Source organism: Sphaeramia orbicularis, chromosome 7 (genome assembly GCF_902148855.1).
Source record: "Sphaeramia orbicularis chromosome 7, fSphaOr1.1, whole genome shotgun sequence".
Taxonomy (NCBI): domain Eukaryota; kingdom Metazoa; phylum Chordata; class Actinopteri; order Kurtiformes; family Apogonidae; genus Sphaeramia; species Sphaeramia orbicularis.
The window spans coordinates 15320172-15392260 of NC_043963.1; the positions used below are offsets into that span (position 1 = coordinate 15320172).

A 72089-nucleotide genomic window follows, 5' to 3' on the forward strand; every position below is an offset into this window, starting at 1 on the left:
CTAAATTTGTCATTAACAACGTCACTATTTCGAGTTGGCTTTGTGCTGAAGTTGTCCAAGAAGTGCTAGAACATGCATTATAACCCTTATACAGTGTAGAAACAGATAATAAGAGACTTGGCTTAGGTTTGTACAAAAGTTGAAATAAAAACGGCTTGTGGATAACTCTGCTTTAAATCCTACTGTAAAAAACACAGTCACAACATGTTCCTCTTTAATTTTTGGACTTTTTGTAAAATTCAGGTTTGCGCGGCCAGATAGAGTTGCTGTGTTCACTAAAACGCCTTTTCAACCGTGTACTGTACATTATTATTAATGCTTCCAGACCTGTGTGTCCCTTTTGGATTTCATTGTCTTTAATAGATAATATAATTCTCCAGTGGTCAGCTAAAAGTCTTTTATTATTATTTTTTTTTCAAGCAGAAGCTAGATTTACATCTTGGTTGTTGTATGTGCAATGCAAGGCTCCAGGTTTGATACAGTCTGTGAAGTTGGGGTTATCTGACACTGAAGAAGAATGCAGCAAAACTGCCAGAGATAAAGAACATTAAATGCTGGGTTTAGACAATGCAAGTCACTCTTTTTCCCGTCATGAATTTCACTTATATACAACATTACTTATGGTTTCTTTTGGTAAATAGACTTTTTTTTTTAAATTACCTTGTTGGTGAGAAGTTTTTATTTGACGGAATGATTGCAAGATTAAAAATAAACATTATTAAGTGTTACAAATTGGAAATAATGATATTTTGTCATAATGTGCCACTTTTTGATATTATTTACAATAAATGAGCTTTATCCCCACTGTTATTAGACTGTACAGCACCTTATCAATGGATGAGACACAGACTGTTCTGTAAATAATAGAGTAAAAATGTATAGGTGGACCATCAGATTACTTATTAGATGAGAAGTGGCTGGAATGAGTCTTGAAATTTGAAATTAACCATTATTTTTAGAGAAAAGTTCATTTGTAAGTCTATAGCAGCCAGAGGTTTTGTTTTTTTGCCGCCCCCAGTGGCCGTCAGTGGTATTACAATTAAACCATACATGGGGTTCATGTTGAAGCTGAAATCTTCTTTCATACCTTCAAACACCTTCTGGAAAAAGGTCAGTTTTCGATATTTGCTCATATCAATAAACCTGTTGATATCCAAAGTCATAATGTTTGTTTCAAGTAGAAGGTGTTGCTCCCTCTCACCAGTAAAGTTGAATTTTTCTTTTTCATTTGTACCAGAATGGATCTTTATCTTTACTCCAGTACAGGCCATGGGTCAGAACCTCTAGTGAAACATGCAAATTTACATGCAGATTTTCCACTTTCACAAAAATGCTTCTTTGACTCCTCCGTCAAACCATTTGTCTTCTCTGGCCAATATTCTGATATTGATGTTCTCGAAGGAGTTTTTATATTCAGTTAATGATGTATTTTGCTGAAAAACTCACATTTTCATCAGCTTTCTCTGTTTAGATATCATAACCTTTGAATTTACTCTAAAATTTAATAAGCATCTACATGATCAAGGAATTAAATACAGGATAATACATGATTTACACTGAAAAAAAAGTAAAATACAGAGGATAATATTATAATAAACAGTGATAAATCACCTAAGAAAAATTAAATTCAGAGGGTTAAACAGAATGACAAACTGAAAATAAATTTATTGTCAAGTTTTAGCCCATGAAATAGTACAGATTAAGCATCTTCTGAACCAGTGTTAACGCTACAAAACCACAATATTAATTCTGGATTGATATACTTAATTGTGAAATGGTATAATGTGTGAAAGTCTGAGTGTTTGTCTTTTACTTGGTAGGATTTCTTCACACTACATCAGCCTGCACTGCTTTTTGGAAAATAGACACAGTGTAATGATAAGCATTTGGAAAAAAAACATTGACTTTAGAGTTGCAGCAATCAGGAACTTCCCAGCAGTCATACCACAAATGCCTTTTACGCACAGATGGTGACTACACAGCGGCAACCGTCCAGAACATCAACTCCATTTGACAGATCTGGTCCTGCATGCTGACACCAGTACAAAGGTCTGAAGGTGTGTGTCTGATGAGGCTGCAAATGGTCCGACTCTGTTGGTGCTGAGGCAACAGGAGGAGGACAGATGAGTGATGTCCAGCTGCAACTGTCTGTCAGCTCAGAAATGTATATTTATTTAGTTTTTAAGGTTTTTATTTTACTGTTCGTTACTACCCTCATAATTGCAAGAGTAGAGCAATCAGGTCCATCTGTCTGCATGTATATATGTCTATCTGTCCACACCTGTAACACCTGTAACACATAAACTACAGCACATTTTGACTTTTTTTTTTTTTTTTTTTTTTTTTACACATGGTGGATTTATGGAAGAGGATTAAGGCCACTGTAAAAAAAAAAAAATTAAGCTCCTGTTCATTTTTTTTATCATTATTCTGAGAAAAAAAATGTGACGTCTGAGATTAAAATCAGAATACCGAGAAAAAAGTCAGAATTCCACAATTAATGTCAGCATTTGTTTTTTTTAAAAAATATTAATATTAATAATAATAATAATAATAATAATAATAATAATAATAATTTCATATATATATATATATATATATATATATATATATATATATATATATATATATATATATATATATATATATATATATATATATATATATATATATTGGACCTTAATGTTTTGTTTTTCCAGTGGCCCTAATCCTCTTCCATATAAATGGATGCTTCTATGAACCTGGGTTCATTTTGGTACCTGACACTTTGCCAGCCTTTTAGACCCATTAATAAAAGAGAAATTTATACATATTTACCCCCATATAAATGCAAAAAAAAATCATACTTTTGCTCTGAGCCATCCCAAAATTAATGAATTTTAATAAGATATTGGGGCAAAAAAACAGGACTAAAACTGGGACAGGAAAATCAACCTAGGTGTCAGTGCATTTGATCTGGAAAACATGGCTGTAAATGGTCTTATATACCGTTATAAATAAAGACACTGTGTTAAATTTGAGGATCCTAGTGGTTTTTCTAATCCAGACGTGGGTTTTTCATGAATCTCAGTCTCATTCCAGGTTTCATGTGTAACCCATCATGTCCACTTGTGTTGCATGCGGAATCTGCCCATTTAAACACATATAAATTATGAGTGATTTTGTGTCAGCACTCTTTTTTTGTGAAACACTCTGCCTTGCATAATTAATTTGATTTCCAAAATGTACCTGTGAGGGAATAAAAAGATACTCAAATAATAGTAGTGTGTAATATTTGTGTCCTTTTTACCATGTTACATTCAGATTTTTGTATAAAAATAATCTAAAAATTTTTTTCTGAAAAATAGTTTCTCTTTTATCTCAGTAAACATGCATTTTTAAAATAGACCCAAAGTGCTTCCAAACTTGCTTCATAACATTAGTCTACATCTGGTTTGAGTTTTTGGTAAACTTGCACTTCAGACATTTTAAAATGTTCATATTTGTTCAGGTTATTCATGTTTTTGTGAAATGATAGTTTGTTATAGTGTAAATACTGTAAAATGACATGAAAATGTTTACATTTACAAAGAGAAAAATTTGGAGTTGTGAGTATTTTGGTTATTATGATAGTATTTTACTGATCTGACCCACTTGAGATGAAATTGGTTTGTATGTGGAACCAGAATTAATATGATTAATATCTTCAGTGTAATTTTTGCATTTCACAAATTCATCCCACGGGCCAGACTGGACCCTTTGGTGGGCTGGATTTGGCCCCCGGGCCGCAGGTTTGAGACCTCTGATCTAAACCATTATGTTAACACCATCTCCATTGTTGGAGGATGTGAACCTGTCCTTTTTACAGATCTGCTCCAGAATCTAATTGGTTCTTAGATTTTTCACTTTCACTGAGTGTCATGGACATTGGTGTAGTAGTAGTAGTACACTATTTGGCTCACAGGTAGACAGAAGTCACATGACCTCCTTCATAGGGGTGTTCAGTACACAGATTATGTATCACCAGGGAAACAGGAAAATGTGTTGTTTGTTTTAATATATGAAAATGTGAGTTGTCTGCTGGATTCAAAATGAACAAACTTCCTTCTAAAATATGAAGTGAGCAGGTGTGGAACATGACCCAGAGGGACACCTGCAAAGCTGCGATCAGCGACAAAAGGAAATGACAGTATATGTTGCGGCTTCTGTCTGAGCACAATCACATGTGGTAAACCACAGTCGACTCAGTGTCTTCCGCTGTGTCATTTCAGGCACCACTCCCAGATTTCCCTAATCCATGGATTTCAACAAACCTGACTTCCCTCTGTTACTCTGAGTGACAGTCTGATGTGATCTGCACTCAAACAAACTGAAGGAAAACTTTGTGTCAAATACAATATTTTTGATGTCTCCAGTATCTTGGTTTCAATAGTTGATTAAAGTTTCACAGGTGATGCCTGTGGTAGTCTTCTCCTTTGACGCTGCTTGTTGGCTGGATTCCCAGCCGAGGTGCGGTTTCTTTCAGGTGATGAGATGCTTGAGTTCTCCGTTCACATCACAATAGCGCTGACCCGTGTCTCTTCCCTGAATGCATCCTTTTACCTCCACATGACTGTCTTTCAACATGATTCTACGTGATGCGCTGTCAGTCAGTCAGCTACCTTAAAACAAGTCATTACACAGAACTCCCATCACACACACAGCACTGTTAATGCAGTTATGGAACGTACTGAATATATGTACTTTTACTTAAGCACTGTATTTAATAAAAAAAAATTAAGGTACTTTCATTTTACCTGAGTATTTGTATTTTGATATAACTCCACTACATCTCAAAGGCAAATATTTTCATTTTTACAGTTTTTGGTGCTTTGAAAATTATTATTTTTTCATCTCCTGTATCTCCAGTGAAACCATGAAACTCCAAATGTGTTGATTTTTATTGTTTGTGATAAACTAATGGATGAAATGTTTCTTTATGGGTTGGGAAAATTCTCCTCCTAAAGATAAATAAGCTTTTTAAAAAAAAATTTGAAAATGTTTTCAATGAGAAAAGACATGATGATATTATAGAATGTGATGCATTGATGTAGATTTAACTACCAACAGTATGTAACGTACTTAAAAAAAAGTACAGCAAAAAACACTAAGATAGTTTTACAACACAATAAATACTTTTACTTTTCCAGTTTTATTTGCTGACATTTACAGACTTTTAGCTAAATAAGGTTTCAAAAGCAGAATTTTACTTACAGTGGAGTATTTTCACAGTATACTTCTACTCAAGTAAAGGATGTGAATACTTCCTCCACCATAGATGTCAGGTAGTTGATTATATCCTTAGACTTACTTCCTGCCATGTAGTTAAAGATACCATCTGGACATGTTGTAGAATTAAAAACATCCTTTAAACAATATGATTAATTTTTGAGAAGTTGTTTATTTGTTATCTTTCTGCGTGTTCAGATCACAGAAGACTGCTCATCATTCCACCTACTTTTGATAGATTCTTTTCTCAGAATAGAATAGAATAGAATAGAATAGAATAGAATAGAATAGAAAACTCACACACATTGTTTTCTAATCCCCCATTGTAAATTTTTGTGTTTTATGTATTTTCAATCATTATTTAACCAAGAATGACAAACAAATGAACCAGTTATTATTAAACACCAAATAATCAGCAAATGTTCATCAGAGTGTTTTCAACATATAGCTGAAAATCATGCACAAATTTCTGCCTCCTAACAATTTAAATCACTTTGAAAGTGTTTAATAAGACCAGCTCTGTAGATTTTAGGTCATTTTTCACATCATTCTAAGCAGAAGGCGGAGTATTTAAACGCCTGTTTCCCAGCTCAGTGTAAAACTTTGGTCCACTTCAGTTCAATTCAGTTTTATTTATGTAGCACTGACCCTAATACGTGATTGTCTGATGGCACAAATTTACACACAACAGCAGAATACAACTGAGAAAAAAAAAAACAAAAAACCAAGACGCAAGCAAAGATACTAAAACATAGAAAACAACACAACACAATAAAAGAGATATGTACAGGAAACGCAAAAACATGACACTGAATAAATTTTAATATATCGTAATAGAGAGGTCAGAAATAACATAACATGATGTGGCTGAATCAATGCAAAAATGAAGGAATGGAATAAAACAACATCATGTATGTCAATATAAGTGAATAACCAAAACAGGGTAAAATTAAATATTCAACATTAAAAACATTCAAAAGAGACAACATCACATAAAGGCAAGTCTTTAAAAATGTGTTGTAAGAAGTGATTTAAAAGATGTTACTGATTCCGCTAGTTTTATCTCCTCGGGCAGGCTGTTCCAAAGTCAAGGGGTCCTGATGGAGAAGGCGAGGTCACCTTTGAATTTAAACCTCAACCTTAGAACAGCCAGGATCCCTCCGCCCCAGGATCTAAGGCTGAGTACTGGCTCATAATTGACTAGAATGTCAGTTATATAGCTAGGGGCCAGGCCAATTCGGCCTTTAAAAGTGATCAGTAAAATCTTAAAATCAATTCTAAAATGCATAGGATATTTATAATTTTGTTTATCTATTTTCTGACCACTCCCAACCTGTGTTTTGTTTTATTATCTTGTTTTATATGTGTTTTAAAAAAGAAAAAAACAATAAACACTTTTTTTTTAAAGATTTATTTTTATTAGCAGAAGCTTTTATATGATATTTATGGTGTTTAACAAACGTCTACAGCTTGCTACAGTGATATAAGGCACATTTTACAGAAGGAAAATACACAAAAGTACAAACTTACAGATACACCACACAGGGGTTATTTTTACACATCAGGAGAGAAAAAAAAAAAGGAAGAAGAAATAAATAAATAAAAATAATGAAAATCAAAACAAAAATATTACATGAACTTTTCCCATCCCACCCCCAACAACAGTAAACACTTTTTTTTTTTTTTTTTTTAAAGATATTCCCTAGCAGACGAGCCAAATAAACAAATAAAGTGCATATACATAATCAGTCATCATCATCTTGTAATCAATCACCAACATGAAGATAAATATCTCATGATTAAGATAAAACTAACACTGCTAGATGTTTCTGTCACTGTCCCAAGTACAAGTCAAAAAGGAATCTACAGTGACGTATTGGATGTTGACAGCTTCTTTCTTACTGATATGATCCTCACAGTGGTTTAAATGTTTATTATGGTATATAATTCTTCAGTTTCAGTCATAGATGTAGAGTTTAGTTGCTGACTTTACATTTACACTCAACATTTTCATCAAAACTACTTTGAGTGTATGTTTGAGGTTTCCCTAACTGATCTGGAAATTACTGGACCAAATCAAACTGATGCATTTCCTGTTAGACTTGATTCTTTACCCCAGGGCGACCTGCGTCTACATGTGTACCCTTTGTTTAACACCATCATGCAAAACTTTGCTGCAGTTTTTCCATGGAACAGGTAGGAGGGAGGTTTGCACACCTTACTGACAAATTATTTCTGTCAAACACACATTTGGCTGAAGCTGTGTCACTGGGGTCAGATTGTTTTTATATGATAAGATGATTCCAGAATACCAGGCTTGCCTCATTAAATATTATGCTGGTTGAAACATGAAAATATATCTTAACCTTTTTTTATATTACTTACCAGTCTTTTTTTTTTTTCATTGTATTTCTTTATTGGAAAACGTGACAAAATATCTCCAACATTACCATTCTTACAGATATTATCTATTAGAATCCCTTTCATGTTTTATATTTTATACATACAAAAGTAAAAAACAAACATATGAAGTGGGTGCTTACAGTTTTGGTATTTCTCACACAAAAAGAATCATAGTGTTACAGACAGTACCTCCAGGTTGTTTAAACACACTGGAAAAAATCTAAATCTTACCAAGTGTATTTTTCTCATTTCTAGTCTAAATATCTCATCACACAAATACAAATAAGACATAATCGCCTAAAGAGTAACTTTTCAGTGAGATATAAGAACTTATCTTTAGACAATAGATCTTGAAAATCTTATTTCAAGAAATCTTACCAAGATAATTTTCACTTGTTCCATTGGTAGATTTTTTTTTTTTTGTTTAAATTTAGCAAAAATTCTTGAATTAAGCAAAAAAAAAAAAAATCTGCCAATTGAACAAGTGAAAATTATCTTGGTAAGATTTCTTGAAATAAGATTTTCAAGATCTGTTGTCGAAAAATCAGTTCTTATATCTCACTGAAACATTACTCTTTAGGTGATTATGTCTTATTTTAAGTGTGATGAGATATTTTGATGACAAATGAGAAAAATACACTTGGTGAGATTTTGATTTTTTCCAGTGCATTTTATAAAGAAAAACATTAAACAAAGATTAAAGACAAGAAATTGTATAAAAGAGGACATTTTTAGAGGAGTGATACAAATTCTGGGTGGCTAGTGGATGCAAACTTGTTCCATTTGTCCCAAACATGATCAAATACATCCCTCTGGATTCGGATAGAGTAATCAGTTTTTCCATTTTGAATATTTGCAAGATGATCCCATATAAATCTTCTATTGTTGGTGGAGTTGGGTTTAACCCTTTCATGCATGAATTGTGAGAGCCTTAAACAAGAATGTTTTTATTCTTCTTTAGGCATTAAAAAAAACAATGTGATTGAAAAATTTTTATCAACCTATTTTTCATGGAGTTGCAGCTGCACACCATGGGTTTAATTTTTGAAGCAAATAAATGTGTATTTATTGATATACTTTGTGAAATCTATGAAATAAAGACTTTTTTAAAGCTGCTAAACTGATGTTTTCTCACATTTTAACATACTCTAATACTAGTCATTACTCACTTCATGGAGATAATATGCAAAAAGAAACACATTTTGTTTTAAAAATTGCAGTCTAATAACAATAACAAGCATTTGATTTACACTCAAACATTTTAGCGCAGATCAGGTTTATCAAGAACAGCAAAGTTACAGTAATGGTAAGAATTGCAGTGTATGGGATGATGCGTGTTGGCTGATATGGAACTAAAACAACAAAATCCATGAATATACAAGAGAACATCAGTAGAAAAGCTGTCCACTGTAGTGACCACTATGCATGAAAGGGTTTACCACCTACTTGTAATAGATTTCTTGCTGGCTGCTAAAAGCACCTGTAATAATTTTGTATCCTCCCTCCATTCTAGGACAGCGACATTGCCAAGATATAGATTTATGAATTTAGAGGTAATATGAACCTTAAAGACCGATATGAAAGTCCCATGGATACCACTCCAATATTGGTGCATCTTGGGGCAGTTCCAGAACATATGATAATGATCAGCCTCCTTTGATCCACATTGACTCCAACACTCAGAGGGGTCATTTCTGTATTTACCCTGATGGGCTGTCTTAAAATATCTAACAACATTTTTCCAACAATGCTCTATCCATTCTAATGACTTGAAGACCACTGAAAGATTTCTTCCCATTTCTCATCCGAAATTTTTTTCAGAAGTTAATTTATGAAGAGTAATCAGTTTGTTAGATTTTTCTAATAATAAATTATATTTTTTAACTGTTTCTTATTAAAAGTTTAACTATGTATTTTTTATTCTCTATGTTTATGTTTAATTCCTGTGTAGATGAAACTACTTCTATTGAGTTTGGATCAATAACTCTTCAGTTCTTGCTCTCTTGCGCTATCTTGTGGAGATCAATGGAAGTGCTAACTATAGGTCAGTTAAGGTTTATTACGGGAGTGGGGGTGGGGGGTGTCTCTCATGGAGGTCTGCGCTCTCCGAGTGCATTTCTTGTTGTTTCCATGATATTGATGCACCGTGTGTATGAGATGGGTGCATTCCTTATCATACATTTACCAAATACTTGTAGATCAAACTAAGAAAATTAAATACTAAAACATGCAACACAAAATGACAGTAATCCATGTTGAATTTTGCAGTTACAGTCAACTTTTAACAACTTTAGGTATCAAAAATGCATCAAAAATACTGTTTAATTATAGCAGGAAGCATGAAATAATGTTGTGTAATGTACTGTGATGATGAAGGACAACAAAGTGTGTATGAAGCAGCGTTTTTGTAGGTAAAATAAAATGTTAACCTGTTTAAAGTCACAGATTCATATGCACATAAAGTGCAAGATAATGTAACCACAGCTGAGATTTCAGTTGGTGAAGCTGAATAATCCTTACACCAGTTTATTAATATAATCTATATAAAAGACACCAAACACAGTAGTTCTAGTCATCCAGGGTTATGATGCTGATGCTGAGGCCTTGGATTCAAGAACACCATGAAACCTTGTAACTATTCATTCACAATAATAATTCACATTTTCATCTAATTGATAAATAGGTGTTATAGGGTTAGGATAAAGCGGGTTCAGAAAATGAATGAATGAATGAATGAATGTTATAGGGTTAAAGTAGTGAGATAAAGGAGGCAGTAGTTAAATAGTAAGTTATTCTGAGACTAGTGAGGTCTTTCAGGTCTGGTCAACATGTTGTATTTTTGATCAACTTGACTCAGCTGAATAATTAGGAGGACTAACCAGTTGTGACCACTGCACATCTATAGAAATGCAAATACTTCCCTCATTTGTAGTATTGCATCTTGACAGCAGAGGGCAGCAGCCCAACACTCTATAAACCTGCAGCTTATTAAAACCTGTACATCCTGAAAGGAAACGGTAAGAGACACTATGTGTTACATGTGACAAGTGGTGGCACTCAGTGTTACTGTGAATAAAATCTTATAATATAGGGAATAATACATTTTTGTTATATATTCTTCTTGTAGTGTCACACTTGTGAAAGTGTCAAATAAAAGCATCTATTTGTGAAGTTACAGGAAAATTACAAAAGTCACAAGGAATTGCTTTGACAGGAACAGTGATACTATATGAACAACAAGGGACACTCAACAATAACTTAAAACACTTTATAACAAAGACAACACAAGGAAAAAAAATACGGTAATAATAAATTCAAAAGGTCAGAACACTTTCTTAATGTTATTTTTCAGTGATCAGCACAAACAAACATGTTTTCACATCTATATTATCAACCTAATGTGGTATGTTCAGTTGTTGTTTGGGTGAATTGACCCTTTAAATGGTATACATTCTTATCCACATGCCAGAGGACAAAAAACAATGACCTATAACCATGGATATAAGCTGGATGATCCTTAATGTTAATGCACTGTGGGGCGTAACACATCGTTAATGTTAATCAGAACAGAGGGGCCCTTGGTGAAACAAAGTAAAAGTAAGAGAAAATGGCCCCAAAAACAGCTTCATGCTTGAAAAATGTTTTTTGTTATACCCCATGGTGACCGCATAGTTTTGATGCTGATTGACTTGGTAAACAACATCCAGTTGGACCTAGTGACCCCTCAGTTTCTTTATTCTGACACGTCCTGTTCCAGATAACTTTGAAGTCAAAGACAAAAAGAGGAAAATGTATCCCCGGGGTCTTTGGAATTCATGTGAGGAACCACAAAAACAACACTTCATCAGGGGCACCAATGAAAAGGGTGATCAGCAATATATGGGGGAATTCAAATGAGAAGCATTGTGTGGGGAAAAAGCCAAAGAGATTTGTCTCGTCCATGGCCCCTTCCTATTTTTGTTACCATCCTGATGAGTGACTTTGATGTGGACAAGATGATTGGAAAACAAAATGGCACGGCTCGATTTAATCCCAGCACAGAATAGATTAGAAGGATGAATGGGTAAAAAGGATTGGCGAGGGCAAGCATGAGAGTTTCATAAGAAAGTCAAGAAAATCACATTTCTGCCAGTGTATCAATCTGTGAAGGAAAGGAGGGGAGGGCAGAGGAAGGGGGGAGGCTGAGGGGGGAGTTACAGAGCAGGGTAAGTGAGCGGGGTGTGAGAAAAGCAGCTCCAGTTGATCGCTCTTTAGAAAAGGCCCCCCACTCTCCTGCTGCGTCCTGCTCAGCTCTTGTCCTCCTGGTACAATACTGGTAGAGCAGTGTCCACCCCCCCACTACCACTACTACCCCCTTCCCTCAAACACACACCCCGCAGACCCCCACCATGTGCCCCCCAGCTGCCCTCCGTGTGCTGGAGCAGCGCTGACAGCCTGGACCTCAGACCCCAGCATATGGAGGCCAGACCAAGGGGCCTGCTCTCCAATGTGCTCCCCAGCTGGGTCTCTGCTGGAGTGGGCAGCAATGCCACATGGAACAGGCCCTCAACAGGCTGTCCTCACCCAACCTCATGAGTCATGAACACAGGATGGAAATAGGTGGTGGTCAAAGGTCAACCACATGATTAGAGCCAACGTATTTCTCCATTTTTAAAGTAACTGATTGGATCTTTCAATACTCAGATGTTTTATATGAGTAAAAGTAGAAACACCACAGCATGAAAACACTTTTACAAATAGATTATCCTGCTCTTGCATCATATCTTTTGATCATATTAATGTTACGAATGCTTGTTTTTGTATATATTCTGTATCTGACTTTCCCAGGATGCTGATTTTGCATTAGAGAGGTTCTATGTAGTACAGAAAAAACTCTCAACCAACAAATCAAAACTTTATATGCACAGTCTGTGTGAAGTATAAAGCTCATTGTTTACACACATCTGTATTATGGTATCATCAAGTTCTCTACTTCAAACTAAAACTCATAAACAGGGTTCTTTTTATATAGTAACACAAAATAACACTCTCTTATAATCTCCGCATGCTCTGACAGCTGATAGTTTATATTATAACTCTGTGAGATTACTTCTGATTTTAGACAGAAAACAGCCACAGTAAAACCAATAACCACCTCTGGTTTCTGTAGGTTTCTGTTGTCAGTAGCTGCACTCAGGGATGTCGGCATAGGCCATATAGGCGGTTGTCTAGGGCGTCAACCGCTGGAGGGGCGATAAAGAAAAAAAAATTTTTTTTTTTTTAAAGTACAGTATTATTGTAAATAAATAAATACTAGCACTGATAATGTGAAATTTTTTCATTAACTGTCTTAAAAATAAAAAAATTAGGAAAAAAAAAACCCAAAATAACACCCCCCTGTAATTTCTCAGGTGAGCTCTCCCTGACCTGGTGCTCACTGCGCATGCGTGAGGAAGAGACAGCTCCGATCTGAATGACAGTGTCTGCCAGGTGTCATTCCAAGTATCCAGGTGCGGGTTACAGAATTTAATAGCATTAAAAGGCCGTCCAAACCCTCAGCTGCACAATTTCGAGGTGGAGAAAAAAGGAGGGGGAAAACTAATCCAATTATAGAGGTATGTAACCTTTTATAACGTTAAAAAACGTTTGATGTTACAAGCTACAGCTAGCTGAATTGAAACAAAGCACAGTTGGCTAATAATGGAACTGTAGATGATTAAGCTGTGAGATATCTGCTAAGGTGTCTGGGTTACTGCTGCTGAGCTGGTTTATATGTTTATCTGGTTTATATACAGGGGTTGGACAAAATAATGGAAACACCTTCACCTCAAGATGATAATGCCCCAATCCATACAGCTAGAATTGTTAAAGAATGGCATGAGGAACATTCTAATGAAGTTGAGCATCTCGTATGGCCGGCACAGTCCCCAGACCTCAACATTATTGAGCATTTATGGTCAGTTTTAGAGATTCAAGTAAGACGTCGATTTCCACCGCCATCGTCTCTAAAAGAGTTGGAGGGTATTCTAACTGAAGAATGGCTTAAAATTCCTTTGGAAAATATTCACAAGTTGTATGAATCAATACCTTGGAGAATTGAGGCTGTAATTGCCGCAAAAGGCGGACCTACACCATATTAAATTATATTTTGTTGATTTTTTAAGGTGTTTCCATTATTTTGTCCAACCCCTGTATGTTTCTTTCTGGTTTACTGCTACTGAGCTGGTTTATATATGTTTCTATCTTTTATTTATATATGTTTCTATCTTGTTTACTGCTCCTGAGCTGGTTTATATATGTTAATCTGGTTTATATATGTTCCTACCTGGTTTATATATGTTTCTATCTGGTTTATATATGTTTATCTGGTTTATATATGTTTATATCTGGTTTACTGCTCCTGAGCTGGTTTATATATGTTAGTCTGGTTTATATATGTTCCTACCTGGTTTATATATGTTTCTATCTGGTTTATTATGTTTCTGTCTGGCTTATATATTTTTATCTGGTTTATATATGTTCCTACCTGGTTTATATATGTTTCTATCTGGTTTGCTGCTCCTGAGCTGGTTTATATATGTTCCTACCTGGTTTATATATGTTTCTATCTGGTTTACTGCTGCTGAGCTGGTTTATATGTGTTTTTATCTGGTTTACATATATTACTGTCTGGTTTATATATATTTCTATGTGGTCCATAGCTCACCTAGGGTGCCAAAATGGCTAGAACTGGCCCTGGCTGCACTAAAAATCTGTTTGGAATCCAACAAACAAGGTCAGAATTGTCACAGTTTAGTCTGAACCGTGGATCAAGGAACTGCAACGTAGCAATCACATTATAACTTTATACCTTCATAAGCCTCATAATCAAACTCAGATGTGTAGAAGAAACAATATTTTTTCAGCATCAAAAATTCTTTTCATTTAGAGCTGTGTCCATTGGTGAAAACAACAACAGTACTTCCATCTTTTATAAATTTGTCACTTTCTTTGACTCTAAAAGTAGTTTCTTAATGGTTCTTATCCCATCTGGTCACTTTCTGATGCTTTGGTCAAAGGCCCTGTGGTGTTAGTTTTCATCGCTGTGGGAAACAGGCAGAGTGACTCACTACTCCCTCTAGTGGTTACATAAATCCCCTGTGCCATCAGTGTAAATAAATTCAGGTCATATCTCTACAATCCAATACATTGGCATCTATGACAGAACTTCATAAGTTTTTCACTTTTTATGGCAGGTCCATCCAGTGTTAGGATGCATCAGTGTCATCTACTTTGAGTTTTGGACAGGGTTATTCTCTTAACCAAAAACCCCAAAGCAGACAAACCAAACTAAACTTTTCTAAAACCCTTACATTTTTAAATGCATGAGGTCAAACTAAATTCCATGTGCAGTATACATTGTTCATATGTCTCTGCTCCATGTTCTTCCAGCTGGAACATTAGCTAACAACTAAATGAAGAACACAAAACAAGGAAAATATCCAAAAACGTACATGTCAGGCCTCATGTTGAGTCTCTGGTTCATGAGAGTAAGTCAGTTCTAATATGTATGTGGAGTCCCATATGTCAAAAATAATACAGACCTGCCCATGTCAAATACAGCACAGAATCAAAACCAGTTTTATTGGCCCGGCACATGCATACAAAGATTGTGACTATGGTGTTTTTGTAATACATCACTAAATTAAAGTCTCATAACTCAGTTCTGGCCAATATAGACTGAAGTATTGGCTTATATTTTTTTTTGACCAACTCTATATATAAAATGTCAAGAGATAACTTTTTTTGTGATCTGGCGCTATATAAATAAAATTTGATTGATTGAGTGATTTAATTGGTTTTCCCCTGTAAGTCGCTTTGGAAAAAAGCGTCTGCCAAATGCATAAACATAAACATAAACATTATATACAACATGTGACTTATTACATATAGTACATCTTATCTTATCTTATCTGAAATTATCAAAATGTGAAAAAGAATGTTTCAAGAAATCAGATTTGTGCAGATAAATGTAAGTCTGTGTCATCTATGATTCATGACAAGCTGCTTAAACAATTTATACTTTTATACATGGACAAATCATATCAATCACTACAAATCAAATCTTGAACTGAGCCCATTTGTCTGCTGTAGCGAGAGTTTTTTTGACACATCCTCAACCCTTCAATTTGACATGAACTAATGTTGACTCTCGACGGGAATATTCGTCCATTCTGATGCTAATTGCAGCTTTAACCACCTACTTAACCACATAGCCCTGCCTTTCTATACAACTCCACTCAACCTGATCCTAGTGGTGGTGTTTGAGAGGGAGAGAGGAAAGGACAGACAGAGGGGCAAGTTAGTGAAAGCAGAGGCAAAAAAGGAAAGGTGACAGGCTAAGTATGTTGGAAGGAAGCACTTGTTAACTTCTACTGGGTCAAACCTCAGAACAATAGTGTAGTACAGTAAAGAGTAAGCGTACTGATAAAGGTGAGCTAAATACATGGGGCCCCCCCTTAAGGTCACTTGGAGAAGAAGACCTATTTAAGCATATTATTAAACATACTAATATTAGCAAAATGTCTACAGCAGTCATCCTGTGTCCTGTAGTTCATATTATAATTTACTGAAGTTATTTTTTCCACTGTATTTACTTACTTAATTTACATAATTTCTGTGTAAACATGTTCATTTCCTGGTTGTTCAGCACCAGCCAAATGACTGTATTGCCAATTTCCCCTCTAAACCACAGTCACTAAACCCTCACAGACTTTGCTCATCAGCTGATGTCTGCAAAAGGCTCTAAAGGCTTAAAATTTTATGAAGGAATTAGACAGTAGTTTCCTCACACACGTCATGCGATGTTTCCACAACACAAACCCACGAGTGATGAAGACATAAGAACTTTAATATTCATGTCAGGGTCATTCAATTGAAATTGGCCACAGCTCAAGATAAAAACAATAAAATCCGTTATTTATTCATTATTTAGCAACAAAAATAGTCCCAGATGTAAATGGTGGTGGGTTTAGGACTTCTAAATGAAATAATCATTGCAAGATATCTGTTGTAAAAACAGCACCATTCTGTATGGTTGGATGTTTACCCTTCCCTAAATTTACAAACTTTGACATTCGATCTCATATTACCTCTTATGATGAAAGTTGTAACGTTTGTTTTTCATGAAAATAACACAACAAAAAGCACATTACAAAACAAGGAAAGCACTCAGAGAGCGCAGACCTCCGCCAAGACAGATCTGTGTGTGTGTGTGTGTGTGTGTGTGTCCTGATCACCACCAAAATTTAATCATTTGTTCCTTGTGCCAGTATCAACATTTCCTGAAAATTTCATGAAAATCCGTCCATAGCTTCTTGAGTCATCTTCCTAACAAACAAACCAACAAACAAACAAACACACAAAGCAAAGTGACCACAATACCTCCCGGCGGAGGTAAAAATAGTATCAGTATCATACCATTGCATCCTCTGTTTATCTCGTTAAAGTTTTAGAGCTCCTCCTGGTAAACCAGAGTTTAGTATCATAACACAATGTTTGCAGAAAGTGCTGACTTTTGGAAAGTTGCTATTTAGTGTTTAAAATGTCTGTTCATATTTCTACACTGGGACAGCCGAGGGGACATAATGTGAATAAACCTCAAAGTCTGTGAAGGTGGGCATCAGGGTCTGGCCTATATGTGGCTGGTAAAACTACTAAACTGGTGACATGATGACTGGCTCTCATTCGAGGATTAAAAAATCAGCTTAGGACCCACATTTTTGCCCCCTATAATATATAGTTAATACAATAATTTTGGTTTGGTTGCCAATACACTTTGGGTGAGATACAGATGCTTTCATGAGCAGAATGAACATTAAACAGATGATTAACCTGCTCCAAACATCACTGTGTTTTGTTCTATTTAACTATGCAGCTATGTTTCAGTTGATAGGTCCAGGGATGACACTTTGGAGATTTCAGTTTGATTCAAGAAAGTGATGCAGTAGTTAGTACTATCACCTCAGAGCAAGAACACCCTGATGGGTCTGAACCTGGTGCCAGCCAGTGTCTGCCTGTCTGAGTGGGTTTTCTCCAGGTGAAGTGCATCCAAAGACATGCACCTTAATCAGAATAAGATATGCTGTATTGAGCCTCCAAGGGGGACATTCAAAGGTTAATAGGTTAACTGATCAATATAAATTGCCCATAGGTGTGAATGTGTTGGTGTGAATGTGTTTTGTTGTTTCTTATTTGTTGCTAAATAAGGAATTTTTAAAAGAAATGGTTGTTTGTTTTAATCCATTTGTAACTATAAGTCATCCCTGTAATGAACTACTGATGCATCCTGGTTGGACCCCATCTTCATCTATTGGTGGCAGGGAGAGGCTCCAGCAACCCTAAGACCCCCCAGAGGATTAAGCAGCCTTGGAAATGAATGAATGAATATTCATGATGTTTCATTAATCCTTTTCTTTTGTTAAAAAAACAAAACAAAAAACAAAACAAAACATCAACACTCAAATGCAGGTGGAATCGAATCTTAAAATCAAAGTTTTTTTGACATTTCCGCCCAAGCATTACCAGCTGACTGAACCATTAATAATGTGTCTCTGCACACATATTAATAACTGCTGTGTTCATATTTTCTTGCGCCCCCTCCAGTCTTGTTTAGCACCAGTTGCCACCGTTTAAATATTTCTTTGGCTCAGCAGAGTGTATCATTTGTTCATCCTTCTGCGTCTTTGTTTTTCCGCCACACACTCAGGATTGGGTGTAAGTTCGAGGTGATTAATGACTGCAATTGTTCTGGTTAACCTATCTGGGTGGTTTTGACCGTCAGCCTTGTGTTGGTGGAGACAAGGGTCACCAGTTATAACACCCTGACCCCTTAATACCGGGAGGATGCTTGCTGCTTGGCCTGGCATGGCACAATACAGTGTTGGAGCAAGGACAGGTGGTCATTAAAACTGCTGTAATCCCCTCCATGAATAGCTCATGGGCAGGAGGACAGAGAGAGAGAGGGAGATAGGGAAAGATAGACAAAGAGAAAGCGACAGACAGGGAGAGGGAGAGCGAGAGGTGAGGGCGGGGTGCGTTTGATGCTCTGACCATGGGGCTCTTTAGCACAGTCTGCGGGCCGTGCTTCAGAGCGGATGTGTTAACAGTTTCAGGCTCAATGGAGGGAGAAATCCTCACAAAGGGAGGTGTACAAATATTGTGGGAAATCCGTCCGCTCTTTAATATTTCATGAAGGCCCACAATCTATTCATGGGACTCCATTCCTTTGGAGGGGCCCACATTCAGGCTCACCCTGCAGGCTCAATGGGCAGCCCTTAATTGAGTGCCCGCTCTTTCTTCATCTCCCTGGCAGATTGTTCACCATGAAAGCCCCTGCCTCTTCATCCTCCTCCTCTTCTCTCTGAGAGTGGCCAAAGAAAAGGGGGCATGCCTTGCTGGTGGTGCATGTGGGAGGGTGAAATGAGTTGGGGGGGGGGGCACGTTGTGGATCAAATATGATAATAGGGCAAGAGGGGATGGTAGTACTCGACAGAGAGAGGGGGTAGGGGGCTAATCCTTGGGGTGGTTGACGGGGAGTGGGTGAGTGAAGGGGGCTGCATTCCCCTGGATGGCAGGACGTCTGTGAGGAGAGGATGTGGGTATGATGAGGGGAATCTCTGGTCCAAGCTCGACAGCAACTTTGTCTACTTTTTGTCAATAACAAAAACATGTGGGTTAATGAAATAGATTACACTTGTTCCAAAAGTCTGTGGTGGAGAAAAGGTGGACTGTATACAACTAACATTAAGTTTTATGTTCTCATTTGATGTGTGGTTGACATTAAGCTAATTTTGCCTACGTATACTGGAATATGCTACATTTTGCGTCACATTTAGAATTAAAGCAAAAAATTTAAGAATGACAGCTGTCATTTACCATATACACTGTCAGAAAAGAAAAAAAATTAAAATTGTCCAAAAATAGGTCTTCTTTTCTCAAGACAGATATGTTCAGGTGGCATGTAATTAGTACTAATACTGAAGTACTACAATTTTACTACTTCACTGCATCTCTGAGGTTGTCTTGGAACTTTAGTTTCTTTTCTTATTATTGTTTTCACCGTCCCCCAGCACAGTGAAACAAACCTATATCTACAAGTGTATGGATTTCGGACGTTGCTGATGGGATTAAATGTTCATTAATTAGTTAATAAATTCTTTACAATTTGCTGGTTACTTTCAGAAAAATAAACACAGGCCTGTTTTTCTGAGATTATGAAAAGCCCATTTTACATATGATGAACCATACATGGTGCTCTTATAAATATGAAATATGATGCTATAAATTAAGTACATAATAGTTACTAAAGTAGTTCAAATGATCTCAACTGTATGCATCTACAGCAGTAAAATGTAACATTCACATTAATGCAGCAAAAAATGTATATAAAAACCCCATATATAGTAGTATAACTGTACATTGACTATACTTTTACGCCTCTTACTTCAGCTACATTTTGCAGATAACACTTATTTTAAGATAACATATTATATGATGAGATAAGAATACAACTCCCATAAAAAGCATAAATACAAATGGTAGAAATACTGTAGAAGCCATGTACAACATGTTACCAAATGTTTATCAAATGGCACAGGCCTTTCATAGTAAAGTTATTGCAATAACTATAACTAATAAAGTAACATTTTAAATGAAAACTCTTACTGTCAGAGGAGTATTTTCACAATGTCCCATTGGTAATTTTACTTTCACTACTACATAGGAGTAAAATAAGGGGGTAAGGAAATGAAATTGTAACTCTAGGTAGTGATTTCATTTCATGTGTCTGGCAGGTATTTTAAACATATGTCTTGTGCCCTTTTACATGCAGCAAAAATGCCCTTTTCTTTCTCTGCATTTCTTCATCTTTTGCTGCTTCAGAGATAACAGAAAGAACAGCAAGTTCATTGTAGTTCAGAGTTGGTTCTTTCTGTGATGTATTTCGTGCATTAGTCCTCAGGAGTAAAAAGCCCTTTGCAAACATTAAGGAAGAGGACTGTTTTGGAGTAAAAACATCTGCAGGTGATCAAAACCAACTTCTCATGTTATATCTCAGACCGTGTGGATGAAGATTTCAACGTCTCATCATAAATGTACACCTCATGCCTGCACTGAGTGCTTCATCCGGCCAAAGGATGTGTCAGTGTCCTGGATGAAGGTGGAAGACAAGCTGGGAGTGTGACCCATGGGCTTGGGTGTAATCAGGGCTCCTGTGGGCCTCCAGCTGCAGCCTGGGCTCCTGATCCCTGATTAAAGGTCATCCCGGTCCCTCTAAGGGCCTGTAAGACCCTGGGAGCCTGGCTCACGCCCAGTGACTCCCCTTCGCTGCTCCGATGTGTGTCCAACAGGCTTATGGTGGACGGAGAAGACCTGCAGAGAGGAGTCCCAGAGAGAAGAAAATCCTCTACATCTACAACACACACTCACATTTACACACACACACACACACACACACACACACACACACACACACACACCCACACACACACACACACACACAAAACACAAGCCTGGACCCACACACACAAACAGTGGATGCATAATTTAAAGCTGTGGTACCACGCCTGGTATCCAGCCACTGTACCCCCCCAGTGGAGTGTGGCAGAGCCATGCTAAATGGATTCCACAGAGGAAGAGATTTAAAGCTTTCATAGCTCTCAGTGTGTTCTGGATGAGTGAGTATCAGGGCTTTGATGGATTGTTCTCAGGTTCATTTCTGGATTTTCTGAGAGGTTTAGGAGTTGTGATCTAACTATGATGCCATGCTGCTGCACTGGTTTATGGAGGTTTTTGTAAAAATACATCTAGTTTTACCAGCTTGAAATTCTTAAACTGTTAAAACCCAGGTAGAAGTTTAGGTTTCACCTTTTATCACTTTGTGTTCTGCATGCACTGTCAATCAGCTAACCAAACTTTAATGTATGACTTTTCATTTTCTATTTCATTTTATTTATTTATTTTTTTTTACATATTAGTACAGTTAAAAGTGTTATACAGATAATTAGCCGGCCACTAATAAGATATGACAAACTGGAACGCAGTTGGATAAGAAAATGAAAGAGAGAAATGCTAAAACAAAAAACAAAACAAAAAACCCCCAGAAATCTTAAGACAAACATGAAAACATAATAAAACAACATATAAAGACAAAAATCATCACTTAAAAAAAGGAAAACTTTGCAAAGGTAAAAAATGAAAATACAGAACAAAACACAATGAACTAAGTTATAAAAATGAGGGGTAAAGAAAGTCTATAAATCATACTTTTATTTTAATGCCACATGTTGGAAGTGCTTCGATATGAGTGCATAATTTCATTTAAATAGGATAAAAAATTCAGAGTTCATTCTTTTTAGTCAATGTTTTCATAAGACATAATTGTATGAATTGTATGATCATCACTGGTGCTGATGAAAATCTGACTTGACTTAGGTATAAATTGTGTTAACAGATGTGTAATGTTTAGTGACATCTAGTGATAAAATGTCATTCAGTGTTATCCAGTATAATAGAGAAAAAAGAAGTGGTTTGTTCTGGTCTACTGTCCCAGTATGTTGAGCTCCATGCAGGCTCATTCTAAAGTAACAAGAAAACATAATGATTCTTATTGTTATGTCATTAAATTTCAATTCAAACCTCTAAAGTTCTATTCACATCACCTGTTACGTAATGTTATGATGTTTTGAAGTAGCCATAAGTAGTAATTGAAGGCAAACCAATGGGGATGATGTTACATTGAATACAGTTATGGATTCTTAGGAATTTGATCATTGTTTGACACATTTAATATAGCATAAGTCAACAAAATAGATAGGTCAAGTTATTTTTGGATATTCAAATGGGGAATTGTTACATATAACTTTGACCCATAAAGATCCAAGCAGCCACCAGCGACACAAACCATCCAAGTGTTTAATACCTGTTGATTGACTAATTCTATCAATCTATGTAAATAATTGGTGTAAAATGCAGTTTGTCATTTTTTCATGGTCATCAGATACAACCCATTTCAGACTGATCTAATGAAATTGTGTTGTATGTCATGCCGGTTCTTATTGCATTTGGCGCGCTATACGTTTGCATTTTCATCCTTTTGCGTGTTGATCGCATGTCAATGTACACCAAGATCTCCAGTTTACATATCTGTAACCCCTAACCCTAACCCTAACTCTAACCACTAATCACGCTAACCACTAATCGTGTGTCATTTTACGTGGCGTGAACATACGGAAAACTTATAATGCATACAGATAACACACCAATTCAAAGTGGCTTGCTATCTGTACGCAACTCATGATATCATGTTGACCATTGGACAGTCAGGGGCTCCTTAGTGAATGTGGAAACACCATTATCTTCTACAACATTAATTCACCAGTAGAACCCATGGAGTTGGATCAATGACAGTGGATAGACACACTTGTTTTGAGCTCAGTTATTGATATATTTGTTGAAAATGTCACTTTTTCTTCAGTTTTTTCTGTTTCTGATATAATAACCTTTGAAATTGCCAAAAAACTTTAATGAACATCAACATGATCAGCTGATTAAATTTAGGAAAATACCTAATTTACACTGAAAAAATTATAAATACATAGGATGATATTATAATAAATAGTGATAAATAACTTAATAGAGAGAAAAAATAGTTAGGGAACTGCCACCAAAGTAACACTGGGTCTTTATGGGTTAAAGTGGCAGAGGAAACAAGTAACATTAAGCTGAAAACATGCAGCGCTGCGTAATGTCTGGAGGTCTGAGTTTGCAAAAAGAAACAATTGTGGTTGAATCTTGTAACGTGCTTGCACTTTGCCTGTTAGCCTAACAAGTGGCGATGATTAAATTCACTGACTTAATCCCTGGCGGCCCATGGGTTTAGGAGGAAGTGGTTCAGGAACAGTCTAATCCAGCCATCCCCGGATATGGGACACACTCTCCCCATGCCGCTCCACTGGGCCTTTGTATCAGCAGGTATTAACACCACAAGTGCCGCCTGAGACTGAGATGGGCACATGATTGGGAGAACGACTGGGCGGCTTGAGAAAGCTCCTGGAAGCGGGAGTCACAGAGGGGTTTTATTCATTAGCACATAACTTTGCACGACTTCTATTTTCCATGACTGCATCTCGGAATGCATTAAAGCTAATCAAAACAGTACTTACTCTAACAGCAATGTTTGCGATAGTTTCCTTTTTTGTGATGTAATGTGTAATTTTAGTCATTTTGTCTCAGAAAAACACCACGATTGTCAAGTCTTTGTCCTTTGTGTTGTGTTAAAGAGCCTGACCTGCTGTAACTCTGGTCTATAAATTAATTCTGCTAAGTGGCAGCGCACAATCCCCCGAATTATTTATACCTTTACTATTGGTCAGCATGTCACTTAGATAAACACAGCAGAGGTTCATCTCATCTGGTCCACAAAAAGCCAAAGTGTGCCGCTACCAATGGCTTCGCTGAACTTTGACCCTGATGGGTCACAGTGAGCATTTGTCCCGCAGTAATTGGACAGAAGGGCCCTTTCGCTCTTCATTTAACCTTTGGGGTCCAAACTTTTCTTCCCCGGCTACCGTAAAGCCCCTGGTCCTGACCCAGTGTTTTCAGGCCTATCTTTCCACCCCCATCGCAGGCCTTTGAAAACTGGAGAAAAGCTGAAGTGTGCTCGCCCTGTCAGAGACAATAGCAGAGTTAGTGACCCCTGACCCCTCGGGCTGAACCCTTTCTTCCTGGATCAGCCACTGCCTTTCGTTACGGTCGGTTATTGCTCCACAGCTTGGCAACAGAAAGAGGGTAAACACTTGTTAAGATTCTTCTTTTCCAGGCTTCTTTTCTCTCCCGGCTGCTTGGCTTATATTTTTTTCTCTTTGGGCTTTTTTGTGGATCTGTTTAAGGATGGACCGGAGTTAAAGCAGCTCCCTTGAATGAAAGTCAGGCAGCAGCTTCACAATCCATCACCCTGACAGGTCTTTGTCCTCAGTCCAAAGGGGAACAGGAGGAGGATGGAGGAAAATACACTAGCAGAAGTAATGTAAATGATTCAGACACGCATCTGTTTGTGTTCAGAACCTCTTGGACAATACTCAAAAGTAACTTTTTTTTTAAAAGTAGATTTTGTTTCAGATATTAATCAAATGTAAATGATAAAATCTGATTTGTATGTAACTGTGTTTTCATGACTTCTTAATCCTCTGTTTTTGTGTCGCAATACAATAATTAGTGCTACACATTACCTCCTTTTTATTTCTATTTATTTTTTATTTTCAGAAAGTGTATTGAGTATAATCTGTTAAGTAGCAAGAGGTTTAATAGTGGACACAACCAGCATTTTTCTTCTGACAATTAATTAAGAGTTTCAACAATACGAGATCTTCATAACACACTGATCATGTCAGAGCCATATCACAGTATTACACAATTAATATTAGCTGGTACACTGAGTTTTTTTGAATGAATGAAAAGTTTTTGACAAAACTTTATGAAAACTATTATGAAACTTTTTCAGATTTAGGAGATTTTGATGCACCTGTTTCAACAAATTTACCTTTCAATAATAATTAAATAAGATAAGGAACAACAAAGTCAGAAACAGGTGGCTGGAACATTCTAAATGAAGAGAAAAGGAGCAGGACCTTTTAAACCGTTATCTCACTTTAGAAACAAATAAATGAAACTGTACATCCAACATAAATAGGAGAGAAAAACCTGCACACACTGGTTACATTCTGTATCTGGCTGCATTTTTTTTCTGATACATTCAATAATGTAGAAGATATGATGACCATAAACTTTTGTGACACTGTGTACAGTTGCCAAATTATAGCATTTTAACTGACACTAAGTTTGCCCACATGTGGCAAACTGCAGTTTCTTGTACAAGTTCTCCTTTTATTCTGTTAATATATTCCCTCTAGGACATTTCCTTTGCTTTGACTCTAAATCCAACAAAATTGTTATTTCACAAGTAGCCTGCTTCCTTTCTTTAATCTCTCGAGTGCTGCCCTGAATCCTTGTGTATCGCTACTCTGTTACCGTGGCGACCCCGTCCCTCGGCTCCTCCCCGTCGTTGCAGTGGTCACTGAGGAGAGACTGTGGACCTCATGTGTCCAGATGCCGAGCATGCGGCCGCGGCGAGAGGAGCATCCTGTGCATCAGCCACAAACATATGGGTTGAAAAGGAGGACTCCTTGGGAGCTGCTGGCCTTCTCCTCGGGGACAGAGGACCATTGTCCTGGGCCTGCCCTCCATGCCACTTAATGGTGCAGAACAGCATTGTACAGTATTGTAAACTGCTCTCTGCTCCTTTTGGCCTGTCGGGCCCTCAATAGCAGGGCCCTCTCCCTCTTTCCCTCTCACTCCCTCTCACTCAGTGGGTGTTTTAGTGCCCTCTTCTTTCATCCCTTTCTTCTGCTGCCTCATCCTTTTGCTACTTTTGCTGGGTTGGGTCTGTGTTCTCTTGAGTGATGGTCTAATTGTCAGGGAACAATTAAGCCATCTGATTTCTCCTCTCTCCTCTTGTCATGTCTGCTTTGTTTTAAAAAGGGGCCGCCTGACTACATGAAAGGGCTGGAGGTCACTTCAATATCTGTCTGGGCTTTAATGTAAGGCCCCCACCATGCGGCCCTAAATAATGCCAAACTCCCCAGATGGAGCCCCCTCTAAAATACCACCACAACCCTTGCACTTTTTTCTCATCAGAGACAGTTTGTACATGAATCTGTACTTACTGTATGATAAAGTTATACTCAGTTGTATTAAAAAGCCTGTGGAGGTTCAGACCCCCCAAAGGAGGAGGAAAAGTGATTTATGGTCCTTGTCTAATAATCAAACCACTTCAAGCCCTCCTCCTTGTAGACCCAATAAATCTGTCTCACCCACTGAAGACACAAAGAAATATGCTCCGTTTTAATAGACAGGTGACCCAAACAGCTGGGAGACAGCTTTTCCCAAGATGCCATGTCTGCACACTTTTACCCCTGCCGCTCCTATTGTTAGTGTAATGTCACATCTGTGACCCTGTCTGCTCCCCTTATCCTGTTTGGTCTTTCATCCTCTTCTCTGCTCATACCTTCCGCTCCATTTCATACTGTCTGGGTCCCTCCCTACACGTGGAGGCATGCCTCTGCAGCGAAGCTCCGCAAAAACATGACCAGACCCTCCTGTCTAATCCTGTTTTAATTCAGCTACTACAGGCCTTTTAAAGTAAATGCTCAAACATTTGATGTGAGATCTACATGCAAACTGTTTAGATGTTGCGTTCAGCTCATGTTTTGTCCTGATGTTTTAGCATCAACATTGTATTTCCTCAGAGTGGGGATACAGAGCTGATTCCTACAGTGGATCTGTTGTCCTCTTTCAGATTACACATACAATTAAAGTAACCTTAGAATGCGTAACAATCAGATGTGGACTTTTGAACACTAGATGGTACACACAGTATAAGAAAATATTATAACAGATGATCAGAATAGCATGTGTTATTATGGAATATGCTAAGAAAATGATCTGAAATTGTGGCGTCTGAATTGTGTTGTAGAGTAAAAAGCACTATATCCAGATGTTTCAGATGCTCAGTGTAAACCTTGTTCATAATTTTCGTTGATGATTGTCATTATTTACAACTAAACCACACTGTAGGTAAAACCAACAGACTAAAGCTATCAAAATCACTACTGTCAAGTATAATTGCGCAATTGTGTGTAAGGATTTCTGCTTCACTCTATCAGTTGATGGCTGAGATGTTGTACTCATAGCAATCCCAACTTCTGTAATTAGTGCAACTTTCTCCTCGTTGATATATTCCTACAGGAGCAGGATGACTAACTTTACAGACAGATCCACCAACAGTCAGGAAATGGCCATTTAAAATGTTTTATTTTATTGTAGTAGTTAATATCACCACAGTTTTACAGCAAAACCATCAATATGTTGACTGAAAAACACATATTCACCATACATACATGAGGAACTGGCGCTGATGTCTGATTTACTTGCGAAAGTATTTGGAACTTTACTTGATGAGCTTTTTTTCCACAACACGCTCATAGTTAAGTTTATACTTCTTCCTATTCCTTTTCAACCATGCAAAATTCCGACTTGTATGTGCTTGGAGATAGATTCTGTGCATTTAAATGTTTTATTGTGTTTCTTTGCATGTTTGAAATAAACAAATAAAAGAAAAAGAAAAAGAAAGAAGTTTCCTCATGAAATACCCGGGATTGGATAACCTTGATTTTAATGAAGTGTATGTTTTTTCCACAACACTTTTATTTTAACATTTTGTGCTGTAATTTTAAATTGTTTTATCACTAGTATCACTGTTTTATTAATTTTTTTTAAATTATTATTTTATCTTTCTCTGTAAAGCACCCTGGGCAACTTTTTATATATTGATGATAATAAGCTTCTTCTTCTTCTTTTTCTTCTTCTTCTTCTATCTTGGTCCATTTTTATATCTGGGTATTGAATCCAACCGGTGATTTCTATATAGAAGTTGTTGAAAAATTACAGCTTTTTTATCTTTAATTTCACTTTTCTAAATACAGTATTTTACATAATACGAAGATAATTGTAAAACTGACTCAAAATAACTGTGTATTGCCCGGTAAACTACGTTTATTTTATTTTATTTTTTACACATGAGTATTTCTCACCTCCCAGCCAGTGGTTAATGATCTGCCTGTGAGGGCTCGCTGTGTGACAGCAGTGCAGGCCACTGTGGTGCTAATGAGAGAAGAGGACGGCCAGGCCTCGCCTCCCACACATACAGCTCTTTGTCTTTCACTCTGCCCCCCATCATTAGCTTAATGTGGCCCTCTCCCTCAAGTAAAAGGGCCGCTGCCAGTTTGGCAATGGGTTCACAGATGCAAATCCCTGCCCAGTGCTAATGGAGGTAAATGAAAATTAATTGATTCTCATTCAAAGGCCTTTTCACTTGCCTGTACTCCCTTCGTGTTTTCTTAATATGCAGACCTTTCGTTCTCGACAATACACACTTGCCCCTCCACCTTGACGATTCTAACATATTGCAATGTACTTTCCATTGCTATGCAGAGTGGACGACACAAAGACAAGCAGGGAGGCACATGGTCCTCACATCTAGGTATGTATAAGATGTGTGTCATAGCTCTGTGACCTAAGGGGTTTTGTTAAAAAGACACCGTTAACTGGTTATTCAAGCTACTTTTCACCAGGATTCAAGTTTCTTTAATAAAATATAAATAAATAATAATGATAAATAAAAATTTCCCTATAGCTTATTAAATTTACAGCGTATTGTTTAGATGAAGTATGCAATCCTGTCAACTTCACTCAATTAAGTAGATTATTTGCATATCAAAAGTACTTTTTACTCATTTATTCGAACAAAGTAGTAGCTAAACCCTAGGTTCAATCTGGTGAGGAGAGAGCTGAATGTGATCCACAAAAAGACACTATAACTGTCATTTGGAAAACTGGTAAATACTCATTTCGGATGCTTTCATCATGACTGGCTTGCAGCTACAAAGTTAAAGAGTAAGATTAAGATAAGATGAAATGAAACTTCATTGATTTATACAATGAGGCAATTCACTGGTTAAGGGAGCAACAGGATAAAGTACAAGAGAATGTGCATGCATGAGGATAGTGCAAAAAACAAACAAATGATACAAAAATGATAGTAGTAAGAAAGCTCTACAGGCTACATGCATCTTTACATAAGAAGTGGAACTGTTCAGATTCCTGCACATGACATCATGTCAGAAGCCCAAACTACTTGCATTACATAATAAAAGTGTATTTCACGTGTTTTGCACATTTTGGAGTTAAAAAAAATGCCTTAATTTAAACAAAATTAAAAAGTAACACAGATTCAGCTCTCTGCAGTGGAAGCAGGCATTCCTTATCAGTAAAAACCTGACATTCGATTGCAGGCAGGTCATCATTCCCCATCAACACCTCCTGATACAGCAATGATAATGAGCTATGATGGATGGAGATGTCACATGTGGAAGATAAGGAGTTTGAGCCCCCTGGGTCTGTCCTGCTCGGCGCTGTTTTTGCCTGTCCATCCTGTCTGTTTACCAATCAATCGATCACCCTCTGTTGTCCTTTTGTGATTAACCAGGTCTCCTCTGCTCCTTTTCGTCCACTTCCCCCGCCCAGTATTTTGTAGACCGAGGAGCAAAAAATAGAAGACTAGTGAAACATTAACCAGAGTGGGGACAAGTGACGGTGATGAAATGAGCCTAGAGGGATGATGCTGCTGTTATCTGCCAATGGGACGATTGTTCCTGGGCCTGTAAACTGCTACCCAGGGTCAACCCCGGGGTCAGAGTGGACTTCCAGCCTGGCTTTATCTTTTGGATGAGACAGAAGCTCATTATGCTGATATACGAGACCGTATTAGACAAATATACGACCTCAGAAGTAAGGACGAAACTAAATGCATGGGATTTTATGTCTTTTCTGGACAAACAGGAAGTTACGTTCAGCTGTGAAGAGTTCCTAAGGAGAATCTGACTTGACAAGAGAGAATATATAGCTGTGTGAAAGTCTGTGTATCTGGTTGAATTTATGGAAAGCTGTGAAAATTGCACACATGGTGTTTATCTCACCGAGTGAAAAACATTACGACCTCCCAGGAAGTGCTATTCATATAAAACTGAATCACATTCACCGGCTTTAGCCAATGACAGATAGCTTTACATCATTCCACAGACCATACCGTGAGACCACAGTGCCCATCAATTTAACAAGCAAAAATGTACAAAAATACACCCCCTCCTCCTCCTCTAAACAACACCGCCATGTGCACACAATCCCCCAATCCAACTCCAAAGTTCACAAATACAAAATCAGACAAAAACCAACACGTTTCAGAATCTCAAACCAATCAAACCCAATAAAACTAACAAAGCTGGGCAAGTTTTTTGAGTAGGGTATGAAAGAGAACGAGAGATGGCCCTACAATGAAAGCCAGTGAAAGGAGGGCCATTTGCTAAGCTATCATTCATGAGGTATGGGTCCAATGCCTGTACAAGCTTGCTCCCAGCTCTACACACTTGTTGCCATTGTGACACACTGGCAGAGAGAAGCCTCTGTAGTCCCGGGGATCAATTCAGACCCTGACAACACCACACTGAACCAGGGTGCCATTTGTTCAGAGGAACCCCCCGAAACCCCTCTCCCCATCTGTCAGGGGGCCTCCGAGGCACTTTGTGTCTATGTGTATGCGTGAATGTGAGTGGGTGGGAAAGGGGGAGTGAGAGAGGAGGTTAATCAAGATTTGGATGTGGACGGGAGTGGGAGGAGGGCCTACGTGGAGAGGGAGTGTGTGTGTGAGCGAAGGAGTGAATGTGTGGTAGGGGAGCACAGTCATTATGCTGATTTTCCTTTTTCTTTCAAGACGTTAGAAGAATACCTTCTTTTACGTCCCTTTTCCCTCAGCCAAGCAGCCTCTGCCACCTATGCTGCCAACTTTTATGCTACGGCAAGGGTGGTCAGAGCGACAGAAATCTGGGAATCAGGTCAATTATGGATGGTGGCTTGCTGATAAGAGAGAAAGAAAGCGAGCAAGAGAAAGAGGGACTAAAAAAGAGGCAAGACTGCTGTTTTTTTATGGTTTTGTTGAATACTGCTGGGTCACTGCAGCAAGCATGGCCTGACCTGACCGCCTGTTTTGTCAGATCTGTTGTGACGCTCTTAACTAGATCTGTTCTCACACAGACCTCCCCCTTGAGTGCCACATAAACTCAGATTTTTTCTTCGCATGGGTGTGCTCCCTCCGCCAGCTTCACACGCATCCGTGCACACCTGCAAATTCTCAAACCACATCTTTGTTTTCTATTTGTGTCCGTGCCATTGATCATGCAGAAAAGACACGACAAAACAGGACAACTATTTGTTCTTCTCTTAATTAAGAAACCCGAAGAGTCCCTTTCAAACGCTTCCGCCTGGCAGGCCGCCTCAAAGCACAACTCCTGTTCAGTTCACACATCCGTGGCCTTAAAAACCAACCGGGCACTGTTTCCCGCTGACCGCAGTGTTAGGTTGGGGTTCATGTTGGTTCTAGCTCACAATGGGACAAGTGCTGACCTCTGGCCTTGGCACTGACCTCCTCTCTTCCAGGGGTTAGGTGAGGAGACAGATGTGGGTAAACTTCCCCGGTGAACAAGAGAATGGGGCCCACTTGTTAAAGGACGCTGTTTTCTCCCTCGTCTTGGAGTAAGTAACCTCAAAGTGGAAGGTGGTTCTAATTGGGAAAGGTCTGGATGTGGGGTTCAAATAGCACTGGACCAGTTGAAGAGCACAATGAATATCACTGAAGAAATGGGACACTCGTGAAAAGGTTTTCATGGTCCTTCACTGGTAATTGGTGGTATGAATGTGTAATACGCACCAATACAGACTATTACTAATTGGTCTAACTAATTACACACCTTTACATTGAGCTGGAAAGGAGCATTCAGAACTCAAACAAACCAGACTCGAAGAAAATATGGTGGTTTTGATAAAATAGCAAACAAATACCTTACATTCATTATAAAGTGAGGAATGAAAATGTACGGTACCCCAAATTAAACTTATATTACCATGGATTTCAAGTAATTCTGTTTAATACTGTTCTAAAGGCCTACAACTCCAGTTCCCACTGCTTTTCACATGTAACACCAGTAGGTGGCACTAATGTGTAAAAGGTGGTGTAAGTGTGTGCGCGACGTCTGAACTGAAAACTGCAGGTTTAATGTGAGACTACTTCACTGTAAACCAGACTTTACATCCCCTCATTTATAAAGCACAGGAATATGAAAGTAAGTTCATGAAGTTAAATGTAACTTTCTTATCTCATCTGTATTGTGTCACATACAAAACTATATTTTCTAAGTCAGTGAAACAGAATTTTTAAGGACACCATAAGTGTGTTGTGTGTGATTTGCAGATTTTGCAATGTATTTCATAATATAGAGCGGATAAATTGCATGTAGTTGGACTAAACTGCATCAGCGAGCAACAAATTAATCAATATCTCTTAAGTTTTTTAAACAAGCAGTGCAAGCTTAATAAAGAGACACGGAGAGAACTGAGATTTTTGGGGGATATTTTTGTATTTTCATATAGGAACAAATGTGTGACATTTATTCAACATTGCACAAATCATTTACTTCATTTTAGATCTTAGCTGTCCCTTGTCTTCTGCAACCTGATCAAGAGCTTTTGTATATTAATGAACTCAAAAGCACAGCTATCTTTCCCAAAAAAGCTTTGTTTTTCCTGTGGATTTTATGGATTTTAAGTTTTACAGAGATAGCAATTCATTTAAAGTGTCCGAAACAACATGTAACTCTAATCTGCAGGCTTTTTATGTGAATTATCAGCCACAGAGATTAAATGTGCTAAATCGTACATACATAAGAAGAATTGGAACACAAATGACAAAAGGTCTGGTATAAACCACATGTATATTGGTTTATGTACATGTATACAAGAGAATTATATATGTTCCAGTATAAAGAAACTGTAAAGGGAATGTAATGTAATGTGCAGACAATCCTTTTAAGTAAAATCTATTCTCTTAATATCACAGAATATCACAGATATCACAAAACTGAAAACTTGCTTGAGCAATAAATAGTATTTTACTTTACTTTGTGAGACTAAATTGCTGATATCACCTTTAACCCATAAAGACCCAAACATCAATCGTCGACCAAAACCATCTACTGATCTAAACTGTTTAATACCTGTTGATCCACTAATCCTATCAATCCATGTAAATAATTGGTGTAAAACACAGTTTGTCATCTTTTCATGGTCATCAAATATGACCCATTTGGACATTTAGAGGCTCTGTCATGAATGTGGAAACACCGTCATCTTCTACAACATTGATTCACCAGTAAAAACCATGGAGTTGGATCAATGACAGTGAATAGGAACACTTGTTTTTGTATTCAGTCATTGATATATTTGCTGAAAAAGTCACTTTTTCCTCAGTTTTCTCTTGTTTTGATGTATTAACTCTCAACTATAATCTGAAGTTTTATGAACATATTCATTATCGTTGAATTAAATATAGGAAAATACAGGATTTTCACTGAAAAAACACAAAAAACAGAGGATAATACATAATAAATGGTGATAAATCACTAAAGAAATGTCAAATATAGAGGAAAAAACTATTTTGGAAGTGCCACACTTAGTACTTGGTCTTTATGGGTTAAGAAGTTGAGGATTTGGATTAAAACTTGTAATAAGTCTAACAGCCAGTGAATAAAAAAACAGAGTGTAACAATTTGTCTTTGAATGGCTTGAGACTTCTAGTCATTTTCCAGTTATTAGATTCAATTTTATGATTTGTTTTTGTAATTCTTGCTTATCAATATGAATGTTCAGCAGTTCACACTTGCACATGCCTGAGATGCCTTAATAATCTTCGGTAAACTTGCATTTCTTGTTTTGGTTGCTGGGGTTATCACCAGTAATTTTTACATTCCAGTGAAATACCACAGCAGAATTCAACTGGCTCCAGTCTAATAAGTTACGGTGAAAGTAATAATTAAAAGCATCATATGGCTGAAATACCAGCAGAGAGACAAAGGCTGGGAAAGGTAATAAGGGTCCATTTAAATCACCTCTAATGGGACAGCCTGGTTGGATTCAGGGGAGACCTTTTCAGACTCGGCCCAGAAATGAGACGAGCGTCAGCCCCGAGCAGCATCTTTCCCAGTGTGACAGTGGGAGTATGAAAGTCCCGAGGGTGAAGCTCTCATTTTTTCTTTGGTCCGAGAGTCATAAATGTCTTGTTCCTATTGTGTGGGAACTCATCTTGGACATTGTCCCCGTGGCTCTGCTCACCAGTAGCCAATAAGTGGAACATGGTCTCCTATCGAGCTGCAGTCTAGCATTCCTGGCATTTCCAGTCGGCTGTCTGGCATAAGGTCGGAAGAGACACCATCAAGCCGAGAAACCTTGTTTTGGTCCTTTTTCCTGTCAGGAGGCTTTGGTTGTCTCCACATTGGAATGCCATTGTCTTCTGCATGTTTTTTAGGGATCTACCAAAATACACTTGTTTTGATCATGATGCCAAGACCAAACATGTGACAAAAACAGCATCTGGAATACTTCGATGACCTGCTAGAAACTGCTTACTGTGTTGTTTATTCCTGATGGCATTTTTAATGACTCCATAATAATAATAATAAAAAACGATAATATGATATGTAGATAGATGAAACAATGTTGTACAGCTTTGGAAATCATTATTAGACTTTTATGCGGACAAATAATAGTCCTTCGAATGACATTTTAATATTCTGCTCTTGGAATATTTATTTTATTTTATGAGTCAAATCTTCAAATCTTCTTAATTTATGTGTTTTTATTGAGGTAAGATTTTAGTGGTCTGTAATGTACATGCAACTCATCTGTTTGTTACATTTATAAATTAAACATTTCATTCATGTTTTGCCCAATTTTGGACTCACATTTACCCTATTGGCCATGACAAATGCTGATAGATGTCTTTTTTTGCCATCATGGTTTGATAATTATTTCTAGATATTTATTTTTCTTCAAACCACAGAAAAAGTATCATAGAATTAAAGTGTCATATGAGCATTTTACTTACATCATATATCCACTGCAATTCAGGTAATATAAGTGCTTTTTTTAGGAAATGATCAGGGTATGTAGTAAGGGTTAAGTAACACTAACCATAGCATAAGTAATTTTCTTTCTCATATTATTGCAGACGTTTTCTACTTTTAACCAAGAGAAATATTAACATTACACGTGAGCATTATATCAAAACTCTTAAATCTAGAAATATTGGTATAAAACATATTTTATTTGCAGAATCATTAATATTGTTGTGTGTAAGTGGTTTACAGTAACAATGGAGTAATGGCAAAATGTTTCCTAGTGAATTGATTGAATAATTTTCTGTCTTTAGGATTCTAAAATTGCTTTACATTAAATATTTGTATTCAGAACTTGTAGAAATAGATAGTTTTCTTCTGCTAGAAGACTAAAAGCAGCATCTCAGTAGAAGACATTGCCAACATGGCTCATTTTGTGGTTTCTAACTTCTGTAGAAACTAGTCAGTATGAAAGTACTGAGACTGAAAAACGCGTAAGTTCTGTTTTCCGGCTGGAGTTTCTATTCAAAGCTCCCCCTCACAATCTAATATCTTTCATCGCTGGGGTTCCTTCCTGCCTCCGCTGCTTCAGCTCCAAATTAAATGAGGAAAGAGGAGAGAGGGCGCAGCATCCCAGGCCGAGCCGGGGTCGGCCATGAATTACAGTGGATGAATGGGCCGAGACCTGGAGGGCAGGAGACGGGCCCGACGCTCGGCCCTGTAGCCCAGTGAAGGCATCTGCCTAATCAACGCTCCAGTGGGAGTCCCCCCTTCATTATGAGCCCAACAGTATTTCATTAAAAAAAAGGAACCTGGGGGTTTCTTGTCTTTGCTTCAGTCTGTGCTGGGGGTTTTGACGACGGTGCCACTGACCTCAACCCTTTAACCCATAAAGACCCAAACAGCCACCGGTGACCAAAACCATCTACTGATCTAAACTGTTTAATACCTGTTGATCCACTAATCCTATAAATACATGTAAATAATTGGTTTGTCATCTTTTCATGGTCATCAGATATGACCCATTTGGACGTTCAGAGGCTCCATAGTGAACGTGGAAACACCATCATCTTCTGCAGCATTGATTCACCAGTAAAACCCATGGAATTGGATCAATGACAGTGGATGGAAGCACTTGTTTTTGCATTCAATCATTGATATCTTTGCTGAAAAAGTAACTTTTTTCTCAATTTTCTCTGGTTTTGATATGATAAATCTCAACTTTTGTCTGAGCTTTTATGAACATATATATTATAATTGAATGGAATATGGGAAAATACATGATTTTCACTGACAAAACACAAAAAACAGAAGATAACAAGAAAAGGACTCGGAAAGCGCAGACCTCTGCCAAGACAGATCTGCTTCCCGTGTTTGTTTGTTAGCAAGATAACTCAAAAAGTTATGGAGGGATTTTCATGAAATTTTCAGGAAATGTTGATACTGGCACAAGGAAGAAATTATAAAATTTTGGTGGCAATTGGGGGGGGAGGACTTTTTGAATTATCTTGCTAACAAACAAACACGCACACACGCAAACACACAAAGCAAAGTGATCACAATACCTCCTGGCAGAGGTAAATATTATAATAAATGGTGATAAATCACTTAAGAAAAGTCAAATAGAGGAAAAAGTTATTTTGGAAGTGCAACAAAAGTAGCACTGGATCTTTATGGGTTACGAAGTTCAGGGGTTCCCAAAGTGGGGTATGCGTACCCCCAGGGGTACTTGGAAGAAGTCCAAGGGGTACTTGAAATTTTTTGGGAAAAATACATTAAATAAGTCATCATGTACCAAATACAAAATAAATAATGAGAATTAATGCTGAAACATAAAACACAATAAATACATTCATATAATAGTTTTATTGCCAATCATCGTATTTAAGCTTTGGTAACATTTTAAGAACATTTCAATTTTATATTATTAAAAATGAGTTTATTTGAGTAGCTAAGTAATTATTTTTTGGTTGATGAAAGGTTCAATTATTAATTAATGACCAATTTATTTTTCTTATCAATGAAAGAGGGCACTTTTCAGTTAGTAAAAAAAATTGTTTTTTTTATATATTGCAGTTAAATATTTGTTGTTTGTTGGCTTGCAAAGTGAATTTTTACTGTTGAGTGAAAAAAAAAGCAGCCGGAGTCTAATGTAACATATGACACACATTTTGGTGATTGAATGTCAAAAAAATGTTATAAACCTGCGTGTGGGCTGCACATTTTTACAGTCAGACGATATAAGAACAATTTAAGCCTCAAACAATGACAACAAAATGTTAAAATATTAAAAATAGCTTCCATATGGTTCTCATGTTTTTTGACAAAACCACTGGAAAGACACTCAAGAGACACATCAGGCCCAGGAGCTGTGGGTTCTAGATCCAGTTCATGTATTCCAAACATGTGAGTAAAAACAAATTATACACACTTTGAGTTCTTTCTGATATTAGAACCAAAATGATCACAATAATAAGCAGAATCTGCCTATTAATGACCAATGGACCAAAACCGAAGCAAAAACATAACACTGTGTAATTCATAAAGGAAATTATTTATGAAAATATTAAATATAGTAAAATACATGTAAAAGGATGATGTGTGTTGAACCTGAGGGAATGTTTACCTCTTATGTCTATTGTTGCCCTTTTATTTCTGTCATATTCAGTGGCTTTTATTCTTAAATTAATAAAAAGAGACTCATTAATATGGAATCTGTTCTGATAAATGTTCCTGAGTTACCTGTATGGGTTTTGGCAGCACTTTCAACACTATCTTTCTTGTTATTTCTAATACTCTATATCAGGGGTGTCAAACTCATGTTAGTTCAGGGGCCACATACAGCCCAATATGACCTGAAGTGGGCCAGATCATTAAAATAATAACATAATAATATATAAATAATATAAACTCCAAAATTTGTATGTCTAACTTCTGTTTTAGAGTGGAAAAAAATAAAATTATATTATCAAAATGTTTAAATCTACAAACTATCCTTTTAAAAAAATGTGAAAAACATGAACAACCATGAACAAAATGAAATTTATTAAGAAAAAAAGTTCAGTTTTAGCAATTTGTGCAATTTATTTGGCCTCAGTTTCTCATTTTCACGTATTCATTATAACTTACACACAGAGGATCTACAATTGCACAAAACATTTAATAACAGGCAGAATATTGGTGCAGTTACACTTAATTCTCTTAAGACATTTCAGGTTCGTATTTGTTCAGGTTATTCACATTTTTTTGTAAAAGGTTAGTCTGTAAATTTTTAAACTAGAACAAAGAGAAAAATTTGTGGTTTTCATTATTTATGGTTTATTATGATAGTATTTTACTAGTCTGACCCACTTGAGATCAAATTGAACTAAAATTATTTTTAACATCCTTGATTGTTAATGTCTTCAGTGTAAGTTTTGTATTTCAATAATTCATCCCGCAGGCCAGATTGGACCCTTTTTGTGGGCTGGTTTTGGCCCCCGGGCAGCATGTTTGAGAACCCTGCTCAATACTTTAAATTAGAATATAGTAGAATATGTAGTAACCTCTGCAGTAACTTTCCATTGTCACTGGGTAATTTAAAGATATCTAATAGTAATGGCTTTTTTTTTTTTTTTTTTTTAACTTATTTTAGTTTTAGTCAGTTTTGACAAGAATAGTACCACTCCAATCAATATCATTTCTGAGATTTTACAATATGTTAGCATCACTGAAAACAAACAATGTTTAACAGTAAAACTTAAGTAAAAGGGTAAAGCTTCAGTCAAAGATCAGTGCTTTCTGTTAAAAACGTCCTTTCTAAAAACAGTGGTTTGTATGATTTGACTCAGCTGTTGGTTTCAGTTCATCTACTGTATACATGTATTTATCCAATTGTCTGACAGTAAAATACTTGATGGATCTTTCTGAGTACAAAGAGAACAATGTGTGTGACAAAATGAAATGATAAACTGTGAAAAAGTCCCATTTTGTAGGAAACTACAATTATCCCTCCACCCTTTAATTCAGATCTTCTCTAATCCTTGGTTGTATACTCTCATTATTGGGTGTTTTGGACATTTGACAGTAAGATTACATGCTCTGGGGGTGTAAAATTCAATCCAACAAATATGTCTTTCATGAAATTGTGTCCATATTCAACAAATCCAACTCTTTGCTTGTATGAGGAGAAAGTTGATGAGGAACATTAACTCTTACTTGGAGTCATAAAATATAGTGTTAAAGAGAAAACAGCATGCTCTGTGTGTGAGCGAACCCCGGGGCCCAGTGTTTTACCGCAGTCGATTTAAAGTCTCGTTACTGGGAGATTATTAGACTTAATCTAGTAAAGAAGAGCGTGAAGTCTCGATCACCCTGAAGGCTTCTGGGAACCCTTTGAAACAGTGGGGGAATTCATCCAAACCGGCCATATGCTGCATGGTCTCTGAAGGGGGGAGAGGTTAGACTCAACTGGGGCCTCTTCACACATCACCTGAGGCACTGCACCGGCAGGTAGCGCCTCAGCCAGCGCTCCCCGTGTGGTGAATGGGATGGGGTAGTGTTGACGGAGCACTGGGTCACCCGCGGTGTGGAGGGAGGGAGCACTGTGCCTGGGGGCAGGTGGCCGGTGCATGGATAGCAGAGGAGCAGTTAGGTGAGGAGGGTGGCCATCATAGGAGGCCTTTGAACTGCAGGCTGCAGGTGGAATGTGCTTAGTCAGCAGGTCACTTTTTTATCCCGCTTAAAGGGTGAGCCTGGAGAGTCTAACTAATGCTAATTGTCCTTGATTTGGTGGTCCGTGACTGAGATTTACCAGTCATCATGACCAATCCATTGTCCATTTTCACCTCAACTCATCCTCTTTGATCTGATGAATCAAGTGCACAGAGCATCATCAGTCACTGGGTTTTACTCACATTGTTCATTTTAACCTATAAAGACACAGTGCTGCTTTTGTGGCCATTCCTAAATCAATGTATTGAACCTTTCTTAAGTGATTTATCACCATTTATTGTAGTAGTATACTCTGTATTTTGTTTTTTTTTTTCAGTGAAAATCAGGTTTTTTCTTATATTTAATTTACGGATCATGTAAATGGTCATTAAAGTTCAGATTAGAGATAGTAGTTGAGACTGATCTTATGAAATCGCGTTGTATTACATGCCAGTTCCTTTTGCGTGTTATTCAACGCCATGTGATCGCGTTACGCCAAGATCTCCGGCTCACATAACTCTAATTCTCAGTGCGTGGTATGTGATGTGGTGTAAACATAGACGTGCACGCTTATAATGCATACAGATAACACACCAATTACAAGTGGCGTGTATATTTACACCTTGTAATAGTTATTGTATCAGAAACAGACAAAACTGAAGAAAAAGTCACTTTTTTTGTTAAATATATCATTAACTTAACGTAAAACAAGTGTGTCCATCCACTGTCATTGGTCCAACTCCATGGGTTTTACTGGTGAATCAATGTTGTAGAAGGTGACGATGTTTCCACGGTAACTATGGAACCTCTGTACGTCCACATGGGTCATATCTGATGACCAGGAAAAGACGATAAACTGCATTTTACACCAATTATTTACATTTATTGATAGGATAAATGGATCAACGACAAGATAGTTTTGCTCACCACTGGATGTTTGAGTCTTTTTGGGTTAAGGTCTATACACTGGCACTGATGGGATGTGTGTGTGACGCATTGCTGTGATGTGTGAGGGAATGAATGTATGGATGCTGATATGTGAGTGATGCATATTTTGTTTTTATATTTTGTTTTTTATTATATATTTATATTTTATAGTTATTAATACTATTTATTACTATCACTATTTTTATGAGTCCGTATCCTGACAGTGCACCTGAATTTCATTGTACATTCTGTATAATGACAATAAAGTATCTTGTCTTATCTTATCTTATCTTATCTTATCTTATCTTGTCTTGTCTTGTCTTGTCTTGTCTTGTCTTGTCTTGTCTTGTCTTGTCTTGTCTTGTCTTATCTTATCTTATCTTATCTTATCTTATCTTATCTTATCTTAAAGCCAGAAACAATGCAACCAGTGACCTGCACCATAAAACAGGTTTATCAAATGTGTCTTTTTCCACTTACTCTGGCTCATTGCCGGTTGATGCACTTCTATAAAAATAAAGCAAATTCATTGTAGTTCGAGCCCAGTTACTCCAGCACAAATCAAATGACAACAAATCAGACCAACCAAAATAAATGAGCCTCATGTTGAAGCGGTCCTGTTGAAGCCTGAGGATAACTCAGTTTTGTGTATTGTTCCTCTGCGGTTTGGGGTTCATTGTATGAAAGTCCAGACTGGGACCTTCTGGGAGTTGGTGGATATTGGACTGAAGGTCTGAAGAGGACAATGCCTGAGGGCCACAGCTGCTGTTTATACAATACCCATAAAACCATGAACTCAGCCCTACTGTTAGATTCAGCACAGATATCAGAGTATGTGAGTCCCACTGGAAATGAGTTTTACTAAACAAAGGAATGACAGTTAGGTAATCTGCCCTCATATTAAAGGTTAAATATGTATAAGTGAAGGTGTTTTAACTGTGTCATCACACTCCTGTTTTTCTGTCTGTCACCAGGATTATACAACAACTAATGCAACTGTTAGCAAAACTTGGCAGAAGTAGAATATACAGTCACGAAAAACTATCAGACCGTCAAAAGTCATCAAAAACAATGGTTATGCAATCAAGTACTAACTCCTGTGTGTATCATGTGACTAAAACAGACAGAAAACAAAACATGGAATGTCTAAAAGTACTGTTTTTGTCAGTACAATGCCATAGATATTGATGTAAGAACTAAGTGATTTTGGTTATTATCAAGAAAACATGGAAAATGGATAGATATCAGCTCTGAAATTAAACTCTTATGAGGAATTTTTGTTGTTATTATGATATTTGTCCAAACAAATGTACCTTTAGTTGTACCAGGCATTAAAATGAACAAGAAATTGAAGAAAACAAGGGTTGTCTAAACATTTTTTCCACGACTGTAGACCAAGGACACACCCCTTAAACCCCCAAGAACCTACGCATCTGCCAGCAAATGAACCCAATTACTAATCTAAAATGTTTAATATCCTTTGATCCACTAATCCCATCAATACAGTTTAATAATTCAGATAAAATACAGTTTCTCAGTTGTTCAGCGGCATCAGATATGATCCATTTGGATGTCAGAGGCTCCATAGTGAACGTGAAAACACTGTCATCTTCTGCAACATTGATCAACACGTAAAACGCATGTAATTTGATAAATTACATCTATTTTTTACATTCATTAATGGTATGTTTTGCATAAAAAGTTGCTTTTCATATAATAATCTTTGAAACTACAGAGATTTAATGGACATCGACATAATCAGTAAATTAAATACAGGAAAATACCAGATTTTCACTGAAAAATGCAAAATTGAGACGATAATATTATAATAAATGGTGGTAAACGACTGAGGAAAGGTTAAATTCATTTGGAAGCCACAAAAACAGTTACATAAAACATTTATTAATCTAACTTAGAACATATAAGGGTAATTGCAACAAAATGGATGAAAACATAGGTAATAATTTTGGGTGTTTGTGCTTTACTGTGGAAAAACACAGTAACACTAGCACTGCTGCACTTTATATTCTGCTGTTGTCGCTTTATCATGGCTGTAACCACTTCATTTAACAAAGTTTACAATAATACACTGTGCACTTTATGACTGCTGCTATCGCTAATGTTGGTTTTAGGTGCTTACTTTTTTTTTGGTTAGTTAGGCTACTCATTTACATTTAGAGTCATTAGTTTGCTTAGTGTTTTAGATTTGCTTATTTATATTTATTTAGACTCCCTTTTTAGATCTTTTTTTTAGACTTGTTACAGTTTGTTAGATATGCTTAGTTATATTTATATAGGCTCCTTATTTAAAGTTAAATTGTTATAGTTCTTTTGCTTAGATTGTATACGCTCAGCGAAGGGGTACCTGCAAAGTAAGAATTTCATTGTACAATGTAACCGTTTGGTTGTCTGTGCATATGACTAATAAATTTATTCTATTCTAATCTGAAGAAAAATAAAATATTGAGAGAGAACTTAATTATACTGAGTCTGAAGAGTTATCAAATCTTCAGCTTTGACATATTAAGGAGCACTGTCTATTTCTAGATTACTTAAAAAAATATACAATATCTTAATTTTGCCACTAAAATATCTGATATGACAATAAATTATTCCTATTTATAATGGTCAAGACAGCGGATATTTGTAGATATCTACTTAGATCTAAGCCTTGATGGTCATGTTTGTCTTTGTGAAACCAGCACCAGATCCTGTCAGGTGATTTTACATTTATGCTGTTATGTGAAAGTATTTAAGAAATTCACTCTACACATGTCAGTAGAAAGCCCGTATCTGAATTCCATTGGAAAGTCTGTTGTTTAGATACGGAGAAGTTAAATAGGAACGTGAAACCCCGTCTGTGTGACTGGAGCCACATGACTCTGGAGTCCTGGCATCCTTTTAGTGGAATCCCTTTGTGTTTCCTCATACGTGGGGCTGCAGACCACAGGGGCTCCAGACCATCACAGTATTACACCCAGACACACAGACGTACCTTAGCATACCCCGACATCACACTCATACCAACAACAAACACCCACACCCTCCCAGAGGTGGCAGACGTACTAATACTTTGGTGAGAAGTGAAGCACTGATTGAAAATCTTTATTGAGTGATGGCTCTGAGAAGGACTCAAAGAAAAAAACAGCCACCGGCGACCAGGAGCATCTACTGATCTAAGAGGGTTAATAACTTGTGCACCACTAATCCTATCAATAAATGTAAATAATTGAGGTAAAATACAGTTTCTCAGATTTTCACCAGTATCACATGTTTTGTGAAAGTCAGTTTTTTTGTTTGATTTTCTCTGTTTTGATAGAATAACCTTTGAATTTACTCTTTTATGAACATAAATGATCAGTAAATTAACCCATCAAGACTGACCGCTACTTTTGTGCCAGTTCCCAAATGAATTTTTCTCTTTATTTTGACCTTTCTTAAGAGATTTATCACCATTTATTACAATATTATGCTCTGTATTTTATGGGTTTTTTTTTTGTGATAATCTTGTATGTTCCTCTATTTAATTGACTGATCGTGTAGGTGTTCATACAAGCTCAGAGTAAAGTTGAGGGTCATTACATCAAAACAGAGAAAACTGAAGAAAAAGTGACTTTTTCAACAAAATCTCTCATTAACTGAACATAAACCCAGTATCGCCATCCACTGTCATTGATCCAATTCTATGGGTTTTACTGGTGAATCAATGTTGTAGAAAATGACAGCATTTCCATAGTAACTATGGAGCCTCTGAACATCCAAATGGGTCATATTTGATGACCATGAAAAGATGAATAACTGCATTTTACACCAATTATTGACATGTATTGATGTGAATAGCGGATCAACAGGTATTAAATCAGTTTAGATCAGTAAATGGTTTGGGTCACCGTTGGCTTTTTGGATCTTTATGGGTTAAATATAGGAAAATACTCAAAAATACACTGAAGCTATGAATACATTAAACTATTGTAATGTCAAATATACCAGAAAAAAGATGATGAAAATAATGAACATTGCTGTAATGGGCCAATTAATGTGAATTTGTTTGTTTGTTTAGTTTTTATTTCAAATATCACCACTGAAAGCAAAAATGACAAGTAAAAACATGAAAAAAGAAAAAAAAAACATATCCAAAAAGGAGTGAGATGAAGTTCAACTTATATACTCTCACCCCCTTAATTTAATGTCAGCAAAAAAAAAAAAAAAAGGAAAATATTTCAATGGCTTTACCAGGTTTCCTTGTTATATGTGATGTTGGGAAAACATACAATGAAGTAAAAATAAAGATAAGTGTCCTAAAATGCATGATGAGGAAATAAGGTGTGGAAAGTAATGATGTTTGTGATCAAAAGTAGGAAGAAAAGTTAAAATTCATCAGAAAATGAACATTCAACTGAAGCACAGAAACAAGAAAACAGTACAGTAACTAAGTATATGCATGTAGTTATTTGTTTTCCACTTTTGCAACTTTCTTCTTAATAAAAGGGGAAGCATTTATAGTGCAAAAGTACCACAAGAAGCTCAACTTTAAGGCTGATGAAGTATTGAATTTGCATAAAGTGGCCAGACTTCAAAGACTGTAAACACAAAAGTTGGGCTGCTCCTTTCCATAATTGTTTTAAAGACCACTTCTACTGCTGCGATACCATCAACACAGACAGTTATAAAACTTAGTGCAGAGCTTGTGTGTGACTTTTATGAGAGGGAATTGGTGAAAGGGGGCTCCTGGTGGGATAACAGACAGAGGTGTGCCTTTGTTAAAGGAACAATTAAACAGATTAGGCTTGATCAATTCATGGCTGTTGGAGCATATTCTGTATATCAGATGGCGCTCACGCTGTATATTACGCTGTGATCCGACCAGCCTTGTCACCACCGTGTGTCACACTGCCGCTCACAGCCAGCAGATCAAGGCCTTGGCCCCCACGGTCCCCTGTTAGCCCCCAGCCTGCCTCCAGGTGGGCCCTGCTAATGAGCTCCAGTCATAGCTCCGGCGTGGGCCTCTTCTTCCCAGGGTTGGAGGGGGCCGCGGAGGGGGCCGAGGGGGTCTGCTGGCTGGGTCAGCACCAGGCAGGGGGCTGGGGATGGGACAAGGCAAAGAAGCACATGAAGGAAGGCTGAAAATCACACTTTTCAGACCTTATTAATGGCCAGTTTGTATATGAGTGTGGGAAGATGGAGTGTGAAGGCCATGTAAGGAGAAAGGTTGTGCCACATGGTGCATTATGAGACAGAAGTCCATTTTGTGCTCTTTGATATGTGTTTATTGTAATTGACTGCACAGTAGTCCACTTGTTTGGTTGCCTGTTGAATGGGCCAGGCGGTAGGTTCTCTTTGCCTTTACAGTGTTAGATATTCCAGTATAAACACACCCTCCTTCATCCACAATGTGATACACGTGAAAGAGAATGCAGTGACTAATGGGAGTGTTTGTCTGATGCTGCCAGCCTCTGCTTTTGTTTCCTGGCCTTTTGATGTGATTGATACATGATGTTCTCAAAGACACAAATAGTCTCCTCTGCAATGTTTGGCCCAAAATAAAACTTAAAGAAAGAGTACAGGCGGCGAAGCGTATGTGAATCTCCACATCAGAGGGAAGAGGAAGGGTGGTGGTGTTTGGGGTTTGGAGGGGACTTTGATGATGGGATGATGATCGAGGCAACCACAAACATGGAAACACTGGAAGCCTTTAGCTCTTTATCTGATTTAAGGAATGACCAGCACACACAATATTCTTTATGTTCCATTAAAGAGCTTCAGCTGCTTGTCCTGCGAGAGCGCGGACTTTGTTTAACCTCACGGCCTTGAGCAGGAATGTGCTGAGCTCAGGATTCAGTTCTGCATATTTTGTCTGCAAAGAGGTGGAAAATGATTTGATTCAGCATTTTTTTTTTTTTTTTGCCCAACTGGAAACAGCATATACATATATTATCACAGAACAGCTTATGATACATTTGTTTGCAACTAACTACTCGTGTTTTGGAATGTATGAAATAAAAGTCCAACATTAACTCAGATTTTAGTTCCATGTTTTGGTCTGTGCATTAGCAAGGTGGGTTTTCAGATTTGTTTTGCAGAAAACAGCAGCTGGGAACAAAATGAAACCAAAAATGGAATAAATATTGAGCTGAAAGAGGCTTCAGGGGTTGACAGAAAACCCAGAAATGGTCTAAAACACATTACTTGGACAAAAATGTTGGGACATACCACAGCTAAAGTGTTCATATCATGATAAATGTCAGATCAGTCTTTATTTTATGTGTAGGCTGGTTTATCTGGAGTGACAGTTGGAGAAATCAGTTGTGGTCAGAATGTATTTCAGAAATCCATAGATAAAACCTTTGAAACAATTATAATCATAAAACAAATAAATGTGGAGCAAAATGTATGTAAATGTAAACAAATTTAACTAAAGATGAAATAAAAGGGTATATTGCAATGACATTCACCACAATGTAAAATGATGTTTTATCTGTCAATATCATTTTATAGCTCACCCCTCTGTTATCAATAAAATGCCTGAATATCATGTTTCCAATACTTTTGTTCACATGCGCTGCTTTTATGCTGCTTTAGGGTGTTCACAAGGAAGAAATGCAAAAACCAAAAAAAACCAAAAAAACAAAACACTGTCATTTCATAGTGTGAATGTTTTAATATGTATATTGTGATGATGAAGTGTTTTCCCCATTTTATAAACTAAAGGCCTGGTAAAACTGCTTTTTCAATATGTGCACCATGGGCATGAACTACAAACTATCATCCTCTCAAAACACTTCTTTTTCTAAATACGAAAGGACATTTTGCTGTATTTTGCTGTTTCACATGATCTGCACAGAGGAGTGTGAATTATGGATGTCACCGGCATGGTCTGTTTTACTCTATTACTTTCTTTACCTTACTTGTATTCTTCTTTTTAATAGTTTTTTAAAAATGTGTTTATGCATTTAGTGTGTTTAGTTATGTGTTTAGCAACGTGATATCATGAAATTGCGTAAATATACACGCCACTTTTAATTGGCGTGTTATCTGTACACATCATAAGCTTTCCACATGTATACGTCTCCATACATCTTAATTATTTTTTCTTCTGTCATTCCAAAAATGTTTACATGAGGGTGAAAAATGTGTTCTCTGCAACTTATTTCATCATTTCAATCGCAGCCATGTGTGCACCATTACACATACAAACTGTTTACACCTCCCTTTGAGACGTGGTAAATATAGATGCAATTTCTTTGAGCAAAATTGCTTTTGGGTTTGATAAATCACTTTGCGTGTGCTAAATTAACCCTTTCATGCATGAACTATGAGAACCTTAATCAAGATTTTTTTATTCCTCTTTAGGCATGAAAAAAACAATGCGATTGAAAATTTTCTTGTGAAAAATAAATAAATTTTAAAAAGTTCAAAAAATATATATATAAATTAAAAAAAAATAGTAATAATAATTTAAAAAATTCTTGGGAACCTATTTTTCATGAAGTTGCAAAAATGTCCACTCAGCTGGACACCATGCATTTAATTTTTGAAGGGAAGAAACATGCATTTACTGATAATTGCGTGAAAACTATAACTATTACACTCAGGGGAGATCTACACAATGTTACCAATTCATGTCAGAAACGATATGTAATGTCTTAAAACTTTAATAAAGATATGTGTAAAAAAAAAAAAAAAATTAAAAAAAATCCATGAATATACAAGAGAACAGCTGTAGAATAAGTGTCCACTGTAGTGACCAATATACATGAAAGGGTTAATATATTTACATTTTCTCCTCCCAGCACCCGCACAATTGTGTGTAAATGCCTCATATTGCGCATTCATTGCAGTAAACGTACCAACTGGCTGCAGATGCACTATTTTGCACCTTTGAAAGACGCAGTCCTTAGTGCACACTGTCAGTAAATCAGTTTGTACATTTTTTTGCATCTGCAATGAGTTTGCACACGTTTTTATACATGCAAACCTTTAGTAGATCCAGCCCTTAGTGTGTTTTAAATGTGAACTTTTTTTCTTTGTGAGGGAGATGATGAAAAAGAGGAAGGAGAAGATCAAGAACTAGCAGATGAGGAGGAAGAAAAGAAGAAAAAGAGGGAAAACAAGAAAAAGGAAAAGAACCAAAGAGGAAGAAGATCTTGTATCTGCATCCAAATGTGTAAATTCCATACAAGTCATTATCAATCTGTATGCCTAGTAAGACCAAGTGAAAAATCCTTCAAACTAATAAAACACAAAACCCTGAATAGAGACTAAATAAAACAAATGAATACAATACAATAAATGCAGAGACTTTCATCTGTGTTAACCCTTAAAGACCCAAACAGCCATTGACGACCAAAACCATCTACTGATCTAAAATGTTTGATAACTTCTGAATCATTAATTCTATCAATACATGTAAATAATTGGTGTAAAATACAGTTTGTCATCTTTTCATGGTCATCAGATATGACCCATTTGGACGTTCAGAGGCTCCGTAGTGAATGTAGAAACACCGTCATCTTCTACAACATTGATTCACCAGTCAAATCCATGGAGTTGGATCAATGACAGTGGATGGAGACACTTGGTTTGTGTTGAAGTAATGATATATTTTGCTGAAAAAGTCACTTTTTCTTCAGTTTTCTCTGTTTTTGATATAACAACCCTCAACTTTAATCTGAGCTTTTATGAATGTCTACATGATCAGTCAATTAAATACAGGAAAATACATGATTATCACAAAGAAGCATAAAGTACAGAACATAATATTATAATAAATGGTGATAAATTAAATATAGGAGAATACCTGATGCTCACTGAAAAAAACACAAAATACAGAACATTATGTCATAATAAATTGTGGTAAATCACTTAAGAAAAATTAAATGTAGAGAAAAAAAAGTATTTTGGAATCGCCACAAAAGTAACACCGGGTCTTCATTCGTTAATAAATATGCAAAATGAGTGAAATAGTCCATAAAAATAGTTCATAAACCTCTTAAAGTGTGAGTGCTTTGCCATCTGCCATAACAACCTGCCTGTCCCTGAATGGCATAGATTACAGCTTTTCTGAGCTTCTCTAACCTCCTCTAAGGGACTAAAAGGAGTTGGTTTTTACTGGGGCACTATTGGCTGCACGCGCTGGGTCTCCTGCGGTGCTGGTCAGTCGAGGTGCAATAGTCCGGCTTCATGGGTTCACGCCAACACCATAAAGGGCTCTTTGTCACCCATGAGCGGGGTCATCTCTCTCCTCCTCTGGCCAATAAACTTTCACATTCTCCACCTTTCTTATGATTTTGTTTAGCTCACGGGCCCCAAACAAAAGTGCAAAGACTTGAATTATTCACAGGAAAACGAATAAAGGATTAATTTGCATTGATTTTGCTCCTCCGTAAAAGCAGTCATTTTTTTGTCCTGAATAAGTGTTTCTTCTGCCGTGGAAATTGAATAAAGAGATCAATGGTGCTATTAAATATGGTTATCACTGAGGGAAATCCTAAATGTAGGGCTTTGTGTTTGATTAGTTTGAAAGATTTTCCACTTGGTCTGCATGCCTACAGATTGATTGCAACTTTTGTGTGAAATTTACGCTTTCGGTCACAAATTGGGAAACATCAGTCTGTGGATTTGGATAATTTGGCCTGTGAAGGTTTGGGAAGCTTCTTTATCAATCAAACCTGATTCAGGATTGAGTATGTTAATGCACCGACAAATGTGCCTTTTGCAGGCCTGTGTTCGTGTGTATTGGACTCATTCAGCAGCATTCACCGCAGCCTGTGAAAAAAAAAACCCTGTTCCCTTTTCTCATGTGTTTGGTTTGGGCTGGAATGGATTAGACACAAGCTCAATTTAAAGCAAAAGAGAAATGAAGCTGATTTTCTGCCTGGTTTTCTGTTTGTATGGTGGGTTATCTACATGTAGTGAAGTTTAGTTCAGGCTCTTTTGTTGGTTTTAGATGCTTCGTAGACTGGAAATTTTAATATTATGATATAGTCTATATAGACTATATACTGTACTATACTAGACTATACATATGTAACATAGACTATATATATATATATATATATATATATATATATATATATATATATATATATATATATATATATATATATATATATATATATATATAGTCTATGTTTTTCTGCCCCATAAATATACACTGTTGTTCACAAAGCCGGACACATTCTTCCTTTTATTCCTATCTATACACACCAATAATCACCTTTGACCAGGAGTAATGATTACATACTGTATATTTCCATTGCTACCTACTAGCACCGCCTCTTTTCTCAAGCTCCAAATCTCCTTATATTTTAACAGCCTGTGAATAAACTTATACTGAAGTGAAAAGAATGAAAACCTTGAATTGAAGATTTGTTTTATTTTTTTCACAAAAAAAGTTGCTCATCTATACAAAAAAGTGATAAAAAGATATAAGTTAAACCACAAAAGATGCATTCACGTCAAGTTGAGTTAATTTTACTTCATACAAACCACAAATTATCTCCAATTTGCAATAAACTCTCTCATTCAACCCACAAGACATAAGCAAAAAGTAGGAAGATCAGGGAATTCAATACTCAACAAACCCCCATCACTCACACATGTTGTTGCCTATTTTGTTATCGATCCAGCTGATGTCATCATGTCTGTGCATGTGCTGATGTCACATATCACTTGTCTCTATATATATATGTGCCAAGTCTGAAGTAAATTGAACCAAAATTGATGTTTTATAGACATGTGATATTCTGTCCATTACAAGTAAATAGAAGAAGTTTTTTTTTAATTTTTTAAAAATTCCTTAAAAATTGAAGCTTTGACCTACTTTTCCCAAAAATATAATGAGATCTATTCTGCATCACTGGCAATCTATTAACCCAATTTGGTATGAATTCACCCAATAGTTTTGCTGCGACAGACTTTTGAAAATTGGCCCATTATAAGTAAATGGGGGAAAAAAAAGATTTAAAAAATTCATTAAAAATGTGAACTTTGACCTACTTTTCCCAAAATGTAATGACATCTATTCTGGATCACTGGCAATCTATCCATCCATCCATTCTCTTCCGCTTATCCGGGGCCGGGTCGCGGGGGTAACAGTCTAAGCAGGGATGCCCAGACTTCCCTCTCCCCAGACACCTCCTCCAGCTCTTCCGGGGGGATCCCGAGGCGTTCCCAGGCCAGCCGAGAGACATAGTCTCTCCAACGTGTCCTGGGTCTTCCCCGAGGTCTCCTCCCGGTGGGACATGCCCGGAACACCTCCCCAGGGAGGCGTCCAGGAGGCATCCGAAACAGATGCCCGAGCCACCTCAGCTGGCCCCTCTCGACGCGGAGGAGCAGCGGCTCTACTCCGAGCTCCTCCCTGGTGACTGAGCTCCTCACCCTATCCCTAAGGGTGCGCCCAGCCACCCGACGGAGGAAACTCATTTCGACCGCTTGTATCCGGGATCTTGTCCTTTCGGTCATGACCCAAAGCTCATGACCATAGGTGAGGGTAGGAACGTAGATTGACCGGTAAATCGAGAGCTTCGCCTCTCGGCTCAGCTCCTTCTTTACCACAACCGACCGGTACAGCGACTGCATCACTGCAGACGCTGCACCAATCCGTCTGTCAATCTCACGCTCCATCCTTCCCTCACTCGTGAACAAGACCCCGAGATACTTAAACTCCTCCACTTGGGGCAAAGACTCCCCACCGACCCGGAGAGGGCAAATCACTGGCAATCTATAACACAAATTTGGTATGAATACAACCAACTGTTTTGCTGAATTATTGGAAATATGCACATATGAACATTCACTCATATATTTTGCGGACAGTATATTCCTCGTACACGGTTCTTGGGAGCAAAGAATTAAATAATGAACAGTCATAACCCTGTATAATAGCATTTATCTGCAACACCTTCAAAAATCAGGACATGTTCATGAACTATAAACTAAATCTTTCCGAAGAATCAAAAACAAACTGTACTAAATCAAAGTCAACAGGAAAAAGTGTGTTTTGTTTCAGTCAAAGTGCATGTTTTTGACACAAAGTCGATTTTTTTTTTTTTAGATTTTCTTCATCCCCCATGTTTGATCTTTTGTCTTTGCGTTGCCCACCCTCCGCTCTAAATCTTGGGCAGAGGGGCTGTCCGAGAGCGCCCAAGAGGGTCATATCTGTCACTGCACATTCCACTATGGAGCTATGATATGAATGAAGGGCTGTGGTGTGCCCAAGCTGCAAGTGTGGGACTCAAAGGGCTGGTGAAATGCTGTAATGTAATTATGTGGACAGTCTCTCAGATCCATTAGCTTGAAATGGTTCTACAGACACCCCCCCATTCAGTCAGTGGGCTGCCACGTCTTTTCTCGGAGGGGGTGTTGGGTGGTGGGGGGGCTCTGAAGTCATCTGAAAAGACCTCCTCTGTACTCATTGTGTTTTTTGTCTTTGTAAGCCTGTTATTAGAGGGGGAATCAAGTTACAGCGCACTAGTAATGAGAACTATAGGGATTTTTACTGTTACACGTGGATACTATATTTATTTACCCGCTTATCAAGTCAAATTTAATCACAGGAATTGGTTTTATTAGAGCAAGACATCAAATTTTTGCATCTGTAAATGACTCGTTCCAATTTAAATAACTTTACATTTTTAGACTTTTGATAAGGAACTGATTTGTAATTATTCATTAACTCTAAAAAGCACAGAGCAATGTTTCAAACCTATATATATTCTGTTTTTCTATAATTTAGCATGTTCTTAATCAATCGGTGTCAGTTTTCTTTGATTTAGAAGAACTAAAAGTTTCATCTGGTGATTTTAAAGTCCTGATTTTACTTTAGACTTCTAGACTTTTGATATGGAACTGATTTGCAGTCGTTCATTAACTCTAAAAGTCCCAGAGCAATGTCTCAAGCCTATATATATATTCTGTTTTTCTATAATTTAATCAATCGATGCTAGTTTTCTTTGATTTAGAAGAACTAAAAGTTTCATCTGGTGATTTTAAAGTCATGATTTTATATTTTCTTTGTATGAGAATAGACCATTTGACTGAAATTAAAACCAAAAATTATGTTTTTACTGTGAAAGAAAATCACTGTAATTTTTTTCCCCACTACATCTAATCTTTACAACCCTTCATTTAAAAAAAAAAAAATTGTTGAGGGTGTTTTTAAGGGTATTTATTTATATCTAATTAACTGACTGCGTATGTGTGTTTAAAATGAATTATATTATTAACTTAATATAAATTATGGAGCCTCTTCATGTCCAAATGAGACAAAAAAAAAAAAAGAAGATCCACATTGATTGGTTCAGCAGTTATTTTACAGTTCAGTTTCTGCTTTTGAGGATTAATAAATTGTGTAATTACCCTGCTCTTCTACCTTTTGCTAAATTAAGCCTCAGATTTTTCTAGCATTTAGATATTTTGTTTTCCACGTCATGCAAAATGGATGCAGTGATTTGCATATATGTCACCGTTGTCTGCTGGGTGTAATTGTAACATCACGTGCAATTAAAACAATAAAATCTTATTTATTTCACTTAAAAACTACTTAACAAGTCGGCCGTGAAAACCCCACTCTCGTCCAAGAACCTGGATAAAAGTAGAGATTGCATTAGTCTTGTAGTTTACAAAACATTTATCTAGGAATCAAATTAAACGTTCCAGCAATTTCCAAAATTTAATTTGGAGCTTTGTGTTTACCTAATCTCTTGCATTCACACAGACACCAGTGGAAACGTCCAAATGCGTCACTGCACAACTTTAAAGGCCTTTCCCATGTATTGCAGTCTAGTGACCCATTCTAAATAACCTATATCATTGGGGAACTGCGCTTTATAAAGGAGTCCATTGGGACCTCTACTGAAAGGGTTTCTTTGGGTGGAAGCCCAGATGAAAAGTGCAAAGAGGAGGATAAAGAAAAAAGTATAGGAGATGTCAGGACGCCTTTGGAAGGAAAACAAACTGCAGAGACCAATGTGAGTTGACTTAATCTGATTAGACTAACCTCATCAACAGCCCACTTAAAAGGGAGAAGAAAGGCCTGAATTGGGGCGAGAAGCAAGAGAAAAGGGTCTCCCTCTGTTCAGAAAGCCAAGGAGTCTCTGTGAATACATCACATTGTACTGGACATGCTGGTCTGCAGATGGCAAAATGACAACAAGCCACATGAAAAGTGAGGCAAATATAATTGATCTCAGGGTTTTTTTTTTTTTTTGTTTTTTTGCAGGTATGAAAACAACCAATGGAGTAATGAGATTATGGAAGAATAAAATGAAAATCCATGAAAAACACCAACACTTTACCGGACGTTTGTGTTTTGAAGCCTATGACTTGAATGCATGAGAAATATTCCCAAATTCATATTAATTTATTCAGATTCCGACCGCTTATGAAGCACCCTGCAGTCCTGGTAATACATCAAACGAGAAATAATTGAACGGGAAAATAGCTGTTTTAATACCACTACAATTGATGGGCGTGAAAGAAAAAAATAATAAAAAAAAAAAAAGAAAAAATCTGGCCACTCCTAAATTTAGGAAATCCCTAGCAACAATGGATAACAAATATTTCATCTTGGCAAGAAAAGTCCTTTCAGATCTTTTGCCAACGTCTCAAAGAAAAAGAGCACATATTTTTACACAAATATTTGTTCCTTAATTCTTCAATATTTAGTTTAATTAGACTCAATAATGAACCATCAACCCTGTGTTTTGGTGCTCTGCAAATCCTTGTGCTGAAAGCGGGAGGTGAATGCAGCAGCCGCAGGTGTCCTTTCACACAGCGGCTTAGATCTGCTGGTGTTGGGATTCTGGCTTTACTTGTTTCAAACCCCACAGCACAAAGTACCGCTAGCACGAGCTTTGAAGTCCTCTTGTCATCTCTGATTTGGAAACAGAGGATAAAATGGTCATCTTTATCGTCACTACATATCTCGCAGATTTGTTTCGTATCATTAATAATCTTCTAGTAAGCTACTGTAAGTGATGGAATGAAGAAAGCTGAAAACATTCAAAGTAAAAGTAAAAAAACCTGAAGTAGGATCGCTCACGTTTTACTGCTGTAGATAAATATTTAAGTTTGAGCTCATTTCAACACTTTTTTCTCTACATTTAACTTTTCTATAGTGATTTCATCCCATTTATTATAATATGATCATCTGCATTTTCTATTTTTCACTGGAAACATACTGGAAAAAATGTGTCTATAAAACAAGTAAAAAAAAAAAAAAAAAAAAACTAACACAAGATATTTTTGCTTAAAATAGGCAGAAAAAAATCTTCCAATGAAACAAGTGAAAATTATCTTGTTAAGATTTCTTGAAATAAGATTTTCAAGATCTATTGTCTAAAAATAAGTCCTTATATCTCACTGAAAAGTTACTCTTTAGGTGATTATGTCTTATTTTAGGTGCGATGAGATGTTTTGACTAGAAATGAAAAAAATACACTTGGTAAGATTTGGAAATTTTTTTCAGTGGAATATTCATAAAATCTCAGTGTATATTCAAAGCTTGTATCAAAACAGAGAAAATTGAAGAAAAAGTGACTTTTTCAGCGAAAAGTATTAACTGTAGATTAAAAAAGCATCTACAACCACTGTTATGTGTGAAACTACGTTCAGTACTTCCAAAAATGAAATGAAAAATGAAAAACTTTTTATTTTATTTGAAGTTAGAATAATGTAATAGTTATTGCATATATTAATAGCTTCACTTATCTTTCAATAGCACCCAAGAGAAAGTGATTAATCTTACGTAGACCTATAGCTTTCTTTGTGACGACTTCCAGCTGAAGTTTTCTCTACATTTATCATCTTTATTATGCTCTAAATTTTGCATTTATCAGTGAAAATCAGGTATTTTCCTGTATTTCATTTACATATTATGCAGATATTTATAAAAGCTCAGAGTAAAATCCAAATTTATTATATGAACTGAAGAAAAATGGCTATTTTTAGCAACATATATCGTTAACTGAAAATAAAAACAAACATCTAGAACTATTGTCATTTAGTAAGCTAATGTTATAGAAGATGAGTGTTTCCACGTTCAGTACAGAGCCGCTGAACATCCTAAAGAGGCACATTTGATGCTGGTTTAAAGCTGAAAACAACATTTTAGCTGAATTATTTCACTGTATTGACAGGATTAGTGGTTGAAAACTTATTAAACATTTTAGATCAATAGATACTTTTGGCTTTAAGTGGCTGTTTTAGGTTTTGAGGGTTAAACAAATCCTCTGTTACAATATAAATATCATGAACACATTCTAGTTTTTATGTTAATATCATTTGAATAATAAAGTTTAACTTATTGCAGTACATCAAATCTTGTATAGACATCAATGTTGCTTGTTGTTTGGTTCATTTTCTGACAGTGTTAACCATTTTACTCTCATAATATATACTATATTGTCGCGTGAAAAAATGATTAGACCACCCTTGTTTTCTTCAATTTCTTGTTCATTTTAATGCCTGGTACAACTAAAGGTACATTTGTTTGGACAAATATAATGATAACAACAAAAATAGCTCATAAGAGTTTCATTTCAGAGCTGATATCTATCCATAGTTTCCATAGTTTTCTTGATAAAAACCAAAATCACTTAGTTCTTACATCAATATCTATGGCATTGTACTGACAAAAACAGTGCTTTTAGGCACTCCATGTTTTCTTTTCTGTACGTTTTAGTCACATGATACACACAGGAGTTAGTACTTGATTGCATAACCATTGTTTTTGATGACTTTTGATGGTCTAATAATTTTTTCCGCGACTGTAAATGTGACGTACATCAAAGGAAACACAAATTAAAGGTGTCAAGGCAGGAATCGTAGCTTATGTCGTTGAAAAGCTGAAAAACTGCCTTTTAGTTGAATTATTTAACTTTATTAATAGGACTAGGGGTTAAAAAGTTATGAAGCATTTTACTTTTGGTCCAAAGGGGCTTATTATGTCTGTAAGTGTTGAGTTTCCACATTTGAGATCCTTTTCTGCAACTTCTCTGCATTGCCACAGTATATAAAACAAAGCAAAAACCACCCAAACAGAAGTGGAAGCCAATGCCCAGTGTGTTAGTGGTTCATCATGGTAAACAGATCTACTGGGGTTTGACTGGGGACTGTGTATAAAGGGATTGGTCGGCCGACACCAGCTAATACAGATATAATTGACTCTCCTTCTGCATTCTGCACATGGATTTCCAGAAGTGCATAGGCTCATTGTACAACAACAAATTAAGCAGGCGGCAGTCAAAAGGAGCCGCTGAGCATTCACCAGATCAGGACAACAGGCTACTGAGCTCTGCCAAATCTGCAAACACAGCTTCTCCCTCCTTCAGGCCTTTCATCTCCCCCGACATCTCCTCCTGCAAACCCTTTCCTTGTAAAGCTAAGTCAGAAAGCAAGTACTTTCAGCTCTCGTCTGGCGAATGTTGATCATCTCTTAACCCATAAAGACCCAAACGTCCACTGTCGACTTAAACCATCTACTGATCTAAAATGTTTAATACCTGTTGATCCACTAATCCTATCAATACATGTAAATAATTGGTGTAAAATACAGTTTGTCATCTTTTCATGGTCATCAGATATGACCCATTTGGACGTTCAGAGGCTCTGTAATGAACATAGAAACACTGTCATCTTCTACAACATTGGTTCTCAAACTTTTTACAGTGAAGTACCCCCTAAAATATACTTTTTTAGCCAAGTACCCCCAATTCTCGCTTCAGCATTTTTGATAGAAAAAAATTTGGCAAAATTTGTTCCTATGCCAAAGGTGTTTATATTTTCAAAACTTTGTGAGCAAACAACATATCGTTTACTGTCATATATGACAAAATAAAAAATAAAAAAAATTATGTGCAAAATGTAATTTGAAAAGTGCCCTCTTCCACAGATAAGATTGGCCATTAATTAATAAATGAACCTTTCATCAACAAAAAATAATTACTTAGCTACTCAATTAACAATTTTGAAAATATGAAATAGAAAATGTTCTTAAAATGTTACCAAAGCTTAAACAAACATGACTGACAATGAAACTATTATATGAATGTATTTATTGTGTTTTATCTTCCAGCATTAATTATCATTATTTATTTTGTATTCAGTACATGATGATTTATTTCATGTATTTTCCCAAAAATATTTCGAGTACCCCTGGGGGTACACGTACCCCACTTAGGGAACCCCTGTTCTAAACATTGATTCACCAGTAAAACCCACTGAGTTTTATACATGATAGTGGATGAAGACACTTGGTTTATGTTCAGTTAATGATAAATTTGATAGAAAAGTAATTTTTTCTTCAGTTTTCTCTGTTTTTGATATAACCCTGAATTTTAATCAGAGCTTTAAGGAACATCTAGATGATCAGTAAATGAAATAAAGGAAAATACACGATTTGTACAGAAAAAACCCACAAAATATAGAGGATAAAATTACAATAAGTGGAGATAAATCATTTAACCCAGAAACATCCACTTTTAATCAAAACCATCTACTGATCTAAACTGTTTAATACCTGTTGATCCACTAATCCTATCAATACATGTAAATATAAATATAAATGGTGCAAAATACCATTTATCATCTTTTCATGGTCATCAGATATGACCCATTTGGATGTTCAGAGGCTCCGTAGTGAACATGGAAACACCGTCATCTTCTACAGCATCGATTCACCAGTAAAACCCATGGAGTTGGATCAGTGACAGTGGTTGGACTCACTTGGTTTATGTTCAGTTAATCTTAGATTTTGTTGAAAAAGTCTCTTATTCTTCAGTTTTCTCTGTTTCTGATATAATAACCCTCAAACTTAATCTGAGCTTTTATGAACATGTACATGATCAGTGAATTAAATATAAGAAAATATCCGATTTTAACAGAAAAAGCCCAAAATACAAAGGATAATATTACAATAAATGGTGATTAATCACTTACGAAAGGTAAAGTAGTAAGTAGGTAGCTACTATGTGTAATATACATCAGTTTTCTTAATCTGTTTACTATCGGTTATTTACATTATTAGGACTTTAAACAGATGTTGCTATATCATTAAGGAAACAAAAGTAATGTGTTATGTTGTATAAATGTGAGATGGGGGTGGGATTTAATAAGAGTTCTTCTTCCCACTCCTTTTTGAGTGATACGTATTGAATTTATTTTGCTATTACTAGTGTACATGGCAATTGCTATATTGTCTCGATCACCTTTATTTATTAATGTATTTCCTCTGATATTAGTTCCTTGTACACATGAAAATGTTTAGTTTTTTTTCTGCTCAAAACAACTGAATGAATGAATGAAATAGAGAGAAAAAATTCACTTTGCAACTGCAACAAAAGTATCACTGGGTCTTTCTCAGTTAAGAAAGGTTAAATAGGGGGAAAAATTCATTTGGAAACTAACTCTATGGGTTCAAACAGCAGTACTTTCTATGCATTCCTCCAGTGATGTTGGCTTTAATGATGCTCTTATAACAGGGTCAACTCTTGCTTTGAGATGGAGTTGAATTCCTGTTGTCTTTGTTGTCTGAGCCCAGATCTAAGAAATGCAAGAATGAAGTGGGGGAATTATCAATGGCTATTGCATGTCAAATACCAGGACTGGCCGGACTGACTTCAAATCAGGTCCAACAGGTGCTGCTCCACCTTATACAGACTTACCAAACGAAAATCCTGTTAACTCCACGGCTACAGGGAGCGGTTGTGTAATCTGAGTGGAGCTGTGTAGAATTAGATCTGCATCATTTGGGCCGATCCGAAAGCAAATAAAAGCGATGTGAACCCAAGCACACACAGCTGGCCCTTGAGAGTCAGGATCCTGGGTAAACAAGTGTCTGGCATGCCTCAGCACAGCTCACCCATTGGGGGGACATGAGCCATTGAACAATGACCGATACTTCACTATGGACTGGACTGAATCGGGGCTTAGCAAAATTTTATTACATTTGGTCTGTTTCAATAGACTCCCAGCCAAAAAGAGGATCACAGACTTTGTCATCAGTTTTGAGATTACTATGACATCTACGCCTCCTTAGACTCTGTAATGCCCCTATTGTTGTTGTACACCGGCTGGTTTAACGAGGAAATCTGCTGTTCACATAAAGTTTTAATTTGTGTTACAGGTGTGGATTTACAAGTGTTGCATTAACTGTGGTTTTGGAAACATTCATAGTGTCAGCTACTTCAGATATCACTTTAATTCTTTGTATTTACATCTGTGTTTGGGTTCTTTTCTGTGCTGAAAAGACACTTTAACCATTGATAGTCATTTATAATCTGTATATTCTTATTTTTTAAAACAGTAAATCGTTATTCCTAATCTACAATCACCTACAGCTTTCATTAAATTCATTACTTATCAAAGTCAACTTGCAGAACCTTTAGACTGATTTATGCTGAGTAAACTACAAGCAGTATATTAACCCTTAAAAATCTAGAACTATATCTGTGGTGGCTTAAAAAGGAACCTTTTCTGAGTGATTTATTGCTATTTATAATGTTGAAAATGAGGTATTTTTCTATATTTAATTTAGTGGCAATGTAGATGTTCACAGGAAATCCAAAGGTTATTGTATCAGAGCAGAGAAAACTGGGGGGAAAAAAAGGTTCTTTTTCAGCAAAATATAAGATTAAAACCACTGTTATTCATCAAACTACATGGGATTTACTGGTGTTTTCATGTCTGTGGAGCTTCTGAACATCCAAATGGGTCATACTTGATGATGATGGAAAGCTGACGACTAGTATTGATGGGATTATTGGTTTTAAAGTTATCAATCATTTTAAATCAGTAGATGCTTTTGAGAAATAAACATTAAAACAAGGGGTTTTCACTGCAACATTTTGATAAATGAAAAACACAGGTGTTACTAATGTATTTATCTGAAGGGCAGTATCACAGTAATGCAAGGAACCTGCACCTGTTGAAGTTCATCTTAATTATGTATATTAACTCCACCTGTGCTGTTCCCACTGTGTCCTCAGTCTGAAGATGCAGCTAAACGGAAAACTTACTGCACTACGAAAAGACAACAGAACTTTCAGTAAGTATATTATAACCTTATGGAATATAGTACATGATATAAGTTATGAGTAGACATATTATTGTATATTATATTAAACTATACATACATACAGTACTATGCAAAAGTTCTATGTTTAGTAAAGTTCTAATAACCACACAATTATCAGTGTCTGTATTAAGATCCAAGATGGATTTATGTAAAGCGTGTACAGCAATAAAAACTAAAGTTTCAGGGAAAAACAGTGTCTATAAACCAAAGTGATAGTATTTAGTGTGACCACCCTTTGCATTTCACATGTTTTAACCCTTATTTCAGACCACATGAGATTTATTGCATTAATTTTCTGATGTTTTACACTAGGTTCCATTCCACATTTGTTAGGTATTTATAGTTGTGCTGCTTCTTGTCATGGGGTCAGAGGTCACACTAAATAGTGACTTTAACTTTTACAACACATTTACGTTCAGTTGTTTGTGCGTCTTGTAAGGCTGTGTACATATTTGTTGTATTTTCTCGTTGTATCGGAAGAAAATAGAATGACAAATAAATATATATGCTCACTTCAACCCTGAGAAACCAACAAAGCTAAATGGGGTCTCAGACATTTGCACAGTACTGTATGTGCATATATAACATTCATCTTCACATGTATATGCTCTTTTTTTTTATAATATTACTACTACCGCAGGTATTGATTTAGATAAATATTCTTATGAATGTGTACTTGCCCCATCCCAGATGTAATATTACCCATAGACACATCAATACATCTTTTTTTCTTTCATTGTTGCATCTTTTTTTAAATTTTCCAAAATATGAAAATGAATGATGAACTCTTACCACGTTAACAAGCCTCATTTTCTAACCAATTTGAGCGATGTAATCAGCTCTGGTCAAATTATGTTATAGCCCTGTTCTAGTTTTGAGTGAACTTTCTCAGATCATCTTACAACCGAGATATATGTGATGCGCTTTGAATGTTCAGAAATCTTGCTGGAATACATATGAGCTGTTAAAGTCCAGAGTGTTAGAAAGTAATTAAAATCAATCTATCTTTGACAAGTATAGATATCACACAATAGGCATTTTCAACATAAATTGAAACAGAATGACTGCATGTAAATGCACCAAAACACAGGAAATGAAGAGTTCGACTATGAAGACTGTGCCTCCGATACTAAATCTAATAATAACCATAATACGTGTAACACATCTCTGTGTTAATGAGTAGAAAAACTTCCTTATCACTTACTATTTTATTATTGTTGATATTAGTGGTGTTTTCCTATTTTGCCAGTTTGAGCACATGTGCCACCTTGTGGTCATTTGAAGCAGCTGACCATGTACAATCCATTCTTACTGAAACTTTTTATTCAGTTTTAAGCCATTTTTAAAAAATGCACAACATAAAGAGAGAAAAACACAAGACAGATTGGTAATTCTGAAAGTAAAGGAAGTATACTATCAGAAATATGCAGAGCTCAAATGACCTCTAATAGAAGGCATCCTATACAAACTTCTTTAATATAAGTTATATTTTGACTAACACTGGTGACTTTGTTATATATTTAACCTATATTAACAGAAACTGAAGGCCTAGATCACATACACTGAATTATTTTTGTTAAATGTCTTGAGAACCATCATAATACATGGAAAACAGTATCAAAGTGGCCGCTAGGTGGTGCTCTTTAGCTTCAAACCTTGGCAGTGTATCTGGTACTAATGGGTTTGAGTGAATTTGATGGAAAAGAGTTTATCCACAGTCTGTGTGAGTGGAAAAACTAGTGGATTTACAGCTTTTTAAAGTATAGAGTAATAATATATCCAAAAGCCATCACATTGTAAGTACTGCTATTATTTTATCATAGTGTTATGTATTATTATGTTATGTCTTATACTTGATAACAGAGCTAATTAAATACGTTTCAGAGCCTCTCAACCTATTCTATTCTATTCTATTCTATTCTATTCTATTCTATTCTATTCTAATGTTTCCAGATTTCCAGGTTGAGGTTCTACTCTCCTTAGTCTACAGGCTATAATCTGCAAGTTTTGGCACGTGCTCTGCGTAGACCGGAGGAGACTGTGCGCGAATGGCACGCGGACAGATGTGTCCCCACCCCCCCTCCTCCTTTGAGCTGCTCCCGCGCTGTAATGATTGACACAGGGTTGTTCAGTCAGCCAATCATGTTGCGCCCTGCCTCATTTGCATAAAGTGTCCGCATGCCATTGGTCTGGTGCGTGCTGCTGCAAACCGCCTCGCGTGCCATTACAGATGTCTTTTCCTTGGATGTGTGAAGTGTTAAAAATACATGATGATAATAATAAAAAAAATTAGTAATAACAATAATAATGTTTATGCCTCAAATACCCAAAGTTGTGTGTATGCAGGTTTGAAGGGAATACAGTAATGGTGAGTTTTATTAAGAATTTATCACATCATAAATTATTTCAGATTATTTATGATACAAGAAACGCGCAACTCAACCATAAAAAGTCCCCGTTTCCGCGTAAAAGCCTCGGTCAGTATAGTCTATACCTCGTTGCAAAGCGCACACACCAAACAGGAAAAAAATGTGACGAGCAAGGAGCAAAGTTGGGAGCAAACATCCAGCGCATTCCCCTCTTATCACTTCACAGAACGGCCCGGCCGCTGCTGCGCGCTCCGCTTTGTTGTTTGTCCCTGCAGGGCTGATTGAGCAGCGCGTGACTGACGGCCCGCGGGGGTGTTGTCCAATCAGCGGTCTGCCCCGCGCCCAATGGGTGAGTCCTCTCTGCTATTGGCTGAGACGAGTGTGGGAAAGAATGCAGAGAGGGTTTCACACGAACTGGGAGCACGCGAGCCGTCTATAAGTACGGCCCTGGCGTGTGTCGGCGGCAGAAGCGCAGAGTCGGCCAGCACGGCACAACGCACGCTCCCGTACTCGGATGACAGCCCGGTGATTATAAAAAAAAAAAAAAAAAAAGCAAAGCAAAGCATCACGACGCGAACCGATCCGTGGACCGTCGCTCATCTGCATATGAAGTGTTGAATTTTTTCCAGATATATATATTTTTATTTGATCCTGTTTTGCTATTTTCTTGCATTTCCAACGAGGACTACTTTTACGCATTTGGTTTGGTCAATAATGCCAGCTGACACCATGGAAAAGCAGACGGCATCACCTATTGCCGGTGCCCCTGCGAACGGATCCCACACACCAGACAAACCGAAAAATGCCAGCGAGCACAGAAAAGTAAGTTTTTTACTGTTTTTAAACAACTATCCTGTGATTTTATTTGTTAGTGTTGCATAGGAAGATGATCTGCAACTTTCTATTCCACATGTGCCGTTTGTGACCAAGACATTTATATAGTCTTGTTTTTTCTTGACAGTCATCCAAACCTATAATGGAAAAACGCCGGAGAGCGAGAATAAACGAGAGTCTCGGGCAGCTGAAGACACTCATTCTGGACGCACTTAAAAAAGATGTAAGTTGACTTGGATTTTCAGAAGCCACATGTGTGGAGATGATTATATCAGTTCTAGTGTGACTCTGAAGATAAAACCCTAACTTTTGCTGATGTTCTTTCTCCACAGAGCTCCAGACACTCCAAACTGGAGAAAGCAGACATCCTGGAGATGACAGTGAAGCACTTGAGGAACCTGCAGCGCGTCCAGATGAGCGGTAAGTCAGTCACCTATTCAAGGGATTCATCTCTGCAAAAATAGATGCAGATTCTGATAAAGAAGTCCTGGATGTGTTACTTATCTGCACATTTCCTCTCTCCACCAGCAGCGCTTTCTGCAGATGCCACCGTCCTGAGTAAATACAGAGCAGGATTCAACGAGTGCATGAATGAGGTGACCCGCTTCCTGTCCACCTCAGAGGGGGTGAACACGGAGGTCAGGTCCAGGCTCCTCAACCACCTGTCCAGCTGCATGACCCAGATGATGTCCATGAACTACCCGCAGCAGCCCCCGTCCCAGCAGGCTCATCTGGCGCAGCCCCTCCATGTGCAGCTCCCATCCACCCTGCCCATCAACGGCGCCACCATGGGCTCCAAACTCAGCCCAGCCGAAGCCGTGTCCCCTAAGGTCTTCGGTGGGTTCCAGCTGGTGCCCGCAACAGACGGACAGTTCGCTTTTTTGATCCCCAACCCCACTTTCGCCTCCTCCACCGCACCTGTTATCCCCTTGTACGCAAACGCAGGACTGCCCGTGGCCGTTAACGCCAGTCCGGTGCACGGCAGCTCCGCACCGCCTGCAGCATCTCCAGTCCACGGCATGACGTCCTTTTCCGGGGGGTCCCAGGCGGTTAGTCCGGTCGGGATCAGCACCGGATCAGAGAGCAGCGAGCCGGTGTGGCGGCCTTGGTAGCACAACGGACAAGAATCTCCAGTGAAACCAGTTTGCGTTACTTGCCCAGTTTAGACGGTGAACTGACTACACACACACACACACACACACACACACACACACACACACACACACACACACACACACGGCTGTTACGGGCTCCAACCTGTGACTTTTCAGCTGCGGGACTAAAAGTCTAACATTTAACAACAACACAAGTTGTCATTGTTTCGTTTTATGGAACAGGGGCCTTAAATGGCAGATAGTTCTTATAATTTATTGTCTGATTCCAAAATTTGGATGTCGGTGATAAACATGCTGTACATGCAGATGGACGATTTATAGCAAAATTTGTTACCAAGTACTTTTAGATTAGTTTTGTACAAAGTTGTTATTGATTGTTATACCAAAGCTGTGTTTTATATTCTTTGTTGTTTTTGTGCTGAAAAGGACAAAGAGAAAAGAAAAAAGTGACGTTGGGCAATGACCCATTGTTTTAATAAAAGATGTTACAAAAACTAATATTCTGGTCTTCAGTGTGATGTGTACATGTGTGTGCTCCAAAAACTAATATTCTGGTCTTCAGTGTGATGTGTACATGTGTGTGCTCCAAAAACTAATATTCTGGTCTTCAGTGTGATATGTATATATGTATGCTCCAAAAACTAATATTCTGGTCTTCAGTGTGATGTGTACATGTGTGTGCTCCAAAAACTAATATTCTGGTCTTCAGTGTGGTGTGTACGTGTGTGTGTTGTTTTGTCACAGTTTACATAAAGGTCTAAATGGTATCTCTATTCTCTGAGGCCGTGCGTAAAAGTCACACTTCGTGCGTAAAAGTCAATATAAGCGTATTGAACTTTCACACACACCGTGGTCGTTATTAAAGTCAAAACTTGCACAACCTATGCATTTGTTTCCTATAAGAGCTTCAGTAGACCCATCAGGTAATCTACATTTTATTATGACCACTGTCACTTCAGTTCCTTATATTTGTCCCACTGCAGAATGGCAGAAGTGACAATAGAGGTGTATTTTTCTATTACGATAAAGGTAATTAAAAGTTTGAAAAGGGTCTCATCCTGTATGCAGCGGGAGCTTTAAAAAGCCTTAAAGCCTATTCATGAGCCTGGGAAATGCGCTCAGGGGTTAATGTCACTAACAGATTGCCTCAGTGAAAGGAGAATATGGAAGGATCCTCGCTTCCTTTTGTGTATCAATTGTTCGATGCCACTCTCAATGGGCCTTCACCTCAATAAAGGAGAAAACGAGGGAACTTGGGTGTGATGGAAACCTGAAGGCGGTGAGGACAGATAAAGCACTTTCAAAGATAAAACTTGGGTTAACGATTCACTCTCCAAACACTCCTCACACACAAGCATCCACAAGGTCGACCTGTTCTTGACATGGCAGCTTTAAACATATTGCTGTGTATTAAAGGTCTTCCTCCTCATCTTTATCTCTGCCTCCTCTTTGTTTATCCCTTGGCTGTAAACTTATCTTCCGTCAGTATGGGGTCCGGAACTGGAAAGACTCGGTGCTGTGTGGAGCGGCGTGACGCTAGCCGTGTGTCCGCCACTTGCAGTCAGTGGGCCCCTTCACTCCAGATTAGGTTACAGCCTGGAGACCGCCGCTCCAAACCCCTCAACATTTAATACTCCACCGGCGCGCCGCAAGTGCGCACGGCAAACACCACAAGTATACGCACAGAGATGCACACTGGTAGGGTCATTCTATTGCATAAGATTACGCACGTTACAACAGCAAATAATCCGAAGTTTAAAGTTTTTATCTTAGAAAATAAATAAGAGGAGACACCTGGAAGTGGTAACATTTAAGATTCCAAAGCCAAGCAGGAATAAGCCACATGCGCTGGTGGAATAAGTCATTCAGATCCTTTAAACAAGTATGTCCGCTGGCAAAAGCTTTAATCAGGTAAATGGAGTAAATCTAAGTCACTGACAAGGTATTTGAAACTGGTCGTAACTTTGCCTACGTGACTTTTCGTAGATGTTTTTGTCCTGATAAACACTCTGTATTCAGCTTCCTTTAACAGTCGGTGTGTGTTGTTAATTTGTGTAGTTGCGTTCTCACTTTCACCCTGCTGTGTGCCAGTGCCCTGCAGATGACACCGCTGGTAAATGGCATTTTGAAACCCCACTGCCAGCGCTGTTTAAGAAGCTTCCTCCTGCACGGATGCATACTGAAACACCAGTTGGCAGCGTGTGTGGGTTCTGCGGTCGTTCCTACTGCCTTCGTGTCTGAGTTAATAGTTCAGAGATGCCTTTGTGCAGCTGAGGTCGTGAGAACCGAGCGAACTAGTCTGCCTGCGGCCGGGCACTGCGCCAGTCAGTAAATCCCCGCTGGCAGCCCGGGTCGTGCAGCCGCTCTGCGGAGGTGAGGAGGCGAATACACACGTGTGGCCGCCAAGAGGCGAGTTGGGTCTGGTGTAAACATGAGGGATTGCGGGGTGCTCGGATCCAGCAGCATACACCCTCAAGAGAGGCTGACCATCTTATTTTTAAAAGTGCAGGCTGTTAGTGCGCACAGGATCGGGTTAGAACTGCTGAGTGTGTGGAGTGTTAGTGTGAAGAAACCCACATTCATATCAGCAAACACTGGAAATTAGTAAGACTTAAACATCCATCTACTGATCTAAAAGCTTTAATGAACATCTACATGACTTAACCCTTTCATGCGTAGTGGTCAGTTATTCTACAGCTGTTTTCTTATATATTCATGGGTTTTGTTGTTTTAGTTGCATTTCAGCCAACACAGTGGACGCTTATGTACGATCCCATACACTGCAATTCATACCATTACTGTCTTTTTGCATATTATCTGCATGAAGATAGTAATAACAAGTATTAGAGTATGTTAAAGTATGAGAAAACATCAGATTAGCTGCATGGAAAATGTTTTTGTTTCATAGTTTTCACACAGTATCTCATTTTCTGATGATGATTTTTAAATGTTTTTTTTTTTTTGCTTCAAGAATTAAACGAATGGTGTCCAGCTGAGTGGGCATTTTTGTATTTCCATGAAAAATAAGTTCATTTAAAAAAATGTCAATCGCATCGTTTTTTTCATGCCTATAGGGGAATTAAATCACCCAGGAAAAAAAATCTCGACTAAGGTTCTCATAATTCATGCATGAAAGGGTTAAATATACGAAAACACATGATTTACACTAGAAAAAAAGCAAAAAACAGAGGGTGATGATATAATAAATTATGATAAATCACTTTGGAAAGAGGGAAAAAAAACACATTTGGAAGCTCTGGGTCTTCAAAGGTTCATGTAAGAAGTTTTCACGCACAGGAAAAGTTGCCAAAACTCGTGCGTAAAAACAGGCAGTAATGGCACCAGAGTTCACTGCAGAGTCTCCAGTGGTTATCTGTCTATAAATTAAAACGCTCTATTGCACAGATGACTCATAGTGCATTGGACAGTATCGTTCTAAGAGTTCTCATAATCCTTCTACTCAATGCACAAAGAACCAATACATTTGGTGAATCTCGATGATCAACAGGCGGGAATCCCTCTCTGGGGATAAAAAGGATTCCTACAGAGGGCAGAAAGTCCCTTGGGGATCTGCGCCATCACGTCCCCAGGGAGAAGTTACTATTGAAGGGGGGGGGGGGGGGGGGGGGGTAGGGGTCATCAGCGGAGTCGCAAATTATCATTCTAATTAGCGTCTGAATGGTGGAACGCGCGCACAAACTTAGCGCCAAACTTTTAACATCACATCTCCCTCCAAAATCACAACTGCAGTCACTGAATCAACTTTTATCTCCAGCTGGACTTAAAACCTATGGTGAATCAATCTTCAGTAATTTATTATCAAATTAGAGAAGACCACAATGGGTGTGTGGGCAAACAAATGGGGACATGATGATCCAAAATCTTTCCTTAATGTTTATTTTATTCAGAGATATAGATGATATCTTGTATATTGGCATAAAAGTACAAATAAATGATCCCAACTCTTGCTGAGTAAATCCACATCTGTGTTGTAACTTCTTACTGTGAAAATACTCCACCACAAAAAAGTTATGCATTCACAACCTATAACAAAAAACATATGTAAAAGTTTGGAATATTATCAGAAAATTGCACTTAAAGTCTGAAAAGAAAAACAGTCACTATATGCAGTTAAATGTATATATATATATATATATATATATATATATATATATATATATATATATATATATATATATATATATATATGTGTGTGTGTGTGTGTGTGTTTTTTTAAGGTTGATTTTAATGCTGCATTAATGTGTATGTTGCATTTTCCATGTACGTATAAAAGATAGAGCTCATTTGAATTGTTTTATATAATGTTAGGTAGTTCAATGCATAAAGACCCAGTGCTACTTTTGTGGCAGTTCTAAAAAAAAATTTTTTCTATATTTAGCTTTTCTTAAGTGATTTATCGCCATTTAGTATGACATTATCTTCTGTATTTTGTTTTTTTTTTCAGTGAACATCAGGTATTTTCCTGTATTTAATTCACTGATCATGTGGATGTTTATAAAAGATCAGATTAACATTGATGGCTATTACATCGAAAACAGAGAAAACTGAAGACAAAGTGACTTTTTCAGTAAAATCTATCATTAACTTAACATAAACAAAGTGTGTCCATTCACTGTCATTGATCCAACTCCATGGGTTTTTACTGGTGAATCAGTGTTGCAGAAGATGACGGTGTTTCCACGGTAACTACGGAGCCTCTGAACGTACAAATGGGTCATATCTGATGACCGTGAAAAGATGACAAACTGCATTTTACACCAATTATTTACATGGATTAATAGGATTAGTGGATCAACAGGTATTAAACAGTTACATCAGTAGAGTTTTGGTCGTCTGTGGCTGTTTGATACATTGCTGTGGATTAACCCATAAAGACCCGGTCTCAACAAGATCATTATGTTTTAGTATCACAACTATTTGAAATCAACACGTACAGATATGTGGTTTCACTGGACAAGAGGAGGATGAAAATTTGGAATCTGAGACAAATATAGTGGAATAAAAACTATGACATTACTTCTGTGATGTAGAGGAGGAAAAGGTATGAAGCTGCCTGGCATTGAAAGGCTCAAATATACCTTAAAATCTCATCAAAACTCATCCCTTTTCATAGATACATTTGTTAGGTGTACACAGGCTGTATGGATGTGAAACTATAATTCCCAGTATCTTAGACCAGCTCCTGCAGCTTTTCTGTCTTTCTCTCCGGGGCTGCTGACAGTTGTTGTCCAGTGTTGACATGAATTTTGGCCACCGTTCCCAATGCAAGTGGATTGTTTGAGATCCCTTCTGCTCTCACTTTCACATGGATGACAAGGCTATATTTGCTCCTCAATTTGAAGACGCTGCAGATACTAAGACAGAAGGAAATCTTTTGCGTGCTTTGGCCACAGGTTCAGTTGAGGGGAAGGGGGGTGGGGGTTTCTCTGAGGGTCCTGGACACTCCCCACTGCACCTGTTTTCCTTAGACTCAGAGAGGGGGGATAGGGATAAGGACAAGTACGCATTCTGAGAGGGGTGGGGACACGATAAACAGATAGTGTTGAAACAGGAAAGTACAGAATAACTCTTTAACCCAACTGTCCAAATCTATTTACAGTTCTATAAAAAAATAATTGTATTGTAACTCTCAAGCAGATGCTAAATCAAATGGATATTGTTAATTTTAACCCTTTATGGGACACTCATAAGAATACTCTGAAATTCAAAATTTCAACCTTAGTGTGTTATTGGAGGACATAACAAGAATGTATTACTTTTATCAAATTTTTCA

The 72089-nt window shown here is 37.2% G+C and overlaps 1 protein-coding gene and 1 long non-coding RNA gene across 4 annotated transcripts; one reads left to right on the forward strand and one right to left on the reverse strand.

Moving 5' to 3' along the window:
- Window positions 1-13336: 13336 nt before the first annotated feature.
- LOC115421948 (uncharacterized) lies at window positions 13337-33198 on the reverse strand. The gene is made up of 3 exons (XR_003935766.1): window positions 33098-33198; window positions 23019-23024; window positions 13337-13350 (listed from the first exon to the last, which is right to left on the reverse strand). It is a non-coding gene; the product is annotated as an uncharacterized LOC115421948 (long non-coding RNA).
- A 31606-nt stretch (window positions 33199-64804) lies between these two features.
- her9 (hairy-related 9) lies at window positions 64805-66793 on the forward strand. 3 transcript variants are annotated; one of them, XR_003935925.1, is made up of 5 exons: window positions 64805-65168; window positions 65308-65403; window positions 65513-65600; window positions 65709-66360; window positions 66411-66793. XR_003935925.1 is itself a non-coding variant. In XM_030139953.1 (4 exons), the coding sequence occupies exons 1-4, from the start codon at window positions 65061-65063 to the stop codon at window positions 66290-66292; spliced, it is 876 nt and encodes a 291-aa protein (XP_029995813.1). In that variant the 5' UTR covers window positions 64805-65060; the 3' UTR covers window positions 66293-66793. The 3 variants fall into 3 exon arrangements, 2 of the variants coding, with proteins under 2 accessions (XP_029995813.1, XP_029995814.1); XM_030139953.1 differs by having other exon boundaries at window positions 65709-66793; XM_030139954.1 differs by having other exon boundaries at window positions 65712-66793.
- The last annotated feature ends 5296 nt before the right edge of the window (window positions 66794-72089 follow it).

Excerpts from the sequence above, each read along its gene's own strand:
- her9 (XM_030139953.1), top strand. The coding sequence starts at position 65,061 with ATGCCAGCTGACACCATGGAAAAGCAGACGGCATCACCTATTGCCGGT. Across the intron at positions 65,169-65,307 it reads ATGCCAGCGAGCACAGAAAA|TCATCCAAACCTATAATGGA; the intron begins GTAAGTTTTTTA and ends TTTTCTTGACAG. Across the intron at positions 65,404-65,512 it reads TGGACGCACTTAAAAAAGAT|AGCTCCAGACACTCCAAACT; the intron begins GTAAGTTGACTT and ends CTTTCTCCACAG.